The sequence below is a fragment of the Cryptotermes secundus genome, unplaced genomic scaffold, assembly GCF_002891405.2.
Source record: "Cryptotermes secundus unplaced genomic scaffold, Csec_1.0 scaffold1016, whole genome shotgun sequence".
Classification (NCBI taxonomy): domain Eukaryota; kingdom Metazoa; phylum Arthropoda; class Insecta; order Blattodea; family Kalotermitidae; genus Cryptotermes; species Cryptotermes secundus.
The window spans coordinates 1,162,828-1,234,916 of NW_019724759.1; the positions used below are offsets into that span (position 1 = coordinate 1,162,828).

General features: G+C 42.3%; 4 protein-coding genes across 6 annotated transcripts in view; all 4 read right to left on the bottom strand.

Moving 5' to 3' along the window:
- Nucleotides 1-2,264, bottom strand: part of LOC111863016 (endocuticle structural glycoprotein SgAbd-8-like) — a 2,353-nt gene extending 89 nt beyond the window's left edge. The window contains exons 1-3 of the mRNA XM_023848951.1: nucleotides 2,166-2,264; nucleotides 767-900; nucleotides 1-261 (exon numbers count right to left, since the gene is read on the bottom strand). The exon at nucleotides 1-261 is cut by the window's left edge and continues 89 nt beyond it. Of these exons, the coding sequence (XP_023704719.1) occupies nucleotides 3-261; nucleotides 767-900; nucleotides 2,166-2,186 (414 nt within the window). The 5' untranslated portion in view covers nucleotides 2,187-2,264 and the 3' untranslated portion in view covers nucleotides 1-2. The remainder of the gene's footprint in view (nucleotides 262-766; nucleotides 901-2,165) is intronic.
- Nucleotides 2,265-15,715: 13,451 nt separating this feature from the next.
- LOC111863015 (pupal cuticle protein 20) lies at nucleotides 15,716-24,807 on the bottom strand. Of its 3 annotated transcripts, XM_033750879.1 has the most exons (5): nucleotides 24,297-24,807; nucleotides 19,236-19,729; nucleotides 17,963-18,267; nucleotides 17,579-17,611; nucleotides 15,716-16,295 (listed from the first exon to the last, which is right to left on the bottom strand). In XM_033750879.1, exons 1-5 carry the CDS (start codon nucleotides 24,318-24,320, stop codon nucleotides 16,159-16,161), a joined length of 993 nt encoding a protein of 330 aa, XP_033606770.1. In that variant the 5' UTR covers nucleotides 24,321-24,807; the 3' UTR covers nucleotides 15,716-16,158. The 3 variants fall into 3 exon arrangements, with proteins under 3 accessions (XP_033606770.1, XP_023704716.1, XP_023704717.2); XM_023848948.2 differs by having other exon boundaries at nucleotides 17,579-18,267; nucleotides 19,236-19,726; XM_023848949.2 differs by having other exon boundaries at nucleotides 17,579-18,267.
- Nucleotides 24,808-49,146: 24,339 nt separating this feature from the next.
- On the bottom strand, nucleotides 49,147-58,470 carry LOC111862986 (endocuticle structural glycoprotein SgAbd-2-like). The gene is made up of 3 exons (XM_023848890.2): nucleotides 58,363-58,470; nucleotides 55,686-55,825; nucleotides 49,147-50,363 (listed from the first exon to the last, which is right to left on the bottom strand). Exons 1-3 carry the CDS (start codon nucleotides 58,396-58,398, stop codon nucleotides 50,051-50,053), a joined length of 489 nt encoding a protein of 162 aa, XP_023704658.1. The 5' UTR covers nucleotides 58,399-58,470; the 3' UTR covers nucleotides 49,147-50,050.
- A 9,741-nt stretch (nucleotides 58,471-68,211) lies between these two features.
- The window catches only part of LOC111863004 (endocuticle structural glycoprotein SgAbd-2-like), a 4,162-nt gene continuing 284 nt past the window's right edge, over nucleotides 68,212-72,089 (bottom strand). Inside the window, exons 2-4 of the mRNA XM_023848926.2 lie at nucleotides 72,033-72,089; nucleotides 70,433-70,693; nucleotides 68,212-69,218 (exon numbers count right to left, since the gene is read on the bottom strand). The exon at nucleotides 72,033-72,089 is cut by the window's right edge and continues 71 nt beyond it. Of these exons, the coding sequence (XP_023704694.1) occupies nucleotides 69,203-69,218; nucleotides 70,433-70,693; nucleotides 72,033-72,089 (334 nt within the window). The 3' untranslated portion in view covers nucleotides 68,212-69,202. The remainder of the gene's footprint in view (nucleotides 69,219-70,432; nucleotides 70,694-72,032) is intronic.

A 72,089-nucleotide genomic window follows, 5' to 3' on the forward strand; every position in this document is an offset into this window, starting at 1 on the left:
TCCTAGGGCTGATTGGGCGGCAGGGATGCGAGGTAGTCCAGAGCCCTTTGGATGGCCTCAGGGATTGGCGGTGGAGTGGGCAGGTGGGCGCCTTGAGGCTGAAACCCGTTCTCGTCCGCCAGATAGTTGAGTTTGATCTGAACTCCTTCCGGGGAGGTGTAGGAGGATGAACCCTGGGCCACTTGCGCCTCGGCCTCGGGGTTCCCCGCGTTCTTCAGGAATCCGTTCTCCTCCGCGATAATCCCGTTGCCAGTCTCAAAGCTGTAAGCAGGAATGGTTCTTCAGATTACTTTGGGGGTTATTTATGGACTATTTCAGTATAAAGACTGCAGAGCGTCAGGCGATAGGCTAATGAAATGGTAATAATGTGTGCCATCACCGCGGTGGCACGAACGAGGTACTAACCAGGATTTTGCCAAGAGGGACTGGGGAAAATAAAAAAAAATCCTCAGTCATGTTAGCCGGTGCCCTGACCGGTATATGAACTGAAGTAAATTTGAGATTTTTACCTCTAGATCAGCCTGTTCGGTATGTAGAGTCTTATAATCTGGGATGTAGCTCTGTAGATTCTGGCAGAACCTTGCCGACGTTTAGGTGGAATATACTGCCTCCATTTTGGTGGTCGAATGTTAGGTCGAAGGCAAATAAGCAGTAAATAAACAAAAAATACTGTCTTTACCCTTCGACCCTACACGGCGTAAACATTCCAGAAGACAGAACTCTTCACGGTCAAGGCCGTGAACATTTATTTTAATCTCCGTAGTACCTGTATTTGTAGCTTCCGTCAAAGTTCACTTCGTTCTCCTGACGTAAGATAGGGATTGGCTCGTTCGGCCCACCGACGGCGGCACGAGACTGTGGCGCTGAAGTCGCAATGACAATCAGCGACAGTGCTGTCATCTGTGACAATAGAGGGAGACATAATCAACGTTTTAATTTGCACCACTGATGAAAAGGGAGCATGTACCTACAGGGAAAAGTAAAGATTACATTACAATAGCGTAAAGTCTGTTGAAATTTCACTGGGAAATCGTTACAGACTTGGTAAAAAAAAAAGTACATAAACTCAGTACAATTATAAGTACTGGAGATTCGCCTACATTTACACTAAGATACTAAAACTTTGTCAGCCGGACTTCTGTCACCAGTTAACTATGTAATTGGCGACAGCGCCTGAACTCATCATAAAATGTATTTATATCGTAAACAGTGCGACGTTACGTCAACTGAGTCATGCTGAATCAGGGCATATGCCGACACAGTTGTGCGACAGACGGACGGACAATTAGGTCTAAACTTGTTACTATAAAAATATACACTAGGCAGTATTTGCACTTATAGGAAATGTTTTCGGTAAAGCTAAAGAGACTGTGTCAGAAACGGCCGACCATCTCTTTCTCGTCAATTTGTTTCTGTCACAATGCTACCAACTGCAATATAGTATGCAGTTGAATGATTTCGCTCTTGGTTACGAAAGAGATACTGACAAATACACGTAATATATTTTCCTAACATTTGTTTCTCGATACTACCAACGCCATTATATCTAGAAATAAATAGCTGGCCTGATATTATTCTGAGTGATCTCAGATGCAGTAGATGGTCACAACCTTAGAAATAAAGGATTTCTATCTCCACCTACAATTTCCACAGATATCGCTGCCATTCATGCGTGCTTAAACATCACATCTCGGTTTTACTTAATACCACACTGCCATCTATTAAAATATATTAATTTCTCCCTGTAATTAATTAATTAATTAAGCACTACTCCATGAAGATATTTCGGGCGGGGGAGGTACAACTCCATTTTAGACCTCGACACTAGATTGAGGTAATTAGCTTCACGCCTCGGCCGTTTAACTCCCTAGGCTGGGTGAGCCTCAGAGCAAGCCTGGACTTTATGGAAAAGAGAAAAATTTCTTCCATGTCGGGGAACGAACCCCGACCGTCCAGTTCGTAGCGTAGTCACAGCACAGACTGAGATATCCCGACAGTATCAAAAATTGAAATTTATTTTTTTCAAAAGTGGAAACTTTTGTGCCGACTGAAGGATTTGTACCTCTTATTGCCACCTGGCGGCCCTATCCGTAACTACCAACAGTAATGGTTTCCAGGATTGCAAACCCTAGACATGTACGAGTATATACTGATTAATACGTCACCTGTGCTAATGTCGTCTTCATGGTTCTCGTGTCTTCTCACCTTCTGGTTTCCAACAAAGAGTACCATATCTGAGTTCGGCTCTTCTATTTATACATAGCATATTAGGCATGTTAGACGTAGCATTCTACGCGTAATTCCACCTCTCTCCATAACACGTCCCAATCCCCCCCGGGCTCTTTATCAGTCGGCGAGGTGCCAGTAGCTCTTGTAAAGGTCGTTTCTGAGGCTGGACGGCCGGTCGGGGTTGGGTTGGGGTGACTTTCTACGCGGCTTGCTGACAGGAGCAATAAATATGGCGAGCGACTGGATATGTATAATGAAGACACCTGCTGTGCGTTGTAAGCGTTAGGTGACGTTCACATGTTTAACGCTTCAAAGACTGAATTTCTTCTAAATAACATAAAAATCCAGTTCGTACCCCACAGGAAACACGTTACATCCCCGCTACAGAGACCATCTGGTTAATTCTGTTCAGGGAAACAGTCGCTGTTTACTGTGAGAACCATACGGAACACCGAGATACACTCTGTGGGCAGAATGCAGTGTTTTAGCTGTGTTATAACATGTGATATACAGGATGTTTCACGACTTTAGGGCATAACTGCAGGAGGTGATTTCGTAGGTCTTTGTGATCAAAAAAGTTCATATAAACATGTGTCCGATTTTGGACGGTTACGAAGTTGTGACCATTTTAAACTCAGAATAGAAGGTAACGAGTACTGACAATAAACGGAACAAAATAATAAACCAGCATAATACATGATACATTTAAAGTATGAATGTAAAATTAACTTCGTGAAATTACCTTTAATTTGAATTGATTGGTGCTTAAAGCTGATTTTCGAAAATGTCACCGCCGGCCGCAACACTGGCTGCCGCTCGGTTGTGAACCACGCCGGACATACCAACCCACCACGCCTTAGGTACATCTCAAGTGTCGAGATAACGAGAACGCTCTGTCTGTAGCTGGCTAAAAATAGCGACCTGCCAGCTGACAGACGCGGTTCACACGAGGGCGTGTACGGGAATGAAAAAACGGTCATAACTCCGTAACCGTCGAAAATCGGACACATGTTTATATGAACTTTTTTGATCACAGAGACCTAGGAAATTACCTCCTGCAGTTATACTCTAAAGTTGTGAAACACACTGTATATAGAAACCACTGGGCTTTAAAGGGTTCTGTCGGTGAGTGTTACAGTAAAACTGATTATGAATATGAAAATTTTGATAGTCTTGAGTCTTTTCGAAACCAAAATTTCTACAACTGTCTCTGTTTTCGTTGTTTTAATAATTTGAACTGGTTAGAAAGAGCTAGGCTTGGTCCCTGGAAACCGAAAGGAATTGTAATGAGGCCCGACTGAGTAGGAACCTTTCTGTCCTTACATCTTGCAAAGAAAACGGACGTAGTTTCCGAAACGCTGTGTTTCAGCGTCTCAGGACGACGAGTACTATCAAGAAACAATCGCGTTTATCTTCATAAACTAACTGGCCTACTTGCTTTAAGATATCAGTTTGTAGATCGTGATTACTTGTGAAATAATTTTGTACATAATATATATATGCGTTTCATTCCTTTTTATAGCTTTTGTTCGAAACAATATTCGCTTCGATAAATATTAACTTGAGAGGCACGCAGAAACACAAGTAGATGTTCATGTAAAAGGTAACGTTATCCCTGTAACAGGCCGCGAAGGCCCATAGGGTTGTGAGACGTTGAGACTCCCACATCTTCTAGACAATCGGCTCACAGATGGCGGTAAGATTGTCAGCCTTAAGCGCCGGCGTCCATTTATCCCCCAGGAACATTCCTGGTACTCATTTCTTTTAGAGTCTGAGTCGACCCCAGGGCCATAGTGCGGCTGGAATGATTAGATAAATTGAATAATCCACTTCATCGGGACTCGAACTCGCAACCTTCCGGCTTGTAGCATAGTGCCTCAACCAACTACGCTACCGCGTGCCCCAGATGTAAATAGTCCGTTATTGTAGTTACATTTTAATCAAAAATTTAAAGTGCCCACAAGTTTCAGTAAAACTTAACGATATACACATAAAATTTAATGAAAATCTGTTCAGCATTTCTCGAGTCTTTACTTTCGGAGTGGCAGACGGACAGACATAATCCCGTTAGCAGGCGCTTTTTTTTGCAACTCAACCAGACTACACAGCGTCACGTGCCACACGATAATTATGTTCAGCATTGAAAGTAACAGAGGAAACGAGAAGGAAGTAAAAAAGACAACGAAAGGATGGCCGATTAAGGGCAAAAGGAAACGCCGAAAAATCGACACTTCCAGCAGTGGATGTAAAGTGATTTTTTGGGTGTGGTTTTATTGCTGTGTGATGTCACTGTATAACAGCCATAATACACTGTGCCTGATAATTGAGAGATCACGTGTTCAGATCTCTTTCCGGAAGGAGTCTGTACTAACTGAAGCTTCTCTTGGTTTTCTTCAGTCCTTCTAGACAAATGTCCGAATAATGGCCCTACTTCAGATTAGTCCAATGCATGTTCCATCTGTACAGCCTTAACAAATCTTTATTCACCCATTCTCCTACAATTCGGCACTATATTGTATGAACTATTTACAGAGTCACTAAAAACCATAAATTAAGATATAAGCTATAATGTAAAGGGAAAGTTGCCCCGCACTTAATTAAGCGCCACACCATATAGAATATAAGGGAGTGTAGGTATAGCTCCATGTATTCTTGACATTGACGTTAGATGGAGGAGCGTGGTCAGCTTCACACCCTGGCCACTGGGTAATGAAACCTCAAGACCCACTCAACCGGTCTGCAAGTTGTAGAGAACAGAGCAGTCGGCAACCTGTGCCGGTGATGGATGTGCGATTTCTTGGCAGCCCAGTCTGTGGCCCAGTCATTATACTGACGAGCTGTCCGGGTTCAGATGTTGGCAACAGATACTGGCTCAAGTGAAGAGTGTTCGGGCTCTTTAAGAGCGTATCTAATGGAAAGCGGCATGCCGCTTAACCATTTAAAGCCTAGTGGTTACTATACGTACCACCTGCTTTGACACATTAAAACTCTCCATTCTGCCGACAGAGTGTATTTGTGTTGCTTATGGTTGTCTCAATAAACTGCGTTTGTTTCCTTCAACAACACTAACCGGTTGGTCTTTATAGAGGAGACGTAATGCGTTTCCTGTGAGGTACGGACTGAGTCTTTATATATTTAGAATGAAATCAGTCTTTAATCCCGTGTGGAGGCAGGGTCGAATACCTCCACGGTAGCCCTGCGAGTCGTAGGAGGCGGCGAGAAGGAAATTCTCGAATCTGAGGCAGTAAAATATGGTCACGAGTCTCACGGGACTCGGACCCGAGAATGACTACGCTGGCGAGAGCCAGCAGCAATTGTAACCGACAGACCCTTCCTCTCGTCAGAGAGAGCGCCCCACAACAACAATCCAGAAACTGACAGTAATAAAAATCTGATCGTAAGCCCCAGATGGATGCTTTATTCGAAGATAGACTGGCGGACTGACCGTCGCTCATGACATAAGACTCAGACTCAGACTTTAAAGGGAAAGCGATAAGGTTGGTTGATCATCCGATTCACTATAATGATGCAAACGTTATGGATCAATCATGGTCACACATGGATATGTTACATAATTATGGCACACATGTTTTAAAAATACACGGTAGTGCGTGTAGTTGTGCCCGTTAGGATGACACGTGTTCCGAGAATGAAAAGTCAGTGGCCCTGGTGCTTGTTGACCTTTACATTAGCTTTACGTAACACATAGAGTCTTCAAGAACGTAGGACACACCCGCTATTCGAGATCTATCGATTACGCTCTGTGTGAACAGTGTGAGTGGCATGGGGATTCATTCATAGTCTTAAGGAAGATCAAATAAAAGAAGAGCAAACATTTGCCGCCCGATAGGTTTATCGTGTTTTGTGCTTCAGTGTTTAACATTAATAGGGTATAACGGCGTTTCGAGTTGGATGAGCTATATGTGACATGCTTAAATGAGTGGAGTAACACAAAGCTTAACGTACTTGTTTACATTAAAGAACTTCCAGCATCAAAGCTTCGTGCCGTTTCACGAACTTGAGATAGCAGATGCCACATTCCTTTGGCCTGAACACCTACAGTTCTGAATGGATTTTTCATGATTTTACCCAGTCGATCTAGGAAAGTGACGGGATTATTTCTGAAAGTACGCTTCGGTCACATTTTCTCATATTCATTCTGTTTCATTATTCGCAATCCAATCATTCGAGCCTATATATTCGTTAAACTACAAACAAATAATAAATACAAGGCGTTACATCCCAGAAAATTGTAGGGCATATCTGCACTTTCACCGCCATGATAAATCCAAATCTCACACTTGTAATTTTACTCTTCCTTCAAATAAGGGACATGTTTCACCGAGCGAACAGGTCTGTACGGCGGTAACGCTTTTGATTTATATTTGGGAGGTACTTACAGGGTGCTGAGGATATTATTTGGACTAAAGAGGGTTGAAGTGGCAGGAGGCTGGAGAAAACGCATAATGAGGAGCTTCATAACTTATACACTTCGTCGAGTATAATTAGAATAATTAAAAGTGAAGGAGGATGGGATGGGCAGGGTATGTAGCACAAATGGTGGAGAAGAGGAATGCATATAGGATATTGGTGGGAAAGTGAGAAGAAAAGAGACCACTAGGAAGACCAAGACGTATGTGTCTGGATAATATTAAAATGGATCTTAAAGAGATGGGATTGGGTAATATGGACTGGATCGATCTGGCTCAGGATAGGGACCAGTGGAGGGCTCTTGTGAACACGGTAATGAATCTTCGGGTTCCGTTAAGTGTTGGGAAGTTCTTGAGTGGCTGCGCAGCTGGCGGCTTCTCAAGAAGGGCTCTGTTCCATGCAGTTAGTTAGTTTGGAGGTACTTGGTGCAATTCTCGACCGGGATACCCGCTCTCTTTACTGGAGTTTCCGTTGTTTACCTCAGTTATTCCAGACCAATTCCCGGGAAAGTACCTAGATTAGGCAACGACCACTTCCATCTGAATCCTTTTCAATTCACCATTCACTATTCATCCTACCATTCGACGCTGTGATCTCGATACCAACAGAGTCGTACAGTAAGCTAAACGACAGACCACATGTCTCGCGAGAATTGTGAGCGAAGCAGTTATAAACTTTAGAGAAACTTGTTTAATGCGTCTTCCCCACATGTAATTCGGGCGGCTGAGGAAAACCTGTCAGGGAAGACGGTCCTAAGTCCGGAATTTTAAATCGTTATCTAGCATATATTCTTCAGGCCTGACATAAACATGCGTGCTCACTGGGTTTTTACTTCGGTCATCTCTCCTACCGTGGCTCCGTACGAGGGCAGAATCAAGTTGCTGTTGTGTCTATAAGTCACGGCCTTCTTTAGGATTTAACGGTTTCGTGTTCGTATGCGGGTTTCATGAATCTCATGTCAGACTGTCGGTCCATGCAGCAGTTTCGTCTTCATAGGAAGTGAATGCTTTATTAGACAGAGTCTTTTAGGCGTGTTCCTAAGCAGAAGTTGCATATATGTTCCTGTTGCCGTTGCCATATTTGTCTGTCGGAGGACGGGGCCTGTTGGATATTTATATTACATTATATACATATCAGAACTAGATATGAGCTCTGTTGACTGCTTGAGCTACTCTGTTAGCTTCAAAGATTTTCTGCGAATTAATCATTTAATCTTCTTTCTAGCAATTAATTGGCTTACTGATCATATGACTTGGAAAAATCACGATCATTATAACTGTAATAGTCAGCGTGGCTCGAAACGAAAATCAGCCAAGTGTAAGTTATGTCACGACCGACAGATAGTCGGCCAGTCTGTCTTGGTGTCAAACCCCCACCTGGGGCCCCAAGACCAAATTTTTGTTATGTCAAACATTTTCGGGTTTGTTGATGTGGAGCGCCCTCTATGACGAAAGGATGGGTTTATAATTGCTGCTGTTCCACGCCAGGGTAGTCGCTCTCGGGTCAGGTGCCCGTATATATATATGCCCCAGGACAGGGTGGCCCAGTTATACCCTCAGGCACTGGGTTTCTTTTTCGTCACCTCCTACAACTCACAGGGATACGGTGGAGGTAATCGAACCCGCCTCCAGGCGGGCAAAAATCAACCAATTTTTCTGAATATTACATAAAATGTTCAGTTCATTCCTCATAGGAAACACATTACGTCTCCACTACAAAGCCCAACCTGTAAATGCTGTTTGGGGAAACAGTCGCTGTTTACTGTGAGAGCCATACGGAACACACAGATACACTCTGTGGGCAGAATGCAGAGTTTTAGTATGTTCAGTCCGTACCTCACAGGAAACATTACGTCTCCACTACAAAGCCCAACCTGTAAATGCTGTTTGAGGAAACAGTCGCTGTTTATTATGAGAGCCGTAAGGAACATACAAACAGACTCTGTGTGCAGGATGCAGAGTTTTGGTTATGTTAAAGCAGGTGGTATATATCATACCCACTGTATTAAAAGGGTTCAACCAATCGTCCATCCTTCAGTGGAATTCGTCACGTTTTTCAGAAGGTCCTCGTTTCGGCTCCGGGTCTGGGCTCAGCTCCATGTTGGCGCATGACGTTGTTCCGACTGTTGAGTGACAAAATATAATGACCTCTTTTTAACATCAAACATTTGAATTCCCGAGCGGCAGGTCTATAAGACAACAAGAGAGCGGAATTTTTACGCAATGCGTAAGTTTCCTAATGGACTGTTTGTTGAAACAAGTGGTATTTTGTCGATCCCGTCCCGGAAATGGGAACATTGTTCAGGTATGATGTAAGACCTTGACTGAGACTGACCTTGAGTCATATCGCTTTCTCTTTTCCTTTAGGGTGGTCCACTGATCACCTTTATTACCAGGATGCTGCAACTCATCTGCCACACAGGTTCTGCCTCTGAATCTGTTGCGTATCGAACAGTAAAATTGTAATGACTGATGTGCAGTAGTTGACCCAAATTCCGTAGAAGGTCGAGTAGTTTCACATGCTTTTTGATACCTTCTTCTTACACATTACGGTATGGTGCCGGAGGTAGCTCAGTTGGTATAGTGACTGGTTGCGGGTTGAACGACCAAAGTGTCAGAGTTCGAGTCCCGGTAGAATCAAGAATTTTCCTTTCTACATATCGTCGTCCAGACTGGCTCTAGGGCCCACCCAGCTTCCTATCCAATGGATAAAGCGACCGGGGCGCGAAACTGACCATTCACGTTCAAGTAGTGCCGAGGTCAAGAAAATGTGGATCTATACATCCACTCCCCCATACGTCTTCATGGCATAGTGCTTAATTGGTTAAGCACAGGGACAACTTTACCTTTTACCTTTTCGTTACCTTACCTTACAAGGAAGAAAATTTGTATAGTATCTTATGGGTTTTAAAACAGTATAATGGGGAGAGCCCGACGTTTCGGAAGGTTAAATCACCTCCGTACACTGTGTCTGAAATTGAGACAAGTAAGAAACCAGCAGAAGCAGGCGGTATGATGAGCTTAGCTTGAGGATAACAAAAACTGCAGACAAATCATGCCGTCTTCTGGGATGTGGCTTACTTTCCTATATCGCCCTCTCGAGTCCAGCAAAACTATTACTCTGTTATTATTTTTATTTCATTTTATTCTTGCGAAGAACATATTACTTAACTTCAGTTTGTTTCCACGTTATATTTATCTGATATGACCGCAAATATTCTCACCGTCTCTATGTTTGTAACTTTTGGCTTACAGGTATGACTGTAATCCACCTCCACGCCAAATTTCACGGGCCTAGCTCCAAGAATCCAGTAATTATCGCGATAAAACCAAAAACCAAGGAGCATTGCAGCACGTCTGTCATTTTCTTTCAAATTTTACAAAATGCTTTATTAATACAAGTGATGTACTATATTTCGAATATATTTTACCATATATCGCTTTAAGAAAAAGTCAGGGTAAAGTTGTCCCTGTCCTTAATCAAGGACCACGGCGTGAAGAATTATGGGTAAGAGGATGTATAGTCAGGATCCAAACCTACGTGTCGTTCTTGCCCCTCCCATACCTCAAATTTCCTAGTCCGCCATGCTTACATGAAAATTCGATAGCTTGATCGCAGATAGTCCCCAATTGCATAATGTTCGTGCGAAGTTTCATGAAAATCGGTGAAGTATTCAGAAACGTAAATGGGAGATAACAGATACACGCATATTTACATAATACATACACATACCTACCATGGCGATGTAAGACTACATTTCTGCCGTAACGTAGTGTAGTAGTAGATCAGCACGTGTCAGTGATACCTTACAGCGCTGTTGTCTCAGTTACGGAAGAAGGCTGAATTACTTGGTCCTTGATAGACACATTTAGTATGCGGAGTTCACGATGATAGTCGCTAGCTGTCTTGATATGTGGGTAGCCTTACCTTTAGGCGTTACGCTATGTTCCTATCCTTGCATTGAAATCACCAAGAAGTGGGATAGTGTCTAGCCATTCACGCATCTCATTCCTAACTTCTCAGTCATAACAGTGAACGTCAGATTGTTCGAACATGTTGCTTCTCTTCCTTGCACGAAGATCTCGTTGCAACATATAGGTACTCATTCAGGCCTCTGTATGTCGTTATTACACTATGACGTACTTTATTAGTGCCAGTAGAGTCAAGTATTTTCTTTTCTCCACGTCATCCAGACCGGCTCTATGGCCCACTCAACCTCCTATCTAATGCGTATCGGGGGCTCTTTCTCCCGGGGTGAAGCGACAAGGGTGTGAAGCTGACCACTCACCTCTACCTAGTGCCGAGGTCAAGAAAATGTGGATCTATACATCCGCTCCCCCTCACGTCTTCATGGCGTAGTGCTTAATCAGTTAAGCACAGGGACAGCTTTGCCTTTCTTACCTTACGTACTTTATTAGCGATGTAAGGTGGGTCTCTTGTTACCACGGAGTGGCACATCCTTAGTCTGCGGAGGAAACTTCCAGATATGGAGAGTAACCATACGAGACGGAGCACTCTTTCCGGTTTCGTGATGGGCGGAGGGCTAATAAAGTGTCACTGCCCACACCTCCTTCGCGAGCCTGTTCTACCAGACCTTATACGCACGCACACATACACACACATATTGTGGCGTATAGACCCGTTGCTAAGCGATGACTCTGTAAACAGCGGTCGTTGCTAGGTAACGCCCGCAATATACACGCACGCAACAATGGAAGAATGGGGTTATGGAACCCGTTTCTAAGCAATGGCTCGGTAAACAGGTTCCAGCGGAAACGAAAAGGCACAAGAATAGAAGAACGGTGTTTTCGAGGTCATCCGCGCTGAGGAGTTATCTTGGATGCAATTAAGTTGACCAGTTAAGTTGTCTGATGCATTTCCTGTTGAGAATAAGGCGTATCCAGTGGGTATCATAGGCCCTGTTCATGGGGGTAGAATATCTGTGGTGTGAAACTGACCGCTCACTCCACCTAGGGGAGAGGTTCGGGATCTGTGAAACTATAGTTTCAGTGACCCCTATGACCTTACCGATTTGATGCTCAGTTGAGCTCGGGGGAAATTTTACTTTTTTTTTTCATTTTATCACCTATGACCCGACTAAATGAAATAGAACGTGGATCTAGGGAGTATAATTATCGTGTGATAAATTAATTGATATATAATCTTACATCCCAGGTGACGTGATGTACCAATGTTTGGCTCAATTGTTGCATAAGAAGGCGGAAGGCTGTTCCACCCGAATGAGTTCAAGTCATGCCATGCCCGGGATTCGAATATTCTTCTGTAAATCCAGCCGCTTCTTTCACTTCTGTAATCTTTTTGTCGAATGAAAATAATCATCCTACCAATATAAAAGATATTGTACAGCTGTAGATTAATCGTTGACATTACGCAATTTATGATTGCCATAGCAACGAATTATCGAACATTTACACGTTTCACGAAATTAAGTTGTGCAGTAGGTCATGAATAAGCGAGCAGATCTTTGTATCGGCGTATCGTGTCTATTCTGTGATTATTCATATTCTGATGTGGATATGTTAAGCCGGGATATCACAGTCGGTATAGCGACTGGCTACGGGCTGGACGACTGAGGAGTCGGAGTTCGAGTCCCGGAAGGTTCAAAATTTCCGGCAGAATTAAGGTATTTTTCTCTTCTCCATGATGTTCATACCGCCTTTAAAGCCCACCCACCCTACTGTCCAGCGGGTACTCCGGTCTGTTTCCCCAGGAGTAAAGCGGCCTCTGCGTGAAGTTGACCAGTCGTCTTCGTCTAATGCCGAGTTAGGAATGAGTGGCCCTGTACCTCCACTCCCTCATACATCTTCTGGACTTGATGTCTATTTAAGTGCAGGTATAGGCTGATTCATATGTGATCGACTTCGAGAATTAAGATAGAGTTAACAAAAATTGAGGTAGGATTATTGTGACTGGGCCATGAGGAGGGCTGTTGACGGATGTAGAAGTATGTCGGAGGATGTGGTCGCGGCGTATTATAAAAATATTGCCAGAATTTTCCTAAGCGTGCCGTTCCATAATCATCTTTTTGGGACACTTTTCTGTAACTTAATGTATTGCAACAAAATATGAATATTACTGCATTCTCGAATGGGAGGCCGTATAGAGTGGTACCGCATTTCAACCGTTTCATTAAGCATGTTGACATAGCAGTAACGCTCTGTACTCGTATTCTGGAAGTGCCCGGTTCGAATCTCCACCATGACACAGGCTATCCTGATAGGTTTATTGCTGTATGCCGCAGTCCCTTCAGGAAAATGCGGGGTAGTACCTGGAGTAAGCCGCGGCGACTCCTTTTCGAGCCCTTTTCACTCATCACTCATTCTACCATATGTCACTATAATGTAGACACTGACAGTTTCGTGAAATACCCCGCAAAACTTTCCCGTTCTTGTTCCTTTGTATGGAAATAATGAGAATGGCAAGAGTGACACAAGAGGCAGCCCTCACAGACAGAGCACGACAATAAACAAAGGCTGATGGGCAGTGAAGCAGTCCTGACTAGTGATTCAGCGGTAACCGCAACTTCACCCGGTGACCTGACAGTTAACTACTCTAACTAAAACACGTCTAACCTCAAAATAAAACACGTTCGTCACACTAAAGATCATGGTAAATACAAGAAAAGGGCGTGAACCAGATCCACCCTCGTTTATAAGGTCTTGTAGTTGTGGTTTACATAATGAAGTTGTCATAGCGTGGTCTGGAGGTAGGATGAGGTACTGTCCCGTCATCTGCCCAAAGGACTGAAGAAAACACCGGAAAATCCTCAGTGTAAAATAATTGTATTCTGGCCGAATATCTCGCGAACAGAACTCAATTGTTACAGCTTAAGCCATGTTGCTCAGTGATATTTGGAAAGCATTCGTTTCGTGTACATTGAGTCGCTGTTGGAAAACCACTAACAGCGTGTTCGACTGCGGAAAGTGTGGGTTGACGGGCGAGAAATGTTCAGGTGCATGGGTTACATTTCTGCTACTGAGTTTCCTGCGCATGTGTATGCAAGAGGGGGTGCAGTGATGTCATTTTCCGTGCTCCTTAATGCTGTGTCTTGAGAAGGATTTGGTTGACCGGGATAACTTGGGTTCTGCTTCAGTACATACTGAGAAAATACTACTGAAGTTTATTCAATAAAAATTGCGCTTTATTATACAACAGTTATATATCAGACACTCTTTTATTACAATTGGCATAGCATATACAAAAATAAACATATCTCTGTGGAGATAGGTTTTAAATATACTTTCTGTCATATATGTACATAATAGGACATTGCTTGGTCGTCAACTTGTTATCTATTCTACATGAGCAAAAACATGGGTGCATGCTTTGAGTCAGAAAATGTACTCAAAATGACTGCACCAGTACATTATTATTATTATTATTGTTATTATTGGCATTATTATTAATCTACTGTCATTATGTAGACTCTCAAATCTTGTATTTGTTTTTTAATTATTTTTATATAATTCTATGTACTCACGCTAACCTTTTAATTGGCCTCTGTGCTGTTAAGTTGTACGTAAATAAACATGAATTGAATTGAATTGAATTAGGATGTTGAGCTGCCACACGAATAAATAAGAATTGGGTTATTATTAACTTCTATGAGTGTGTGTATGTGTATTGTCCTTTCTCACCACGTAATGGAATAATCATTCGAAATGTACTTATTTTATTTTCTCACCTGTTAATGCTCACTTTAATTTTTCTTGGAATTTTTATTAATTTACTGCAATTATATAGACTGTCTTATTTGTATTATGTCTTTTAGTTATATCTGTATTCCTATGTACTCGTGCCAACTTTGTTATTGGCCTCTCTGCTGTTAAGTTTGCACGTAAATAAACATGAATTGAATTATTATTATTATTATTAGGCCATCAGCATATTTCTGACAAATTTTCATACTTCCAGGCGAGTTTCTGAAAGATGTTATTGCCTTCCTGTAAAATTAATCGAAAATATTTTACACGCTGTTTAAAAGTTCATTAAAGAAAAGTCCTTATCTAGAAGAAGCTGCATGTGACTAGCCAAATAAAATACTGAAAGTATATCTTTCCTTAAGACTCTATTCATGAATGCCTACTGTCAGATTAAGTTACACACCATCACTACGGGTCTTGTTTCCAGCAGTGGATTAATTACGTAAGTCGCGCATTTCATTACCACTGAGCAGAAAATATAAGCGAACCTGTGAAGATGCCTTGAGTTTTACGAGTATCTGTTACCATGCTAACTACAGACTAACAACTGTGGATATTCTAGTTACTCCTAAGTTACTTTTCTAGTTTAAACCTAATTAAGTTGCTGTATTCAGAATATAACCATCAAATTACGAATGGTACCAAAGCTCTATGTGTTGTAAATCCAATTTTTTTTAACCCTTATTGGATCATGATTAGAAAAACATTTTGTTTACTCAGCGTAAATTATTCGGAGCCTTGCGTCACGGTTCTGGTAATTGCCTTCAACACATTAAATACATTTTCAGTTATTGATAAAGAAAAGATAGACTTAGCCCTTGTAATTAAATAAGTGGTAGGCCATGAAGACGTATGGGGAATGGAAGGATAGCTCCACCTCGGTACTAGTTAAAGTTGAATGGTCAATTTCACGCCCCGGCCGCTTTGCCTATGGGAAAGAGCCGCTGGTAATCATTGGATAGAAGGCTTGTTGTGTTCCAGAATCCGTCTGGGCACTGTGGAGAATGGGAAAACCTTGCCACCGCGGAAGATTGGACTCCGGCTGTCCAACCCCTATATCCACTGAGCTACCCTGACATCGAACAGTTATTAGTACAGAGGCTTTATACATTAGCAAGTGTTAATTTAATGACACGACACGGTGGTGATATTTGTGTACATCAATCCGCAAAAATGTCCTGTATTTTACTTTATTGCTTGTGAGCTGTGTAAGGTATTGTAAAGGTCGCGCCATAGCTAAAGCTGTTAGTCGCTGGCTTCTCACCGTGACGGTCCGGGTTCGAGCCCGGGTCTGGTCAAGTGGGATTTGTGGTCGAGAAAGTGGTGCTGGGGCAGGTTTTCTCCGAATACTTCGGTTTCCCCTGCCAATCTTCATCCCACTAAATTCTCCATCATCATAATAACTTCTTTATATTACAGCATTTCTTACAGAAAATTCACGCACGCCAATATGATTTCACCGTACACGGCGTTTATCGTGCTAGTCGGGGACTGCCTATAATCTGATAACAGCGTTTTTCTTGTCTAGTATCATAGTATCGCCTCTTTGAAGGCCCTAAAATTTCGGGGGCGCACAGTGGATCCTTCAGCGATGTGAGTGCTTGGTGAGGCTATAATAGGTTCCCCGAAATAAGTACCAACATCACTGATAGTTTCATTCTGAATATAGTGTAATGTATTACAACGGCATACATACATGCTAATGTGGAAATACAGTTAAGTTATGTAAGTAACGTACTAATGGCGACAGCTATTCTGATAAAGTTCGTATCGATTATTTACCAGGTTTGGGATACTGGTATCCAGATTGAGGCGAGAATGACGGTGTAGAGGGACGCTGGCTTCCAGCACTTCCGCCAAAACCACCTGCGCCGGGACGCCCGCCACCAAAACCACCTGATGGCCCCGCTCCTGTAGAACCCAAGGAAAAGCACCTCAGTCACTGAATAATGCAAGTAGGCATGTTGATGAGACTAATTACTGTTCAGATAATGGACGTGGCCAACTATTATTATGCGCTTTATTCGGGGCACTCTTACGAATCGTTGTTGGCAGTCCGTATGGTTCCGAAGGCTTCTCGTGAATATATGCAATACTTTGGTCACAGCAGTGAATATGAATAGTACTGTCTTCAGGGATGCAGCGTCGTTATTTGGTGTATCATTATCGACGTTTCGGAGAGGTTCCTTTCCTCGATCTTCATGGTAGGAGAATAAGTTGAAGGTGGAAAAAAAGTAGTACGAATGTAGGGAAAGGAGTAAGTGGCTCAGGGATCTTCAGAATTCTGCCAGGTTGCACGGTGTCGCTCTCAATAGTTGTGCAATTTACGAGAATTATGACTGTTTTATATTAGTTTTACCATTATAGTTGCGTTTAAACAAGATGCAAATAGAATTAATTTTAAATCAAACCGAAAAGGTACTGAGGATGGTGTATCACATTTGATCTTAAGTACAGTTCTTTTTCTTCTTTTTTTATCATATAAGTTAGCGAGTCCCTTAAGAGTTTTCATAATTTTATGTCTAATATTATCACCTCGCAGATATATTCCCATATTACGGATGATGGTGTTCATAAAGTCAAACTGGGCATTCACAATGCACTTTATTTCAAATCTTTAGAAGACTATTATGGTCTGTGTAATACTTAAAAAGTTAGTTCTTCCTCCTCAGAAAACAGAGGCAGAAGGAAATAATCGCTGCTTTTTCTGTGAATATTATGAAACTCAAATAGATTATATTCTGTGGACGAAATTCAGGGCCTTTTGGTGTTGAAGTATATTGATCACATGGTTATCACTGTGCTTTAAATGTTAAAATTCTGCTAATAATAAAAACATGCATTCTTCTTTACGTTTACCCAACAAATTGATCAACCGGTAACGCTTTTGGGGTTCTCGACCGGGATATCCATTATCTTGACTGGGGTTTCTTGTGGTTTGCCTCAGTCCCTCCAGGGAAAAGTTAGGAGAGCACCCTTAATTAGACCACGACCGATTCCTTTCAAAATTTTCTAAGTAATAATTCACTTACCACCCTACCATTTGACTAAGATACTGACACTGTCGTCAAACAAAGCATAAATAAAGCAAATAAAATTAATTATTCGTGTTGAATTTGCCCCAATCCAAAAGATGGTGTAGACATATTGAGTATATATCTGCACGAAATAAAGGGCGGAATTAAACTACACACCTCCGGAAGCGCCACCTGGATAACGTCCAGCACCACCGGGATATCCACTGGCACCGCCGCCACCTCCACTGGGATATCCACCGGCACCGCGGCCGCCTCCACTGGGATATCCACTAGCACCTCCGCCACCTCCAGTGGGATATCCACCGGCACCGCCGCCACCTCCACTTGGATATCCACCGGCACCGCCGCCGCCTGCACTGGGATATCCACCGGCACCGCGGCCGCCTCCACTGGGATATCCACCGGCACCGCCGCCACCTCCACTTGGATATCCACCGGCACCGCCGCCGCCTGCACTGGGATATCCACCGGCACCGCGGCCGCCTCCACTGGGATATCCACCGGCACCGCCGCCGCCTCCACTGGGATATCCACCACTACCACCGCCGCCTCCACTAGGATATCCGCCAGCACCGCCGCCTCTAGCTGCCCCTGCGGCCTCTTCGCGTGCGTTCTGCTCCAGGGACCTGAGGATGGCCTCTGGTATGGGCGGAGGGGTGGGCAGATGGTCACCTTGTGGGACGAACCCGTTCTCATCGGCAGTGTAGGTGAGGCTGATGGTGATGCCGTCAGGACCAGTGTACGAGTAGGAGCCCTGAACTGTCTGCGCCTCGGCGTCGGGCCCTGCGCCTGCGTTCTTCAGGAAACCCTGCTCCTGGGCTCGGGTGCCGTCTCCCGTCTCGTAACTGCAAGTCACGAACAGGTGGAGTACGGAAACAGGACTCTGGCAGGGCAGACCTCATGGGCCATTGCATGTGGTAAGTTAGTTTGGGATATTTCGGTGTGCAGTCTGGTAGCCTACTTTACTTATATACCCTGAGCATGGAAGCAGAATTTTCCTCCGACAAGTTTTTAGCAAACGACCGAGCTACGCAATGTCATATCTCAGAAGGAAATAACATTCTTTGTTATTTGCTTTTGTGCAGAATTTTCGAGAGTGTCCACTTCGCAGTCGAAATTTGTCAGAAATTCCATTATATTTAAGGATGAGATGTTATATTTTATTTTCAACAATTATATTTAGTCAAAATTTCACGGATTCCTTGTTCCACTATATGTTTCGATACCCTCAGCAAGGATAATCATCAGATGGTGCTTTTACCGGTTCTCGCGGTCTCTTCGCTTGCGGATTTCTTATATTTTTCCTTCTACCCTGATGATGGAGGCTATACGGTCCTCCGAAACGTCGGTTAACACCACATATACACGGTCAAATCCCAGAAGACTGCTTTCTTCATTGGATAATGAATTCGTGAAGATGTGGCAGATTATCTGTATGATTTTTACGAAACGAATCATATATTTTATCCTCAGGGGTTCTGACGATGATATATAACAGACAGAATTACCGGGGTTTTGGACCTTATCCATCGTCCTGTATTCTAGAGACTAGAAAACACGACGTTTCGGAAACTGGGTCTGTTTCCGTTCTCAGATGAGAGGGGGAAGACACCTACTCAGTTGGGCCCCTTAGAAAGAGGTGGACCCAGTGATTGAGATTTAAATGTACGAGTATATGGAAGCGTGGAAGAGGCCTTAATGTTGAACTGAATATTAGTGTAGCCAGAGCACTCTTCCTTCTCATTATATTCAAGGTTAATACTACGTGTGTGAATACTGAATGTTAATTTCAGCGGTTTTGCAAGTAGCTCACCTGAAGGAATAGCTGCCATCTCCATTGTTTTCATTTTCGTAGCTCAAAATTGGAACCACTGGACCTGATGGTCCACCTCCTGCTCCACCGCCAAAGCCTCCGGCACCGGTTCCACCGCTGTATCCACCACCGGCACCGCCTCCGAAACCTCCAGCGCCTCTACCGCCACCAGCACCGCTGCTACCGCTGTATCCGCCTTCAAAACCTCCGGCACCGCCTCCAGCACCACTTCCACCGCTGTATGCGCCTCCGAAACCTCCGGCGCCTTTACCGCCTCCGACACCACCACCGAAACCTCCTGCGCCGCTACTACCTCTGTAACCTCCTCCAGAACCTCCTCCGAATCCACCGCTGCCACCTCTTCCTGATCCTCCAAACGGAGCCTGGATGGCACCAGGAGAACCTCCAGAGCCGGCTGCTCCAGAAGGAGGTAGGTACGTGTTGTCAAGACTGGCGCATGCAGCCGTGCAAACCAGTGCCGCAACCAGCACCTGCTTAAAGTACGTGTAAGTACATTAACTGTACGCAAAATGTGACTGAATTATGCAGTAGTAGTTTCAGGGTTTCACGGTGGTTCATAGTTGATGTTGATTCTGGACTTGGATATTTGCACCGTGTGGATGTGAGGAGTGTGGCCCGATGTTTCGGAGATACACACTGTCACCATCTTTAGGATTTTCGTAAGTAGAGTGAGTGAGTGAACACTCAACATGAACAACTTATATGAATATTATACTGGATTTCGTCCATTGTCTCGGCTCTATTTGATATCCACGACGTTTCGGAAGATAGCTCAGTTGTATCCTTGGAAATGACTAATCTAGATCACAAGGCTAATACTGTCTTGACTGCGTCCTGAAGGCGGATTATGGCGAAGAGTCGGAAAACCAGATTTTTCCTCTCATCGCTGCTGGGTAAAGTGGGGAGAGCTACCAACAGCCTTCAATACTCATTCAGACGGTAGAGCGTACTGTATTGTGTTATCTCTTCTGTAATTATGTTATATAACGACGCCGTCAGTGTCGAGTCAATATAGCGTCTATGATAGGGTGATTCATGAATGTGGAGCAATTAGAATAAGAATTGCCAGGTGTAACAGAAACACCATGAGAAAAACTGCCTAGTACCAGTTCGTCTACCGCAAATCCCACATGTTTTGATTGTATTGTGTCATCTTCTGATACATACCCAGTGTTAAGTATAACAATTATAAATCCTTTAGAATATTATGCCACATACTGTGTATGACTATAGACGGGGTTTGGATTGCTGAATGGATTTGTTGACCACTTATATCCACCACTCGGAACTACACGTAATTACAACGGCATCGCTGATCTCCAAACTTTACAACTCACCACAGCACCCGTTACGTCTTTCCAAGCCTTCTATGTCTTCACGAGCCTTTCGCTGGTAACGGCTTCTAACAGTGGAGATTCTTCAGCTTCAAGCGCTTAGGTTCTATCTTCATAGCTTCCCGTGCAGAACTCAGACTTGGTCGCTCCAGTTGTCGTGAAGATAACTGCTCGGCACGGCCCGCTCAGACAACAAACCGCTCATTCTCATATGCTAACAGCCCCCCCCCCGAAAGTGTTCGCGTCGCCAAGCAACGGGTTACGTAACACCGTTTATTAAGAATCCGCTGCTCCAGCAGCGAGCGTCGTTTCATGACTGTTACCCAGCAACGGGTGTACACGCTACAATAGATTTACTATATGCGGCTCTTGCTTTAACAGTTAAAAAGAATCGGTTTTGCTCACAGAGTACATTGACAGCCAACTGCTCAAGCTGGTTCATTGCTCGCGGATTTTTCTAATCTGAAGATGGAGACGATATGTTCCTCCGAAACGTCGGTTCACACAGGATTCACACGGTGCCCCATCCCACATTCTTCATAGTCACTGCCGTGAAAACCTCAAATCTGACAACCACTATATTGGTTCCACAAATTAATCTTATCGCTTCCACCCTGACTAAGGAAGCGGTATATTCCCCTGAACGCCCGTAGTACAAACATGTTCATTTCTTGACCGCTGATATACCCACAAGACGAAATAATGGAAAGCGGTTACCTTACAAATATCATATTTCAAGCAGCCTCATTAACGAGACTGCGTGAGGCGTAGAGGTGGTTATCAAGACGGGAGAGTGGTTCGTTTTGTTGCGTGAATGAAGACGCGTACACGTTACGTAATGCGAGTCCGCATGAACGGTTGCAAAACCGTGAAACAGGTTGAGTTTAATTAGTAGAGGGAAGTGAATTAGGCGTCCGGTAGTGAACGATACTGTGGCAATATGGTGAGATAATTACTGTACACGTGATGTAACTAGTGGGTCACTAAGAGCGTGTTTTAGAGTAATTTTAGAATAAAATGATACTCTATTCGAAATATCTCGCGAAGCACCTCTCTTCACACATATACCGCCCGCTTTAACGTTAGAGAAGTCTGCATTTTTGCCCACACATTTTATTCCGTATTATCCGCTTGTGTTTCCTGTGAGCTGGGGACTGAATATTTAGATATTATTTACAAGAAATTTGTGATACACACGCTTCTAACCACATATACGCGTGAGGAAATAAACATCAAGCCCAATGATGTAATAGAACATTAGCGTCGAACCTAATGACCAAAACCTCTGTTAACGTGCGTAATAAACCACGGGAAATTAGGAAAGAACTGAAGAGATAAATACATAAGGGCACCCAACTAACTACATGGAGCTGAACCTTTCTTGAGAAGCCGCCATTTGTGCAGCTATTCAAGAAATCCTCAGCATTTTATGGAACTCGAAGGTTCATTACCATGTTCACAAGAGCCCGCAACTGGTCCATGTCCTGAGCCAGATCAGTCCACTCCCTACCATCCCATCCTATCTCTCTAAGGTTAAGGGCACCCAACAAGCCCAGATTGAGATTGAGGACATAAAAAGAAGTAAACACGGAAAATGATACAGAGAAAACAGCTGAATAAATAAGCTAAGTTGAAAGAAGACATAATTTGTTCATTTGCATCTATTAACACATGTGGTGTGGTGTGGTGTGTAGGGTGTGTGGTGCGGTAGGATATGTGATGTGATATGTGGTGTGGCGTGGTGTGCAGGGTGTTGTGATGTTATGTGATGAAAGGAGATGCGACAATGACACAAGTAACAATATTATTTGGTGTAAAATTAGCCTGGTTGCGACGAGCTGATCACCCGCCCAAGGAGTCCTACCGAATGTGTAAGATCTAGAGAAACCGAAGTGAACGGAGAAGTTCATGGAGGTAGGTCTAAACCCACTGAGGCTGTAGTGCCAAGGGAAAAAAGTTATCCTGGAGGTTCGGGGATTGCAGAGCCTCAAATGCAATTCATCATTTTTGTCGAAATAATCAGATACTTAAAGAATAATTTAGATATTGCGAAATAGATTATTTTTGTTTCAGTTAATTGTTTCCTAAAAGGAATCCGAAATATAATTTTGACAGCTCTTTAAGTTCATTAGAACGTTCCATGTATGCGTATATATAGATACATGGCGGTAACATTGAATCACCAGAAGGTAGATGTTCTTTTCTTTTAACTGTGACGTAATGTAATCGCCTTGGTATTGTGGCGTTATGCTTTTGTTTCGCACTCCTAGAGTTTCGTTACGTAGCTCTATAATAACCCTAGATCACGTCTTTGTACTTCTTACAGAACAACTAATCTGATGCTAGAATGACCTGCCGACACAAGATTATTTTAGAATTTACCTCACACATCATGCGGTTAGCCGTGGGTTCCCAACATCGGTTCATCTGTTTTAATCGTAGTCCTCCTGAGTTGCAGAAATGAGAAGTGTGATATCATGTCTAGACATGTTGCATGTTTGTTCCTCTAGGCGGGTTATTATATAACGGATTCATACGAAATTTAGTATTGACATTTTGCGTTAAGTTTTACCTGTATTTCACGTAATCTGAAGTAATTACGTAAGATATGAGTTACTCACTGTGGTGAGTACAAATATTACTGTCTTTCTGGATGTGGATTCCATACAGTGTGGTAGATAGTTACCAGTTTTTCTTAGGAACCTGTTGCCTTCATCTTTAGGGTATAAGAAAAAAGCACAGGTAGGAGGGTCTTCTAGAAAGTTGTTAACTGTTAACCAGACTAGACGCTGTCACATCCCAGAAGGCACTGCACTGATAGAATTTATGGTACTTCTCTTTCAGAATCATTTTTAATTAACTTAGATTATTTAAAAATGGTTTATCGACTGGCTATTACACTATTATTTCATTCATTCATCAATGACTCCACAGCCCTTTGTTGGGCCCTGGCCTCTTCTTCAGTTTCATAATCCTTTTTACACAGACAGTAGGACTCCTTGAAAGGGGGATCAGCCCGTCGCAAGGCCGCTACCTACACACAGGACAGCACAAACACAAAATAGAGACAAACATCCATGCCTTGAGTGCGAGTCGAACCCACGATCCTAGCATTCGAACTAGCGAAGACAGTTCATGCTTCAGACCACGCGGCCACCGTGATTGGCTGGTTGTTGAACTAAAAACGATTTATTTTTTTAATTTCGTGGATTGTATATTCGCAGCGAAACCCTTGAATTACTCAGAAGATAATAACGATTGCTATCCTGTCGTTATTCATTTGTTATGTACGTTAACAATTAGTTACAAAGAAAAGCATTAGATGGCATTAGTTAATATCATATGGACATGTGGTATAGTCAGTGATGCATCGTCCGATTTTGTTGAAGAAGTTCAGAGTGTAATTCTGTATAGCACTACCGCTTGATTTGTAGGCCTATTGTTATTCTATCAAGTTTAGGATCTTAGTATAAATATGGGTGTCTTCCGAGAACTTTGAGGTTAGGTATGTTGGAAGGAGTTTGTTTTCATTTGTAAAAAACTGGAATGTATTTTGTAGATTTTATACAATTGTTGGCTTTTTGAACATTATCTATGAAAATGATTTCAGATCTGTCAGAAGTATTCCCCACATACCCCGCGGATCTATAAAAACGATCTCTAAATAGCTCGCTGATCTACACCCCGCTGTTCCCCAAATACTCACAAGCTTCATGTGCAGTGGTCCCATGCTCGTTGCCGCTGGGATGTTGTGCTCCACTTGCCGTAGTGCCGGTCAGTATTTATAGTAAAAGTGATGCATCTCCCCCCACCGTGAGCTGCTGCTGATGATGATGAAACGAGATCATCCCTGTGCACCACATTGCTCGCGGGTGCAGAGGAGCTGGGCACGCACTGCACTTTCTAACAGACGCGGCTCTTCGCGGCTTGAAGGACTTGCTACGGTTTTAATGCATACGTAATCAGATCCTGCAGTTGTGCATTCAGTTCGGAAATCTTGCTTATGTGGAGTTACATATGTGCTGAAATGGCGGGTTCTAACCCCCTGTTTATCTCCGTTAGACGCAAAAAACCACAATTTTGGGCGCCATATCGTACGAAAAGGAGGAAGAAGAAACTGATAAAGATGGTTAAGAAGAATAAATTCAATGAGCTGGGAGAGACTTATTTACTCATGGAGCTGAGCCCTTAATGAATTTCCCTGCGTTTTATGGAACTCGAAGGTTCATTACCGTGTTCACAAGAGCCTTCCACTGGTCCCTATCCTGAGTCAAACCAATCCAATCCATACCATCCCGTCCTAGGGGGCACTCTGTAAAGTAATTGGTTAAGTCACTATGCTATAAGCCTGAAGGTCGTGGGTTCACGTCCCGATGAGGTCATTGGATTTTTTAAGTTGACCTAATCCTTCCAGCAGTACTATGACCCTGGGGTCGACTCAGCCTCTAACAGAAATTAGTACCAGGAATATTCTTTTGGTTAAAGGGCGGCCGGCGCGTAGGGATGACAACCTCACCGCCATCTATGAGCCGATTGTCTAGAAAATGTGGGAACTTCAACATCTCAACCATATGGACCTCCATGGCCTGTTACAGGGATACCTTTATGTTACTTTTACCATCCCATCCTATCTCTCTAAGACCCATTTTAATATTGCCCACCCCCTACGCCTCGTTATTCCCAGTGGCCTCTTTCCTTCTGGCTTTCCCACCAATATCCTATATGCATTCCTTTTCTCCCCAGAAATAAGACACTAGAAGAAGAAGGAGAAGAAGAAGAGTAAATAAAAAGAAATGACATCAGAAGGAGACGGAGAGGAACGCGAGATGAAAATTGTTCTTATTTATGGTTTGTTTAACAACGCTGTCAGTAACTGAAACTATATGACTCATGGTAAGATGGTAAATAAATACGTAAGATATGGAACGAAGCGGTCTGGACTTCGTTCTGAATTTTGCCTGGAGACATGACAGAAATTACGAAAAATCATCATCCCATTGTGATTTGAACCGGATACCTCCCGAATAGAAATCAGAGGTGTTAGCACTTGCAGCAGTTTTGTCGGCGAGAAGATGAAGAGGAGGAAAAATGGAGACAAAGAAGATCGTTGAGGGAACCTAAGAAAATGGAAAGGGGGGGAGGGGTGGATGTAAAGCGATTATACAGTAAGAGGAACAGAACAAGAAAACATTTTCGGTCTTAAGGGGTCATGAGTTCTTTAATGACGCTGTCAGTAGCGCAGATTATTTTGCTTCGAATGGTAGAATGATTCATGAATTGTAGATGTGCGGAAGGAGTCGATTTTCGCCTAGTTTGAGGCATTATTCCGACGTTTTCCTCGAGACACACAGAAAAAGAACGAAATCCCTCAACCAGCAAAACCGGTTTTAGTGAAGAGATCCTAACGTGGATCTTCGGTAAGAGAAGAAAGCGTGCTCCCCACTCACCGAAGAAGTTCTATCAGGGCTACAAGAACATGATCTTTTTCTGCGAACTTTACGAAATTTACGGCCGATTGATCCTTGCTCTGTAAAGTTCTCTTATGGCCTGTTTAATTAGGATCTGTGAAATGTATGTTATTAGAGAGGTCTTAGGCATGTTCACGAGCCGTAGAACTGCAGATATGCGTTTTAAAAGGGCTTGGTTCAAGCCTCGGTTATACTCACTCGGGTTTTATTGCGTTGTCTCAGTCTGTACAGAAGAATACTGGCCTAATACCCTGAAATATGCTAAACGTGCTGCGACCTTTGCCTTGCACCTAACTTACTTACAAACGAGTTTTCGTCATTTTCAAATCTTATCGGAATTTCAGTAAACTCCGTGGCTGAAGCAGCGTCGTTAAATCAGTTATTCTTGAGTATAAAGAGAGGAAGACGCAGACTTTACATTCACCTATCACAGTTTTCTTGACCTCAGCACTAGTTGGAGGTCAGTGGTCAGCTTCACGCCCCGGTCGCTTTAGCCCGAGGAAATAACCTCCGGTACCCAATGGATAGGAGGCTGGGTAGGCCCCAGAGCCGGTCTGGACGGCTTGGAGAAGCGAAAATTCTTGCACCAATCTGGACTCCAACTCCGACTCCTCGGTCGTCCAGCCCGTAGCCAGTCGCTATACTGACTGCGCTATCCCGGCTCCTCACGTCCAGCCCGTAGCCAGTCGCTATACCGACTGCGCTATCCCGGCTCCTCACGTCCAGCCCGTAGCCAGTCGCTATACCGACTGCGCTATCCCGGCTCCTCACGTCCAGCCCGTACCCAGTCGCTGTACCCACTGCGCTATCCCGGCTCTGTCTCAATGTAAGGTAGTCGTCATAATTGATATAAATAAAAATGTGACTTGAAATGTTTTCATACAAGTTTCCATTATTTTTGAAAATATTAATTAATATGCACTGTCCGCTTGAAACTCTACAGAAACGCATTCACTCGGTTCCTACGCCCAATATAAAACGGAAGGGTGGATAGACAGTTATGGAGACATAAGTTTGTATTACTGTATGCATGAAGTATGTCTGAAATGAGGTCATAAGACCAAAAATATGTCGAAACATATAATCACAGTTGTTGGAATGGCCCCAAGCCTTCGAGAGATGAGCGAAGTGGAGTGTAATGCGATAAGACGAGTCAGTGACCTCAGACATCAGTAACGACGAAAGGAGAGGTTCTAGCCGTTCTAGCAGAGTTAACTACGCTTTAGTCGGAAAACAGTGACGGCTAACCCCGCAAGTGTCGAAACATTCCATCATCACGAATATATACACAGCTCTGTCTTACACCATATGCCATCAATTGTAATTTTACTGTATAGCTGAGAGATTCCTTCTTGTATTTCAAGCCTTTGGGGATATCCTACCCTATTTTCTTTATTTTGGAGAAACTGAAAGAAGGCTTATGAGATCATGTTTGCTGTCTGCATGTCTGTCGGCCTGTCTATAGATTTTTTATTCGCATATTGGTGGGGGGGTGCAGTCAAACTGGGTTCACTCTGCACGGCGGCCACTGATTGGTCTGCCCCGGGTGATTATGATGATGGAGAATTTGGTGAAATGAAGATTGGCAGGGTAAACCAAAGTACTCTGAGAAAACCTGCTCCAGCGTCACTTTGTCCACCACAAATCCCACTTGACCAGACCCGGGCTTGAACCCGGGCCGCAGCGATGGGAAGCCAGCGACTAACCGTTTGAGTTGTGGCGCGGCCATGCCTGTCTATATAACGGCGCTTCTAATATTTAGACTTATGGAATCAATTTATTGTCTGTATGACTTCTGTGTGTCTGTGTAACCCCCCTTTTCTGTTTTCTATGTGGTATCAATGTACGCGAGTAATTCTTCCCAGAACTTCCTGTTATATACATTATCTAACCACGAGAGAAAAGCAGCTCTGACAATTTAAAATGGCGGCTTGCAACTCCAGATATTAACGCTGACTGTTCTAGAATTAATTGCTGGAAGTCTTGTTAATGTGGCATCCTGCAGTACATTTATCATTTGAGTCACTAGACTGGCATAGCTGTACATAATTAATTTTGTGACTTACCTGGTACGGATATATGTGTTATATAATTATCAGCGTTTTCATTTCCGTTAGTGTAGCTACGAACAACGGCATTACTCGGGCTTCTTACCTCAGAATCTCAGTTCAAAACCCATCGGACTTCATGTGAGAGTCGTGGAAGATCAAGTGACACTGGAGTTTCTTCGGTTTCCTCTAATAATCACTATTCCACAATCACCACCCCCGCTGAGGGGTGCAGTAGCCCCGTCCAGACAGCAAATTGCCACATAGTTGGACTTTAAGAATGGGACTTCATCTCTGTCCCCATAGTTTGGCTGGTTACAGAGTGGTGTAATTGTCGCCAAGTTAGCTAGCTTGCCCTCATTCTAACCCAACTGACACCCCCTTTACCCGGGAGAATCGACTCGGCCAAACTGAGTATTCGGAACTCAGTAGACACCAAGAATAATAGGAAAAGTAACAGAATAATTTCACTGTTTTAGAACAGTAAGTGAGCACTGTGCCAGTGATTGAGATTAGCTCTTTACAATGGACCCAGTTGGGTTTGTACCTCGCACCTTGTCACCACCTGAGGACAAGAATAGACCCAGCTTCCGAAAGATTGTGATGTATGAAATAGGCCTCTTGGACAGTGGACAGAAATCCAGTAACAATGGTAATGATTTCTTTGTTTGCAGCATTCCGCTTGGAGAACTCTGTAATTCTTATCATTATCTTTAGGGTCTGGTCGCAAGAGGTTCAATTTGCCAGCCTCGGGTCCTGGACGAGAGAAGCGCAGCAGCTGGTGGAATGTTAATTTTCATGGAAACGGAAGTGCTTGAAGGAAACTTTCCCCAGTTGCAAGATTTTCATAGAAGTGTCTTCGTCTGGAGGTTTACTGGCCTTAGACAGAAAAGAGTGTAAACTAGTAACAGGATTATGTAAGATTTGAGGTCTTCACGGCGGTGACTATGAAGAAAGCAGTCTTCTGGGATGTGGCACCATGTAGATGTGGTGTTAACCGACGTTTCGGAGGAAAGTACCGGTACTTTGTACCGGTTCTCACGGTCTCTTGCGGATTTCTTATTTTTCCTTCTACCCTGAAGATGGAGGAGATACTTTCCTCCGAAACGTCGGTAAACACCACATCTACACGGTGCCACATCCCAGAAGACTGCTTTCTTCATAGTAACAGGATTGGTGGTCTTTGACGGTCAACATAACAATAAAAATGAAATTAAACCAATGGAACTGCTGAAAATGGTTTTATTTGACAGTTGCTACATGTTTCGGTCCGCATGAGTCCTAGAGAAGCACTCCCCACCCCTTACCCCATTCTTGTGGCCAAGTCAGGTCTGACCACCACCGCAGAAACTTAAGAGCGAACATCTGTTGCGAAGTCTTTGACTCTCGGTAACTACTTAGGATGTTGCAAACCTAATTGCATGCACTTCATCCTACCGGTATTTTGCTACGAGGCGTTTGAAGACAAGTATTGATGCTCGGGCCATGATATGACTCCAGTAATCGACAAATGATCAAGTTTCCGTTGCGTATTTGGTGTTTCTTATTACGAGAGTACTGCGATAGACGGCATAACAAGCGTTATAGGTATCGCAAATGTCATAGGACATGTTCGTATGCTTCTCATGGAACAAAAAGTATTCGGGCTAGTTTTAATTGGAAAAAAGAAAATTTGATTTCCTGTTAACCCCTTGAAGTAAAGTGTTTTTTTATTGCTAGTGGGGTGGGGCTAAGGCCCTTATACTGCGGCCACTTCTGGCCTATTGTACCAGCCCCAGATGATAGGCGAGGGTGATTGTGGAGCAATTGTGGAATAAAGAGTGGCAGGGGAAACCGAAGTTCTCGGAGAAAAACCTTCCCCAGCGCCACTTTGTCCACCACAAATCCCACTTGACCAGACCCGGGATCGAACCCGGACCGCCGCTGTGGGAAGCCAGCGACTAACCGCTTGAGCTATGGCGCGGTCCAAGTACAGTGGTTAGTGTATGTGCCACCTACTTTAACATTAAAGGACTGTGCCTATGTCCCACAAAATATATTTATACGTTTCGAATGATTATCAGAATAAACTGTTAACTCGACTTCTATCGCAAGATTATCACCCCACAGAACATTCAGCAGCCTCATATTTAAAGTAAATTAATATAAATCCATTGACATACTTTGACGGATCTGAGACGTCCTCATGTTCTCATGCTGTTAGAGGAAGGTGAATGGGTGTGTTTTTTATTTCCACATAAAATATTTATTTAGATTGTTGTATAGTTAAGGATGAGGTGGGCAGGTCATGTAGCACGAATGGTGGAGAAGATGAATGCATATAGGATATTGGTGGGAAAGCCAGAAGGAAAGAGACCACTGGGAAGACCAAGGCGTAGAGGGGTGATAATATTAAAATAGAATGGGATAGGATGGGATTGATCTGGCTTAGGATAGGGACCAGTGGAGGGCTCTTTTGAACACGGAAATGAACCTTTGGGTTCCATAAAATGCTGGGAAATTCTTGAGTAGCGGCAGATTTGGCTTCTCAAGAAGTGCTCAGCTCCGTAAGTAAGTATACTTGAGGAAGCGACTACTGGAGCAGTAGGGGAGTTGAGGAAGTCACGTGATGTAACCAGCATATGGCTACATAATGTATTGATCACGGAAACGTGATTACATGGGACGATGAAAGCTGTTATTGAAGGTGCATTTTTTCACTGAACTAATTTAATACATTTCAAGTAACACAAACACTGACTTAAACATAAATTACGACCAGAATGTCTGAATATGAAACATGCATTCTGAAAAGTACAAGAAGAAATTGCCGGCTCAGTTGATTAGTTTCCTCAGATCAGTTGCTGGATGTAGGCTAATAGAGTAATGAAGGAACTATAGATATGAAGTTGGTGTAGCTATCACCGTACAGGAGGTGGAGACGTATAGAAGGCAGTGGGAAAAGAGACTGCTTAAGAAAGCAATACAGTACAGACATCGGAGAAGAAGACATGTTGGGAGATATGAAGGAAGATGGTCGGATTGTCTTCCCACCGCGGCGGCCCGGGTTCGATCCCAGGTCTGGTCAAGTGGGATTTGTGGTGGACAAAGTGGCGCTGGAGCGGGTTTTCTCCTAGTACTTCGGTTTCCCCTGCCAATCTTCATTCCACCAAATTCTCCATCATCATAATCACCCGGGGAAGGTACAATAGGCCAAACAGTGACCGACGTGCCGAGTGGACTCAGCTGGACTTCAACTCCCACTGTGTGAATTAAAAAAAAGGGTGGTCGGATCGTCAGTGAGGTTCAGTAGGGCACTAGAGGCCTGTACGTTGACTGCAGAAGGATAAGGAGCAGGAGGCATTGAAAATTGGCTTCCTTACGACTTAAATTTACTTTAAGTTTTCTGCATCGGTTGAGAGGCAACCTAAACTTTTATATAAACTGTTGTGTAAATGTTAATGCCTTTGTGTACATTTAAACTGTGGCAGAATAAAGAAGTACATGTGCTCCGTCTTTTGTTATTTAATGCGATCCTTCAGTTAGAAGGAAGACCTTTCTTGCAGAAGGGAAATTTTGAATTGTTTGTAGTAAAACGGAACACAATTATTTGTTTAAAACATAACAACATTGCTACAATTAAGGAATTCAAATTTATTGAGGCTCCTAATTTAAGTAGGAACCGGGATAGTTCAGTCGGTATGGCGACAGACTACATTCTGTACGGCCGGGGTTCGACTCTGCGGGGCGGCAATATTTTTCTTTTCTGTACAGCGTCCAGACCAGTCCTGGGGCCGTCGAGCACCCCGTCTCCCACCAATTATATGCACAAATATTCCGTCTCCTCTCTTATTATAGTACATGCCCTCACCGAAATATTAAAAATATTCCTACAGTAGACACGATACACCTAAGCAAAAGAATTCTCACAATTTCTTGACCTACAGTAGAGGTAACACTCGTGAAACATTGTGAGCATTTGATAAAGCGTTGCTATGGTAACACAGTTGCTTGATTTAGGAGCTTTGATCTCGCATTTACATTAATTGTTTATGTATATATAGAAGGACAATTTCGTTATACACATTAAAATGTTTATATAAAAGGAGAGACTTCAATTCATACCATGCCGATTCAAGTCACCGCGAATTTACAGGTTGATGTAGTACAAGATCTCTTTGTGCTCTGAACTATTCATTTCCACAGCCTTTATACCAGCGTTCAACTGAGCTGTTAATTGCTAGCTGGAGAAAAGCATGGAGCCCAACCACGACCGAAATTTTTCTCCTTTAGAAGCCAATGAAATTATCATTTGTCACTGTAGCAGCGGGCGACAAGATAAATACACTGCTTGGTGAGAAATATAGCGTACTCATTTGTATTGGCCATCCTCATAACAATCCACAGTTATAAATTTGACGAAAGCTTAGCTTATTTTATGCAAGTTCCGGTGTAAGAGCTCTCAAATGAATCATGTGAGTTAATAATACGGCGTTCACTATTAACAGTTAAATGGTTAACAGTTTGTGTTTGTTCATCCTTTTATTTTAACTGAAGGCAACATCGTCTTCCTCTTTACTTATCTGCACCATGCGGTGTATTTTGCTGATTACACGGTGATACGTCAAGTCCTTAACTCATAAACGAGGAGACATCACACTTCTTATTAACTCGTGAATCAGGGACATTACATTCTTTGGTCATGAATAAGTGAACGTCACATTTCTTAATTCGTGGACTAGGAAACGTCATATTGTTTGATTGTGAGTAAGAATACGTTATTTTCCTTAACTCATGAATGAGTGTCGTCACATTCTTGGTCATGAATAAATGAACGTCACATTCCTCAACGCGTGGACGAGGGTACGCCACATTCTTTGTGAATAAGAGCACGTCATTTTCCTTAACTCACAAATGAGGATCGTCACATTCCTTGGTCATGAAGAAGTGAACGTCACATTCCTTGGTCATGTAGAAGTGAACAAGGGCACGTCACATTCCTTATTTCTTAACTCATTGAGGAGAGTATGGCACGATCCTTTTCACATGAATTAGGGGGCTGCATAAATTGTTCTCTCAGCTTCACACCCATGCAACTCAGTAGTGTTTATACGAGTACTGTATATTTCCATATTTGCAACATCTGATGACAGGAAGGCAAAAGATTCTGAACCGAACAGTAGCAAGCATTCACCGAAAGTAGCCTGTTCTATTATTATTATTATTATTATTATTATTGTACCGCTGATGGATATTCACCCTGTGGCAGTAGATCTTACACTGATACAGACAAGGGAAGGTCATACATAAAGGGAACAATACAAAACGAAGTATATACAATAAACAAGGTACTGTTCCCAAATATCAGAGCTTTGACATATTTTGGAATTATTTATTAGTTATTTTTACATTATGATTTTGGGAGCCGGGATGGCGAAATCGGTATCGCGACTTGCTACGGGCTGGACGGCCAGGGGTTCGGAGTTTGAGTCCCGGTGGGGTCAAGATTTTTCTCCTCTCCACGCCTTTCAAACCGATTCTGGGGCTCTTTCCCTGGGGTAAAGCGGTCGGAGCTTGAAACTGACACTCATCTCCAACTACTGCTGATGTCAGGAATACTACATCCCCCCTATATTTTCATGGCCTAGTGCTTAATTAGCTACGCACAGGGACAATGTTGCCTTTTGTATCGTGATTTTGCTGTACGTTACATTGACGAAACATCTACATGAAAGCAGACGTATAACATCTGAATATCTCCATAATCCGCCGCTGCTTGGGTTAGGCGCTGTTGCTCCCATCATGGTCACCGTGATTTCTTTGTTTGGTTGCCGATGTGCTTTTGTCTGCTGCTTTTCGATTACGCTCTAAGCATCTTTCAAATGGAGCAAAAGGTTAATGGTTTCGCTCGGGTTGTTTTGAAAGCACCCCACGGCGCATGTCCGTGAAGCTCGTAACTATGGGAACGGCGTCCACGTCCAGGAAACTCGATAGAAATGGGGATGCAAGTTACAGTAATAGTATCATGAAACTGCATCTTGTGAATGACGTAACTGAAACCTGCCATCTATTGTGCTTAGGAATTTGTTCTTCATGGCACATCCCTGTCGTGACGTCATACCGTGAGAGAGAGATTTCCTCTTTAATATGAGCAGAACCACGTGTTTCGGTTGCTGGGAGTGGTATACTGCATTGAATTTCGTCTTCGTCCAAACCTCACTGACACTTTTAAAGTACTATTCTCTAAGATTGCCCGTGGTTCTGTATGGGTGTGAAAGTTTGTCTCTGATGTTAAGGTAGGCGCGTAGACTGAGGGTGCCGAGGAGAGTGTTTGGATCGAAGAGGAATGAAGTGACAGGAGGTTGGAGAAAACTGCATACTGAGGAGCTTCATAACTTTTACACTTCGCCAAGTATAATTAGAATGATCAAGTCAATGAGATGAGATTGGCAAGGCATATAGCACGAATGGGGAGAATAGGAACACGTGAGCATATTGGTGGAAAAGTGAGAAAGAAAGAGACCACTAGGAAGGCTAACACATAGGAGGGTGGATAATATTAAGATGGACCTTAGAGAGATAGGATGGGGTGGTATGGACTGGATTAATCTGACTCAAGATAGAAACCTGTGGAGGGCTCCTGTGAACTCAGTAATGAATCATCTGGTGCCATAAAATGCTGGAAAATTTTTGAGTGGCTGAACGACTGGAAGCGTTTCAAGAAGGACTCAACTCAACGAAGTTCTTTATTTGGTATTCTCTAAGAAGCTTACGTTTTTGTTTCACGACTCTGTTAGTCTCTCGGAATGTACAGCATCAAATGTTAGGACAGTAAATGAATAATTACTTCCTAATGATTTGGATCAAAGCGACAGTGGCCTATTAGAGGTAAGATGCCCGAATTCCCTTGGAGAGAGTGAGGAAAATCATGAGAAGCCAGTCATAATGGCTAGTGTAGCGACAGAAATTCAAACCGAGTACCTCAGGGTTATCAGTCTGGACCGTTATCGCTAAACAAACCTGCTCGATACTAATATCTTCTGAAATTTGACAACGTATAATCTGGTAGATAGGTACCAAGATTTTTCAATTGACCTAATCCTTCCAGCCGCACTATGGACCTAGGGCCGACTCAGCCTCTAACAGAAATGAGTAACAGGAATCTTCCTGAGGGTAAAGGGCGGCCGGCTCGTAAGGCTGACAACCTTACAACCATCTGTGAGCCGATTGTCTGCAGATAATGTAGGAGCCTTGACGTCTCGCAACCGTATGGGCCTTCACGGCCTGTAACAGGAATAGCTTCACCCTTTTTATTCACAACGATAATTACAGCAAACCCTTTACGTCATGTCTCTTGTGTATTTTTAATTAGTGTTTGCCTAAGAAGATACATTTCCATGTAGGCCTTATTTAACTCTGTTGGAGTTGTTCACAGAACTGAATATGAACAGTAATATCTTTTGGAATGTGACACCGACGTTTCAGAGGCACTGTCTCCGTCATATCCGGAAGATGGTGCTTTACTTATTTAACTTTCTTATATGTGAGAAAAACTTGAACTTTCATTGAGGACTCACCGTTTCAAGGTGACCAAATCCACGTTCGCCGTGAAATTACATTAGTGCTGAATATTTCTTCGTTATGTTTACAGTCGGATATATTTTTCTCGAAGAATAAGTGGCGGGTCTAAGTGAGAGATTATACGCACACGGAAGAACAGTACAAAATAACAAGCCAAGGCCGCATACAGACTTCTGTATTAAAAAAGTAGCTTAATAAAAAAAAACGCGCAGGATCGCTGCATTCCAAAAGGTAATTTCTGCAGTAGAATGCACTTACTACTTCCTCCCCCCATTAACATCACTTTCGTTATTAAATAATTATTAGGTAATTTCGAAATTAAAATAATTTTAACTACTCCATAATTTTTTTACTTTATTTTTCTTAAATATGAAGCCTGGAAGCTGGACATAAGGGCAGCGAAAATTTTTGTTTTTACTGAATTAATGTCGAATTGTATGCAACTCTTTTATTGACCGTCACAACACAACAAACAGAGTTAATACAATAAAAGAGTTGTATATTTCAACACAACAGGATGCACGAAATTAAAAAAAATCGAATTGTGTAGTTTATAAAAATAATTTGGTGACGCTGGTAGCAGGGAGGTTTAATTCTGATGAATAGAGACTTGTAGGGCTGCAAAAGAAGCACGCTTGAGCAACTGGGAACATGGAAACCATCTCAGCATTTGCTTAATGACAGAGGAAAGCCAAGAAGACCTGTGTGGAGTTGACCAGTCGCAGGTCCCTCCGAATGCGAACTGATTTCTAGCCATCAGCCCGGCAAACAAAAGAACGTGAAGCCTGAATTTCGTTTAAATAATATTTAGAAATTCAATTCTTACAGCACAGAAAACACAGGCCCACGCAGCCTGCTATCCATTACGTCAAACAAATTTACATTTCTCGTCAAATCACCACTTCGGATTTGAAGCAGCTGCATGATATTGACACTTCGAGACGTAGTATGGCTGTTCCTATATATCTCGATATACTGATGAGGAAGATAAAATAAACTTATCTAATGGTACAGGGGATAAAGCGGCTGAAGCGTGAAGCTGACCACTCATCTTCATATAATGCCTGTGTTAAGAATGGTGGAACTATACCTCTGTTCCCTATATGCACTCATGACGTGTTAAGGTAAAGTTGTCCCTGTGCTTAACTAATTAAGCACTACGCCATGAAGACGTATTGGGGAGTGGATGTATAGATCCACATTTTCTTGACCTCGGCACTAGTCGGAGGTAAGTGGTCAGATTCACGCCCCGGCGTCTTAACTCCCGGGGAAAGAGTCCCCGGTACCCATTGGTTTGGCCCAAGAGCCGGTATGGACGACGTGGAGGAGTGAAAATTGTTATCCCCACCGGGACTCGAACTCCGACCCCTTGGTCGTCCAGCCCGTAGCTAGTCGCTATGCCGCCCGCAATTCATGACGTGCTTAAATAATTAAGCACAGCGATAACTTTACCTTAAACTTACATCTAAACTGTAGGTGGGGAAAAATTGTGGACCATACAAAAGATGAATTATCGGAGTCGAATAACCCCTTGCAGTTCATGATAGGAAGTGATAGAGTTTTGCCTGTATTTAATTAAGCACCAGGCCAGAAAGACGTATGGGCTGGAGGTAGAGTTCCACCATTCTTTACCTCGACACTAGTTGGAGGTGAATTGTCAGCTTCACGCTCCGTCAACTTAACCCTGGGAACGAGGCCGTGGTACTGATTGGCCTTCGGTGCTATCTAGTATCCTGGACGTTGTGGAGGGGAGATATATCTTATCCCTACCAAAAATCGAACCCAGATTCTTCCGTCGCCCAACCTGTAAAGTAGTCGCTATACGAACTGCACAATTTCGGCTCCAAACATGATGATGGCATAAAGTAGGGTCGGTAAGACAATGAATGAAACAAAGCAGTGGCTTAATTACGTAAATTATCTATATGCAAACTCCTGTCATCCTTCAGAAGGCAACAAAGCGATGAGTTCGGCAGGCAGTCGCTCAGATATGGCGAAGATAAAGATGATAGAATCTCCTTTCGCTACAAACGGACGTGTCAAGGTCCAGTGCATTCCATAGCGGAGTGCTGTCTGGCCAACCCAGACTGTTCGCGTGCGATGGTTTGGGTTCGTGCCTGTCTACGTACGTTTCAAGTACACAGCAGAATGCGATCGCTTACAGGACATTGTCTCCTCTCTTGCCTCGCAGCCGCCAATCATCTTCTAAATCACCATATTCCTCTACCACAGACAAGACTAATTCTGTATCTGAAGCCTTTCTATAAAAAATATTTTCAGATAATCTGTATTTGTTTAAATGAATTTCACTTAAAATTGTATACATCGCCTGCATTACATTTACTTTTAAAATACAGATTTTCCTTGTGCTTAATTAGTCACCACGCTACAAAGACATAAGAGGAAATGGAGTCAGAGCTCCATGCATTTTTAAGTTCGGCACTAGATGGTCGGCTTCACTCTCTGGGGGGGGGGAAAAAAACCTGCGGCACCCACTGCATAGTAGTCCGGATGGGTCTCAGAGAAGAAGATGAAAATATATTTTTCTTGCCTGGAATCGAACCTCCAGTCCGTAATCTAGTCATTACGATGCCGGAAGTACCCCGGCGCCAATGCAATATGCGTACATTTCATAAAGTATGAAGAATTTATGTTATATTAATTATGTCCACATCGAAATGTTAGAATGTTTTTCTCAGGAGACTAGATGTCTGGAAACTGTATGTCCTTGCAACTCATCCAGTTGAGAGAGCGTTATGGTATATACAACATGTGTGGCATCCCCACCTTTACTTCTCCGTTGCGTCAGCGTTGCTCCGTAACTTGTTATAGCTCATGGCGTGTGGGAAAGAGAGTGACGTCACGTCGAAGGGGTTAAGCAAAGAAGATTCCACAGGCCCTGTTACGATGGTACCTATAAAGTAAGGTTAATGACTTAAGGTTTCAGAGGCTTATTGTAGCCACGCCTCAGCTGTATAAGCCTGGGCATTACAGACAAAAGATCGAGGCTTGTAAACAATGAAAGTAGTATATATAATTAATATATGTTTTTGTTCTTCAGAGTTACGGATGCTCAATCTATAAACTTTCCTGACATGCGCATTCATCCGAGAATATCAAGAGGGAAAGAGGTGTAAATAGAATCACTATGTGAATATTGTCACGACTTTTATATTGTTACTATTAACTCGGGGCACGGGTAGGATGAATTGGTGTTATTGACAGCTTACACCTACCGCTTTGAACTACAGGCAATTACAGCGCTATCGCTGAACTGCACACTTCATAATTCAGTGTTACACACACAGCAGTGTCCTCAGTCTGTTACACGCTCCACTAGTAGTTTCCTGGTAACGGATTTTAACACAGGAACTGAAACAGTCTCACTGAATTATCCCAAATATCGCGGCAATGTGCCACACATAAAGACTTCTCTTCATTGCTGAACTCTCAAGTGTCAACTGAACGCTTTCGGTTCCTCCCTCATCTGCCAACTGCCTACGGCCAACTGCCAACTGCCTACTTTCTCGTTGCCATCTCTTCTCAGTCATTTTCGACGGCCGGCTCAAGTGACTGAAATAAAAGTCAAAGTCACATTGCGACTGACGGTCTGTCAGTAAGTCTTGGTGTCGAGCCTTATCTGGGGCTCATCACCAGATATTTATTACTGTTTGACAGTTACTGGCTAGTTTTTTATGGGGCACCCTCTCTGACGAGAGGACGGGGAAGCTTAACCTTACCGGTTGGCAAGTGTACGACCGTTCAGGTAACTAGGCAGTCGTTGTAACTTGAGGTACATGAGTTAGGGCACTACCAGCTGTGCCAAGCCTTGTATATATTGTACATACATACATACATACTAGAGTTAGTTGTAGAGTTGCAAATAGTGGTTATCCACATAGAATCGGACTGTTGACACCTGAGTGACTATGTAAAATTGTAAATATAGCTACGTACTACTGATTTTGACCTCGGTAAATGACCCATCATCTCGTCAGAGAGGGCCCCCGTAAAACCCTGTTGAGAAATGTGTGAAGGTCAGGCTGCCAATACTGGCTGGTCACACTGCGAATTCTGGGTTGATGTTCCCTGTCTTCTGTGAAACTACGCGTCTTCACTCTTTTACAAGGTATTTCAATATTGCAAAAGCTTCACTTCTTGTCTGTATTCAGGAATGACTTCTCAAACGATTAATCTTACAGACAATTAGTAGAGAGCCGGGATAGCTCAGTCGGTATAGCAGTGGGCAATGGACTGGACAACCGGGGTTTGATACCAAGCATGCGCAAAAGATTTTACTCTACTCCGTAGCAGCCATACCCGCTCTGGCACCCACCCGGCTTCCTATCCAGTGGGTAACAGGGGTCCTTTTCCCGGGGGTAAATCAGCCGGGGCGTGAAGCTGACCACTCACCTCAACTAATTCCAAGGCCAAGAAAATGCGGATCTATACAGAAAAAGGTAAAGGTATCCCTGTGATAGGCCGTGGAGGCTCATAGGGTTGTGAGACGTCGAGGCTTCCACATTTTCCAGACAATGGGCTCACAGATGACGGTAAGGTTGTCAGCCTTACTCCCCGGCCGCCCTTTACCCCTCAGGAAGATTCCTGATACTCATTTCTGTTAGAGGCTGAGTCGACCCCAGGGCCATAGTGCGGCTGGAAGGTTTAGGTCAACTGAAAAATCCAATGACTTAATCGGGAATCGAACCCGTGACCTTCCGGCTCGTAGCATAGTGCCTCAAAACCAACTACGCTACCGCGTGCAGTATGTACCATATGTAATTTTGAATGTATAATAAAGAAGATTGAACCTCGGACGTTTGAACTTCGGTATATCATCGTGGCCCGTCAAGACAATTTCTTATTGATGAGTCATCCACACTGAACATCGCCTCTCGCAGTTTTAATGTAATTTGTAATTTGTCTTGCAGTGTCTTGAATGGAATGAGTAAGCAGCTTTTAATGAGCAGTCCTTGTAAAGTGAATCATATAGAATGTTGCTTCCCTTGTGACATGCGCAGAGCGATGCGCCGTTTCGTTACATTAAATTCATTTGCACAGTGTAACTCTCCGGCTTGTCACTTGCGCAATATCTTCTATATCAGATGTGACCGAACTGTGCCTTAAGAACGGCATTCGGATCTTTTGACAGTTAGTCCGGCTTGTGGAGAGGAAAATTAATTAATCTCCTCTTTTACAAATGGACTGAATAAAAGAAACCCGCTGCGTGAAAGTCCTATGTCCAAACATTTGCGCCATCCAATTCACGTCTGCTGCTCCCAGAATTCTGACAGTTGTCATATGATGCTGCGTTATACAATAGGTTTGGCGACCCCTGTTACGTAATATAGGGGATAGTACGTGTTCATATGTTTTTGTATGTTATGTTAAGTAAGTAGGTACGGAGGGATTACAGTGGCTTGAATAGCTGTAAATCAAGTGAGTCATGGACACTGCAAGACATTAAGTAAAGAAGTATTTAGTGTCGTGGAAACATTTAGAGTAATATAAGTTGCGATAAACTTACGCAGTTTAATAGCGTAGCTTAGTCGGTACGAAGACTAGACCGCGGTCTGCATGACTAAGCAGTCAGAGTTTGATTCTCAGTAGGGGAAAAAGAGGCATAAGGTCCTGATCATTTGTTGGGCTCATTCAGGCATCTGTACATTGGGAGCTGGGGGCAAAGGGTAAAGTTGACCACTCGCTTCCATCTAATGTATAGGTTAAGAATGGTGGAGCTATAACTCCACCCCCACTACACCACATGGTGGGGTGCTTAACTAAGTAAGTCCAGGGATAACTTTACCTTACACCTCATTTTGTCGCATGTAAACTTGAAATATGATTGACTAGCTAGCTAACTAACTAACTTCATGGAGCTGAGCCCTTCTCGAGAAGCTGCCAGTTGTGCATCTACTCAAGAACTTCCCCAAAATTTATGCAACCAAAAGGTTCATTAGCGTGTTCACAAGAGTCCTCCATTTGTCCCTATCCTAAGCCAGATCAGTCCATACCACCCCATACTTCCTCTAAGATCTATTTTAATATTATCCATCCACCTATGTCTTCGTCTTCTTAGTGGTTTCTACTACACTTCACAAACCACTGTATGACACACTGTCTTCTTTTCTACATCATCTTCGACTGCCGCCACAAGACGCTCCCTCAGTTCTCAACTAACTGCTCACGTGCAACTCCGGAACTCAACTGACTATTCAGAGTCAGGGTTACTTTACCCCTAATCAGTTCTTCTTGGCGCCAAGCCCCTTGAGACCCACGACCAATATTTTTTTCAACTGAACACTTGCGGTTGTAGTTCTTATGTAACATCCTCTCTGACGAGAGGATGGGGCTGTCATTTACAATTTCTGCTGGTCCTCGCCAGCGCAGTCATTCTCGGGTCCGAGTCCTACGGAATTCATGGCCATGTTTTACTGTCTGAGACTCGAGACTCCCCCACCCTGAAGGGTCAGGCCCTAGTATTTATATCCCCACGAACAGGGTGGCCAGGTTATACCCCCAGGCACTGGCTTCCCTTTTCGTCCCCTCGTACGACTCGCAGCACTGCGGTGAAGGTATTCGAACCCTCCTCCACACGGGGTGCGACTGACTATTCTCAGTTGAATTCTTTATAATCATTTTGCACGGACAAAATAGAAAACACCGTTTCCAACAGTATCCCTATTGTGTATTTACCGATCCGTTGCTTAGAAACTGGTTCTTCTATCGTTGCGTGCGTTTACATTTCCGCGGGAATCTATTTACCTAGCCGTTGCGTAGCAATGAACTATTCTGGCTTTCAGGTCTCATGCCACAATAGTATTTAGTTAAATCCCATCCGGTTTGATGACATGCCCCATTTCGTGGCAAGATGCTCCAGATGCATGCTTGACATAAAACTGGGTATGTATTCCATGGATATTTTAGCAGTTCTCCATGGATAGCTCCGTGAAGAAACTGACTTATTGCTGATAGATATCTGTGTTCACTGAGGAGGCTGTGGTTGTTGCACTGCAAGTCAATTTTGCATATATAACGACGAAGCCTTTTGCGTTAGCGGTGCTGGAACTATCATAAAGAGGGCCAATAAATATTTCGGAAATCACGAAGTCAAAATATTTTGGAACCACATTCTGGATAGCCGGTGTCCCATACTAGATTCGAACAGAACACCTTCAGATCAAAAGCACAGATCGTCACCTCTAGACCAGGGGTGGCAAGCTACTGCCAGCGAGAGCCTTTTTATTTTGCCCAGTGAGCTACTGTGGGAATCTGGTTACAATATTATTTTTAATATATTGTAACATGTCGGCAATCCAGAAGAGTCACTTCTATGGAAACGATAGAATAGACCGTTGCATAGGAAACGACAATCGCTCTATTGTAGTTCTAACAGGAGTCTCCATGGTTGTAACAAAGGGTTCGTTGCATAGCAGCGACCAAGGTTATATAGCGGGGTTGAATGCATTCACACAGTCAGTCTTGGAACAACCGCCAGAGAAGACAGTCCAGTATCGGCCAAGATATTGTAAGCAGTAATTGTAACACTGCAAGTGCAAATGTTTGTAAAGTGTGTGTAAGGCGAGCGAACAGAATAAACTCGCTATACCAAACAACGGCGTGAACTTATTTGTAGCGTGACACACCAAAACACGCTACAATATATACGTATATAAACGTATTCCTTATTTATCAGACAGGTCTAAATTATTTTTATATATGAATGTAGGAAGTAAATTTCGCGTTATTTTTAATCAATGAGCATAATTTTCATCCAAAAGTCTTCTTGAAATGCGGCCCTTTAAAATATTTGCAAAATCATATCCGGCCCATTGGCTACCCCTGCGATAGCCCATTCTTCTCTGTTCATATACGCTCTTGAATGCATTCGTCAGTGCTAGTTATTTAAATGGGCGAGATTTGTCTTACGTGCATCTTCTTTCATCCAAATTATGCATTCCTACATAATGATATAGAAGTACGTACTTGGGCAACGTAATTGAAGGCGTTTCTATGGGGATCTGGTACAAGGAAAGACATTGGTCTGTTGGCAATACTGATATCTCATCACCTTATCTGGGTCACCTCCTCGTGATGAAGAAGATGCACTTGTCTGGTCACTTTCCTGCAGAAAGCAAAGTGAATTTACTTTACTATTCTAGCGTGATTTGAATGTTAAAGAAAACATCCCAGTAAGTGACGTAACACTGAGAACACTTGCACAGTTTTACACCTCATTTACCTACAGCATAAACCGTAAATTGTAACGCCTCAAATGAATGAAATGGCAATACTGTGAACAATATTGTTTTCAGGTACACCACAAGAACAGGAAATGCAATTCCATAACACGTTCTAAAAGGAACAACATTTGAGGATCTCACGTTCGTGGGTATCGCCACTATAAATATTATTATAGTTTGACGTCATGTAGTGCGATGAAAATTCACCGACGTTTCAGAGGAAATTACTACCTCCATCTTCAGGGTTTAAGCGTAAGCCAGAGCAAGCAGAGAGACATAGCTCTGGAAAGTGAAGGTTACTCTTTTGGCTTAATTTTCCAGCCCAAGAAATGGGTGCAATACGTTCTTCCGAAACGTCCTTGAACTATCAGGTTACAGGACATCACATCCCAGGAGGAAGTAATCCTCATGTTACTATCCACCGCCGTGGGAACCTCAAGTGTGATTTTGTTGGAACGTGTTTTGATATTGCAGTCACTATTTGTGTCGATTTTGAATTAGTTGGGAAGAGTGCAGCCACCCCTCCCCGGGCCCCACAGTTTATATTAGTCCAACACAACAGAGGATAATGATAATATGGCCTTCATATATCTTATTCTCGATCTGCCTCAGATGTGAGACTGGGTTAGGGCATCCTGAGTGTTGCCCACACAAGGTTACATGAAATGAAGATGGAGCTGATTTATGCATGAGGCATCTTTACTGTAAGAACGATCCCAAATTCGTAGCAATATTCCTTAGAGCGATACAGGTTTCTACTTGCTTCTTCTTTTGCTGTCTGTGACGGGAATGTCACTTCGCCACGTACGTCATTCGGTGATGCTTTGTCGTATCAATACAGATATGTACACGGCTGCTGTAACCGCATATAAAGACATCATTTGTTATAAGTTATAACTAACTTCACGCTGAAGGGAAGTCCAAAGTGGAAGAGTCGAGAAATATCTTCGGGCGCTCTGTACTGTTGCCTTGCGTTCGCGCAGTTGCAGCTGTGAGCTCCCTGGAAGACGTGACTGCTTAAATGAATCAGAACGGACTTCCTTGTTCTGCAGTGACTCATGTGCCGTAAAGAATTCCAGAATATTGCGCTTGGGTAGGATGAGCACATACCAGGAATATAGAAAGATGATTTCACATTTATACAAGGGGTTTAGACAGGGGTAATTATGCTAACCATTTGAAGCATTAAGAAATTTGAGTTTTTTCTTCTTGGGGGCACTTTATTTTGGGCACAAAGAAAGAACTTTTTATTAGAAGGTTCCCAGGCTTCGCCCGCTTGTCCTTAAAAGGGCAGAGTAAAGCAGCCGGGGCATGTCGCTGACCGCTCACCTCCAGCTAGTGCCGAGATTATGAAAATGTCGATTAATACATCCACTCCCCTCCATACGACTTCATGACATAGTGCTTCATTAGTTAATCACAGAGACAACTTTACCTTTTCATTATATAAAATTCCTTGTTTTGTTGTTTCTCTCGTCTTACTCTGCGTACTTTTCAATCAGCTTCTGGACTATTGAATTTGTACGTAAGTAAATAAGAATTGAATTAAGGTATTATTGTTATCCTTATTGTTATTATTATTATTATTACCTTTTTTTTATTGCTAGTGGGGCGGGACTAAGTCCCTTGTGCTGCGGCCACTTCTGGCCTATTGCACCAGCCCCAGATGATAGGTGAGGGTGATTGTGAAGCAATTGGTGGAATGAGGATGGGCAGGGGAAACCGAAGGAATGGGAGAAAACCTGTCTCGGCGCCACTTTTTCCACCACAAATCCCACTTTACCAGACGCGGGATCGAACCTGGGACGCCGCGGTGGGAAGCCAGCGACTAACCGCTTGAGCTATGACGCGGCCCTTATTATCACCTAAATAAATTTGTTAGTGGCTTTGCGGACGCTCTGTATGTCAGTTACTACCACTGATACGCGTTTGTGAAAATAATAATACGTGTAACTCGTGTAGTGTTTTCAGTTAACTCTTCTGACAAAGTATTTCTTCTCAGGATTCGAACCGAGGTCTGTACGCAGGTCATGCCATTGCTTGTTGCCTCCGAGCTGTTGCCATGAGAAACCTTAATAAGCGAGGTACACAGAACAAATGAAGCGATTTCCAATCCAGATGGAAAGGTCGAACATTCACGAAGGAATTTTTTTTCTCCTCCAAAGAAGAGCAATGCACACGGCCTATATAGTTCAGGGCTGTACAAAGTTACAGAATCTAATGCGTCTCTTTCATGCGTTCTTTTTAACAAATTGAACGTAGGATAGACCTATCCAGTTTTCGTAAAGTGTATTATTTCGTGGTGCGACGCTTTGAATTCAACCTTCCTCTAAAGTTATCGTAACAGTTCTTTACCTATGACTTACTAGATGAGCTCATAAAGGAAAAACCCGAGGAAAACTTAGGATATAGTGAAATGCTGTAAGGGACGGCGTGCATATGAAGACAGACTTGTCTTCAAGATGGTGCACTCCCACCGTTCCTCACGTCCTGAGTACTAAATGTTCCACCAATTGAGGGATTGCTTGCAAATCAAGTAGCGGCGATTTAATCAGCAGCAAAGAAATGTTTCATTATTCTAAAACTGGATTATTGCCTGCAAGCCTGAATCCTACGTAGGATATGAATGATTTCAGGATAATTATTATTATTATTATTATTATTAGAATTATTACTATTATTATTAATAGTAATATAATTCATACACAGTTTATAGGGATACTATTAAATTGTGCAACTTTCATTCATAATTCTTCGGCAGTGGTGTAACTGTAAGGATAGAGCTACATTTAAAATAATTGTTCGCAAAGGGGCGCCACAAATGCTCATAAAGGAGAACTAAATTCGAATTTGGAATGCTGTGCTACAAAATAAGATAAGCCATTAAAATCGGGTGGGTTTACCCCGTAAAAATATAAGAGAAGCTATCCCTGTAGCAGGCTGTGGAGGCCTGTTGGGTTGTGAGACGTCAAGGTTCTCATATTTTATAGACAGTCAGTTCACAGATGGTAAGGTTGTCAGCCTGACGCGCCGGCCTCCTTTTAACCCCAGGAAGTTTCTGTTAGAGGCTGAGTCGACCTCAGGACCCTAGTGCGGGTGGAAGGATTAGGTCAATTGAAAATTCCAATAAACTCATCGGGAATCGAACACGCGACCTTCCGACGTTCGAAGAAATTATTAATCCCTTTCGCTTGTCACAGCTGTTCATGGTGTAAAGGAATCCAAGGCCTACAATATAAATATTTATCTCGTGATATTCTTTGACATTTCTGCCTTTGTCACTTTGATTATACTATTGTGTCATGAGTCATTCTTGACTCTCGAATGACGACACGATTATAAATGCAGATGACGGCTGGAAATAGGGCCGACACCTTAACTCCCGTCCCAGACAAAGGTGGGACTGTTTGTCACTTCAGATTTTCATAACGACTGAACCATCATACACGAAGGCTTAATGAGATTTCATCTTGTGACTGTGACAGTAGCAGAAGTGTGACCTTGTTTATTCTGGTAGATACCTACTATATTTAGGACACGTGGTGTTGTAGTTGGCTACAAGGCAAGGTCGTAGGTTCGAATCCCGATGAGGTCATTGGATTTTTAAATTGACCTAATTTTTCCAGCCGTGCTGTGGCCCTGTGGTCGACTCAGCCTCTAACAGAAATGAGTACCAGGAATCTTCCTTGGGGGGTGGAGGTAAAAGGTGGCCACTGTGTAAGGCTGACAACCTCACCACCATCTGTGAGCTGATTATCTAGAAAATATGGAAGCCTTGACTTCTCGAAACCCTGTGGGCCTCCATGATCTGTTACAGGGATAGCTTTACCTTTACGTACTTGTCTTGTTTCTCAGTAAATGTGAAACAGTAAATATTACGTAATATAAGAGACAATTACATGTCTTGTACTTGTGTGTGTGTGTGTGCGTGTGGTATGAAGCAATTATGTTGACGTGGGTAGGCGGTATCTGTCTTGTGGAGAAATGTCTGAAGAATGGAAGTTTTGTCTCACTGGTGAGCTGAGTTCATATTTATTGAGCCCTGTTCATTAACGATGCTGTATCAAGTGAGGAAGTTGCGCATATTGAGTAAGATATGGTGCATTCAAAAGACATGGGAAGAAAGAGGTCATGACATACGTAATGCACCATCCAAGCATTCTCCGAAGGACTGAGGAGCACTATTGAGAATATCCATTTAGTTTAGTCAAATTCCAGTCGCCTTTCAAATACGTCACTGAGCATTTTAGAAAACTGAAATTACATTGCAAACTTTATTTAAAAATGTACATAATTTAATACACATTCATACACAACTTCATAAAATCGAGTGAACTCAGTTGATAACTTTTAATAAACTTTATACCGAAGCTAAACAAATAGACTTAACACTTCTTAGCTGTTATTTATTAATGTTCCAAGGAGTACAATAACTGTCAAACGTTACTTATGTTTTCGAACAGTTGCTTTGAAATTACATTTAGAAAGATTATTTTTTTTAATTAAAAGTTGCTAATAGCCTGTTCATGTGAGATTCATGATGGACAAAGTGGAACTGGAGCTGGTTTCTCACCGAGTCTTCTTCGGTTTCCCCCTGCTAATCGCCATTCTACCATGGCTCGATTCTCGTCTATCACCTCCGTCTTGATGGTGCGATATCTCGGTCTTTAACTTAGGGGCTTCACCTCTGACCGTTTGGAAGGCCAAGGTGTAGGTGGGTGGACAATGTTAAAGTGGATCTTAGAGAGATAGGAAAAGGTGATATAGACTGGATTGATCCGGCTCAGGATAGGGACCAGTGGAGGGCTCTAGTGAACACGGTATTGAACCTTCTGGTTCCATAAAATCGTGGGATTTTCTTGAGTAGCTGCACAATTGCCGGCTTCTCAAGAAGGGTTCAGCTCCATGAAGTTAGTTAGTTTATTAAATTTGCTTATTACTTTGCCTTACACTTCAACAGGCGAGTTTTATTATTCTTCTGCCTCGTAGGATGTGCTATTGAACTAAAGAATTGAATTCTTTTATTATGGCAAAATGCAAAATAAGAGTAATTGTCGTCTCATTGTTTTCACAGTTTCTCTGAAGACACAATAATTAGTTATTTGATCTCGCATTATGATTTTATATTATAAATTATTCCTTCCTGTGTAATATCAGAACACGTAACGATATTAAGTCTATGTATACATCGCGTAATGCTGATTGTTACGAAGCTCTGTCTAATTGATACTGTCCTCTTCTGATTAGCACTTGTATTTTTCTCTGTATTAATGCAGAACATTACTTATTTTGAAATGGTATTAGTTGTAGGTTCTAAATGTATGTGTGTAAAGCCATATGTAGCCTTCCTAGATTTTTGTGCTTTATTTTCTTCAAACTTTCGTTTTTAATTTGTATACCAAGAAGTTCTCTGACAAATTCTGCTTACACACACAACATACATACATCCATTTTTCAGTAACTTTGAACACAATAATAGTGTGTAAAACATAAAGAATGAAGCCGTATGTTCACAGTGGTACTAATACTTATGTTTGTAATAGTCACCAGACAATATTCTGATTTTTACTATAATATTAATGTCAGACGTAATAAGTACTGGCCCCTAGAACGTATGTACTTCGCAGGAAATTATGTTACACTCACATCTGCTCCACAAATATCGTTCAGTTGTAGGAAGAAACCTCAGGTTTATTCATTTTAAATGTAATTTGAGCTTATAACGCATCTATCAGTTCCTTTCTAAGCAACTGAATTTATATTTTGCCTATTGTTGGAATATGTATTGTTGTGTTTTTTTTTTGCGTGAAAATAGAATATAGAGTTATTTTGAACAGGGCTACCAACACCTAAAATAGAAAAGATCACGATGTAAATTTTTTATTAGAATGTCAACAGGGCTGCGATAACATCTGTAAGAGTTGTGGTGGTTTCTGTCAGCCTTGTTAGACAGACGTCAGGATAAAATAGGTTAAGGAAGCCTCTAATATCCTTCAGAATTCATCGCCTACATATGTTTCTGCCGTTCACGCTACATAACTTATGAAGTTGAAAAGGTGTCTTGATATAAACCAAGAATGAGACCAAAGAGTTACTCCATATTATACTATAGAATATCCACAAGCAGAGAACGAGTTTAACTCAGTATCGATATTGTTGTCGATTGTACCCTTGTTGCGCGTATACCCCCAAGTTTGCGCTTGCGCCTGGCTGTGTCCTGGAGATCAAGTCCAACGATTTGAGGATCGCGTCAGGTATAGGCGGCGCCACCGGCAGATGTGCGCCTTGTGCGCGGAATCCATTCTCATCGGCTGTGTAAGTGACTGTAATTGGTGTACCCTCAGGTGACGTATATGAGTACGAACCTTGTACAGTCTGAGCCTCCAGGTCCCTACTGCCAGGATTCTTCAAGTAGCCTGTCTGCTGAGCAGTAGTGCCATCTCCCGTCTGGTAACTGTAAACAGAACAGCATAGAATGCAGACCTCCGTGGATGTACTGAGCAATGATGCGTGACGAAAGACAGTAGGATATGGTATCTTACAGAAATGGTGGTTGTGATTCGATGACACGAGTCATGTATGTTGAGAATACAGAGCGTATACAGTATACAGAGTAGTGACACACAAACAAGAGAAATACGACACACAGAAACTGCAATAGCCTCAAAAGAGTGCAGCGACAACATGCTAGACATGAGATAGAACTAAACATTGACATGCATGGGAGCACGGCGGATAAGTGAACAGTGCAGTGGTCTCCCCAAAAGCAAAAAGAAAAATCACCTGACGATGGTCCATGTGCGGCCGAAACATGTCGTAAACTAGGAAAAAATATATATAAAACTAGAGACATTTTAGAAATTTTGATAACCCCTTTTAATGTATAAAATATACTTTTTGTGTCCTATTGATATTTTAATGATTTTAACATCATAAAGTATTAAAATACATTTTTAGTGAGTGACGTATTCTTGATGTCTTTTATATTGTTACATTATTGACGTGTACTTTGATAATAAGGATATATGTTGAGGACATAACAACAAAGTTATCGCTCACTCCTCGCGAGGAAAATTCCCCGTGAAGTTACAAAAAGGGCTAAGCTATGCAGTTGACAAGAACCTCTCAAGCAAGTTTTGCATTTATGTTACGTCACGGCTCACCGGATTCCGATTAAATTTGACATGGCAATACTTTCCTAACCTTGTCGTTGAGTTTAAGTTTGGCACAAATTACGTAATTACTATGTTGCTAGTTTATAAGATTTCGTGGTCTTCGCTGCTGTAAAAATATATGTGATGTTATGGGTTATGACACCGTGCTGTCTGGTAGGTGATTATCAAAGTTGCAGAGGAGTATATGCCTCCATCTTCAAAGTGAAAATACGTTCCTCTGAAACTTCGTTAATCATCTACCATATTTCACGATGTTATGACCCAGACGACCCCAAAAGACTATATTACATTTTAGCAATGCTGTATCGGATACAGCCGTTACTTAATATCGGTGGATGCAATGTGGGATACGAAACGGGCGGGATGTTGTGAGAAGCTGTTATAACAAGTTTAAGTTTTTTGGCAGGACAGAAAATCCTGACAAAGCTCAGTCAAGTTGGCTGGTGCTCATCCTGTGTTACCATAGCAACGAACTGTCACCGTTGAATAAACGTAAGACATAAAATAGGTCACGAGCGAGCGACCAGTCTCTTGTTTCTAATAAGGAATGCCTTTCTCTGGAAAGAGATGGCCTATAGCAAATAATATTCCTGTATTAATATTTTCAGTTTACCGCTAATTTCAACGGGCCGTGCCCTATTGAATTGTTGTTTACATGATAACGTGCACAACAAACAGATAATTAAATTGCATAATTTTCTAGACACTCCATACAAATAATTTTGTGATAGAAGGAATCTTATTTTTTCTCAAAATTTGCAAGATCTGAAGTGATTCGTTGTTTCCTCTTTCGGCTCCTCTTTCGTCCCTGAAGATAGAGTAAGTACAGAAGTGGGACACCCGATAGCGTAGTTGGATGAGGGTTCTATTCTCGATGAGGTTATTGGATTTTCCGATAGATCTAATCCTCACAGCCGCACTATGGCCCTGGGGTCGACTCAGCCTCTAACAGAAATGAGTACCATGAATCTTCCTGGGGGTTAAAAGGTGTCCTGCACGTAAGGCTGACAACCTCACCGCCATCTGTGAGCCGATTGTATAGAAAATGTGGGAGCCTCCACGTCCTCCAAACTTATGGGTCTCCACGGGCTATTATAGGGATACCTTTACATTTTTTACGTTCCTACGGAACGTCAGAACATTTTTATCACACCTCAAAAGATATTATTTTTCAAGTCACCTCCGTTATAACCCCGAACTTTCACAAAAGAGATGCATTCGTTTGCCGGATACGAGAGACTGGAAAACGTCGGAGATTAACATTACAGTACATAACGTAAAATGGAACAAAAGAATGTCGACCACAAGATGGCCCTGAATTGCGATGGGGACAAGCCAAAGGGCAACAGATGGAGAGGAATACCAAGCAGTCTGGATAAGTGTGGCTTCAGTCACATTCCTTCAGGTACGCTAAGATGCAGTCTCAGTTTCGTAAGCTTCCATATTTTGTGGCACAACACCCAAATACGCCCCGAAAATGGATTTATGTTCCTCTGTTCTCCACTTATGGTTCCACAACGTAATTCCATTTGTGACTGCTTTACGTATCCATCCATGGAGAGCTGTTAAAACTAACTGTAGAACACATATCTAATTTCGTGATCAGTTTAAAAATATAGTACCACGAAATAAGATATGTCACGAAACCGGACATATTTATTGCATATAGTAAAATATATTCTTTGCTTTTAATAAATAAGCCTTTTTAATCATCTTAGAGATAACTTTCGGACTTGTAATTAATAGATTTGCACGATGTCTGTGAAAACATTTTATTCTAAATCAAAGCGGTGTTTGTTAATTAATGAAACAGACGTATGTTGTCGACAACATTTATACATTGCATTCTACATGAGCACTATCAGCACATGTAAAGGTAAAGCTATCCCTGTAACAGGCCGTGGAGGTCCATAGGTTTGTGAGACGTCTAGGTTCACACATTCTCTAGACAATCGGCTCACAGATGGTGGTGAGGTCAGCTTTACACGCCGGCCGCCCTTTACTCCACTGGAAGATTCCTGGTACTCATTTCTGTCAGAGGCTGAATCGACCCAAGGGCCATAGTGGGGCTGGGAGGATTAAGTCAATTGAAAAAATCCAATAACCTCATCGGAAATCGAACCCGTGACCTTCCAGCTTGTAGCATAGTGCCTCAAGCAACTACGTTACCGCGTTGCTCTATCAGCATGTGTATACAGCCTAAATCTTTCAACTGCACTGCGAAATAAATTGTACAGCATCTGTGGAGATATTTTCCATGACTTCACCCCCTAATGAACTGGACAGAGACTTATGGACGCATTATGAATTCAAACACGATTCTTAGGTCTCGCTCAGTTAACTATACAATCGGTGTACCATGTCTCTCCCGTAATAGAGAGCTGTGCTTATGTGTGTCAAGGTGTAGGGCGCCACTGCAGTGTGATGTTATTGAACTGGACTCACTATCTGATATATTTATCATGTTTCTCTGTTGTGCCATTTCCGTTCATGAGTACGGTAAAGCTGACAGAGCCATCTCTGGAGATCTGTTAATACTAACTGGTGGAACACGAACAATCACACCTTCAAGCACCAAGACAATTATTTACATTTTACCAACAATTAACATAAAAGAAGCATTTACGCGTTTCTATGGTAACGGAAGCCAACTACGTGACAGAAATTGCATTTCAAAATATAAATATGAGAGGAGTAGCAATTTCCTTACTAACAGAGTCCAGCAGATTTTCACTTGCTTTACGATAACATACGAGTATATGGAATAAGCTCTTTTAGATTAAACCGGCTACACTGATAACAAAATTGACGCTCAAGAAATTGTAGCAGGCGCAGTTTCTTGTTATCGTCTGCTTCTTATGTGCAACGCATATGAAAGTACTCCTCAAGGACACCGCCTTATCATGGAAAGGAGGTCTACACGCCTCAGTGACACGGAGAGCTATGCTGGCGGGAGCGTAAGCTCCTGTTAGGGCCACCCATGTGAAACAGGTCAGAGGGTAAGAAGAAGACGAATTATAGTCCCTGGTCTTCCAGGTTGGAGGTTGGAAGTGGGGCTAAAGAGCCCGCCCCGGAAAAATGTACTGTTACGAAATATCTAGGAAACCATAGAAGAGGCCAAGACTCACAGATGATTGTAGCGAAAGCAAAGGAGAATGAGCGTGAAGACACCGCTTATTGCGGAATTTGAAATGATGAAGTTAATCAAATGAGTATCAACTTTTATTCAACAGTAGAATATCATTTCTCACATTGTGGTCTACAAAAGCTCCAAGATAACTAGCAAACAAATGCACAAGTGGAAGAAGTGCATTATATTTACTGGAAGATGAATAGTGTGACGGGATGCAAAACGTGTCTAAGTTGGGAGTCTGCATAACAGAATTATTTTAGAATGGTGGATTTGTTTCACGCTCCCATTTCCCTTTTGAGTGACGTCATTTAATCAACGGATTGAGGAACCTGTGACATAATTAAATCCTTGTTCTTCTTCTTTGACGTATTAGGCTCTCTGGTCCGTTTCCTGTCAGAATTAATCCGGATCTATAGATCTTATAGACAGTCGGTTGGACTCCTTGGATGGGAGATCAGCCTTGCCTCAAGGCCACTGTGTACACAGGACAACACAAACACAGAATAAACGCGCACAGACATCCATGCCTTGAATGGGATTCGAATCCACGATTCCACTGTTTGAGCAGACGAAGACATTTCATGCAAAATACTCTTCAATAGAAATTTTCTTGCAAATATTTATATACTATCAATTAATACAGCTAAAAATTACGATGCCGGTCACGGTAGCTGAGTGGTCTAAGGCATGTACTGTCTTCGCTCGCTCGGAAGTCGGGAAATTTGGTTCAAATCCCACACAAGTCGTGGAAGTTTATTCTGTGTTTGTGTTGTCCTCTAGGTAGAGGCATTGCGACGGGCTGATCACCCGTCCAAGGAGTCCTACCGTCTGTGAAATAATTATGAAACTGAAAAATCAGAGGCCAGGGCCAAAGGGGGCTGTAGAGCCAGTGAAAAGAAAAGAAGTATTTTGTGAAGGCACTGATGTTTGTGGAACACATGAGACTAATTAATTTCGTGATGAATTTAAGAGTGTACTGCCACAAATTAGGAACGTAATTGAAAGTGTTGCTTAATTTTATTGCAATAAAAAAAAAGCTAAAGCTATCCATGTACCAGGCCGTGAAGGCCCATAGGGTTGTGAGACGTTGAGGCTCCCACATTATCTAGACAATCGACTCATAGATGGCGGTGAGGTTGTCAGCCTTACGCGCCGGCCGCGCTTTACTCCCCAGGAAAATTATTTAATTAATTCCTGGTACTCATTTCTGTTAGAGGCTGAGTCACCCCAGGGCCATAGTGCGGCTGGAGGGATTAGGTCAATTGAAAAAGATCCAATGACCTCATCGGGACTTGAACCCTCGACCTTCCGACTTGTAGCATAGTGCCTCAATAAACTATGGTACTGCGTACCCCTTATGTTTATTCTAAGTGTACAGTTCTCTGCATATAGCCGAATGCGTTCTCGAACGGTAAAATCATTTTTGTTCTGCAAGAGCAGCCTCCTCTCAAATTCGCTATGAACAAACCTGTACGCATAGGAGCCATCATGGGAGACGTCATTGTTGTAAGCCACAATCGGGACAAACGGCTTCTGGAACCCCTGTTGATGTTGGTTGTACTGCGGCCGGGCTGTGCATATGCTGAACAAGGCGACCACGCATACCAACTATAACAAAACACACTGAATTAGTGACTGTTAACTGGAACACATCTCTGAAACTTCAGCTTACAACAACTATCACTATTATTGTGTTATTTAGGGGATGTTCTATCACCTGAGACAGCTTGTACCGCCCAAGGAGGTGTAATTTACATTTCTGAACAGCAATTTGAAATTAAATAATATTTCGGAAGTTTCGCTCACTCATGGAGCTGAGCCCTTCTTCAGAAGTCGCCAATTCTCCAGCTACTCAAGAATTTCCCGAAATTTTATGGAACCTGAAGGTTCATTACCGTGTTCACAAAAGCCTCCCACTGGTCCCTATTCTATGCCAGATCAATCCAATCCATCCCATCATATATCTCTAAGATCAATTTTAATATTATACGCCCACCTACGTCTTTGTCTTCCTGGTGGTCTCTTTCTTTCTGGCTTTCCCACCGATATCCTATATGCATTCATCTTCTCCCCATTCGTGCTACATATCCTGCCCATCTCATCCTCCTTGACTTGATCATTCTAATTATATTTGGAGAAGAGTACAAGTTATTAAGCTCCTAATGATGCAGTTTTCTCCAACCTCCTGTCACTTCATCTCTCTTCTGCCCAAATATTCACATAATATAATATAATTCTGATACTGAGCCCGGTTATTCTAACAGATCGTGGTTATCCTCAGTGTCTTACACCAAATTTTAGAGTAATAAAATATAACATAGCCGTTTAATTCCCCAGTATTTCCAATTTATCATTCACAGCCAATAGCCCTACCGTTCTGCGGCACACAGTGGACTATATACAGCTGAAGCAAGTCAGGAAATAACCATGCAGTCCGTAGCAATCCTGGCTCGAGCGCTCACTTATGTTTCATTGTCGCCAAGAAACGGAAAGTTGCACGGTACCTGAGTTACTGGCTATGAAATGTGATTCATCATTCTCTGATACTCTTCTTCGAAATATTTTTCGTTCCGATAAACCCGTTCGAGATTCTTGCATAACGCCCTGGGTTGTTTCTGTAAAGTGCTTGTTATTATTGTCCAATTCAACGAATTTTTAAATGCTATTTGTTTAAAAAATACTTTCAGTGAATCGCGAATTTGTACACTTGAAAATACGAAGAAAACAAATGATATCGAATCCAGTAGTCCCGTTCTTTTAATTGAAAAAAAAAATCTCTTTAAACCCCAAGAATAAATTTAATGACCAGCATGGGAATGTGAAATATATCCAGGATCTTATTACTTTCACGAAAGATGAAAATAGATACAATGAAAGTGTGATGGTTATTGCCGTTAAAATTCTGTTCTATTCCTGTACATTTACATCCGGGGCACGCGGAAACGTAGTTGACTGAGGCACTATGCTACAAGCCGGAAGGTCGCGTTTTCGACACCCGTTGAGGTCATTGTATTTTTCAATTTACCTAACCCTTCCAGCCGCACTGTGTGCCTGGCGTCGACTCAGTCTCTGACAGAAATGAGTACCATGAATCTTCCTGGTTTTAAAGGGCAACCGGCGCGTAAGGCTGACAGTCTCACCGCCATCTGTGATACGAATGTCTAGAAAATGTGGGGGCCTCGACGGCCTGCTACTGGGATAGCTTTACCTTTTTTTACACATTTGTTATCTAATATTTTATAAGGAGTCTTCCACCATTGTTCCATACTCCTTAATCAACACCCAATGAAGTATGGGACTGCCCTGACCAGGCAGCACGTTATCGCGTCCAAGGCCTATAAAATGGGCCTTCATCTCTGACCCAACACTTCGCTAATCACAGAATAAATATATTAATTATTACTTTACAATAAATTTGGAAGAATTATCTGAAGTCGGTAATAATTTTGCTTCTTGGTAATCTGGGTTTCTTGCTGAATACAAATCATAACCTCAAATTTTACTTTTAACTGTACTCATTTATCTCGACTCAAAACTGCCGATTAACGCTCCAGTCCAGTCCACTGAAGCGACATAACCAGAAATCCACAACACTATGACCATCATTGATCTACCTACACTAATTATTAATCTTTTTCTAAAATATTTTTGAGCACGTGTCATAATGGTGCAGAGACGTGGAGCTCTAAATTGCCATTAAGAAGTTACTGGATTATATTCTCAGGGTCCGATGAGAATCGACATCGGCATATGAGATGTCTCGTTGAACACACACAGAGACTTTTCTTCCGTAAGGTTGCCCGCTCAAAGTACGAAGCATGGAAGATTTTTAGACTAATTATTATGTAGAGATCTTCCAATATCATTTCTAACAACAGCTGCGATCACTTCACTTCACTGTCCACGCTAGCTCATAACCAGAAAAATTCTATGGAGAAAAGTAATTTTCTTGAATATATATTTTTGTTATTTTAATAACTTCTTTATACATGAAATGGCTCTCAAAAACTGATAGCAGCTTCCTTCAGCCATCTAATTATTGCGGTTTGAATCCATTCTCACTTGCACAATGCGGAAAAAAACCTGTTAAATACTTATGACGTGTTTAACCTCATATTCTTGTCAGGTAAGGAAAATTAACTTACCAAATTCATGCTCCTCATGCTGCCACTGGAGTACATGGATAAGGCACTTCCCTGAGAATACAGTGCCTAACGTGCAATGCTGACTACTTCCACTCCACTGACTTATATACATAGCAGTCCAATTATAAACGGACCATGCAACAATGAGATGGACAGAGAGAGATGAAAAGGGCGTGATCGCCAGGTGTGGCTGGGGGGAGGGGGAAGCACCAGAGGGGAGTGTTCCAGACGTGCGTTGAAGAACTCAGACCTTGTCGATATGTTGTGAAATTATATACTTTTTTATTTTTGTTACAAAAAATGACCTATTGAAAAGAAATTCTCGAATTCTTTGAAGTCTATCATTTAGATAAGATTTGTTTTCGAATCTTAAGAGGATGTGAACATGTATGTTGAGGTGATGGAACATTGTAAATGAGAATTTCTGCCGGACTCGACAGTACGTCACTCTGGTGTTTATCTCTCGCACTATTTTTCTAGGAGTAAAGATTGAATGGCGCCATTAAATCGTTAAAACAAAGGAGGAGGCTCCTTAACCTTGTAACAAGGACATATCTACTGACAACAGCATTATGAAGAGTTCTGTCTTCTGGGATATAGCGCCATGTAGGATCTGAGGTTCTCACAGCGGAGGTTATGAAGAGCTCTGTCTTCTGGGATATAGCGCCGTGTAGGAGCTGAGGTTCTCACAGCGGTGGTTATGAAGAGTTATATTTTCTGGGATATAACTCCGAGGCGACATGTTTCTCCGAAATATTGGTTGACTGTCAACGGACTACACTGCGTTATATCTCAGAAGACAGAACTCTTCCTTTTTTTTTTTTAAATGTTAAGGTAATTATTGGATGCGAGTAAAACAGCAGAAGGTACAAGCATTTCGAGAGCTACAGTTCATGCGGAAAGAATGTCTGCAATAAATTGTACCGGTGAGTCATATATTTCCATTTCTACATTAAGTGCAAATCCATCACTTCGGACTGACTGTAAGATTACAGGGTCCCGTTTCAAAACGTGTTTCTCTTCTGGCCATATTAGCTGGGCGGTGTGCATTATCCCACTGTACGTTTCGGCGCTGTTGCCATAAGAGAACCGGTCTTTCGTAAAAGCTCGATAAGTCATAGTGCACAAGATATCCATTGTCTGTGTGAATTTTCAAGTTGCCAATGGATTTCTTGGTGGAACCTGGATGGTGTGTAATCAAAGGGCTGCGCCATAGCTCAAGCGGTTACTCGCTGGCTTCCCATCGCGGAGACTCGGGTTCGATCCCGGGATCTGGTAAAGTGGGATTTATGGTGGACATAGTGGCGCTGGGGCAGGTTTTCTCCGAGTACTTCGGTTTCCCCTGCCAATCTTCATTCCACCATTTGCTCCACAATCACCTTCACCTGTCATCTGGGGCTGGTACAATAGGCCAGAAGTGGCCGCAGTACAAGGGACTTAGTCTCACCCCACTAGCAATAAAGCTAATATGTAATCAAAATATCAGTTTTAACTGTAATACATTAAAAGTCAACATGTATTCATGTGAGATTTGAGGTTCTTGAGGAGGCAAAAAATGAAGGGGAGTAATATTTATGCAGAGCATGGTTATGAAATTAAATGACCACAAATGTCCGGTATGCACTTCCAGGTTGAACGAAATGTGCATGGGGTCTTCTCGGCCTCTAACAGAAATGAGTACCAGAAATCTTAAGGGGGGGGGGATAAAGGGTGGCCGGTGTGTGAGGCTGACAATCTCACCGCCACCTGTGAGCTGACTGTCTAGAAAATATGGGATCCTCGACGTCTCACAACCCTATATACCCCCACGGCCTGTTACAGGGATAATTTTACCTTTATTATTTTACGGCAGGTTATAGAATCGGATCCAAGGTTTATAGATGAGAAATGAACTGGAAAGGATTTGGAAAGAAATAATCATGGAGGAAGAACTAGGGAAAACCACAAAAAATTACCAACCAAGATAGCCAATGTCTCCGCCGAAACTTGAGGCGAAAACCGACGAAATAATATTAGCGATTTACCGCTACTCTATCCTTCTCGTCGCTATATCGTGTTAGATGCTCACATTGTTGCAATATAAACCACACTCCATGGATCTGAGATCTTCTTGAGAAACCAATAGTCGCTCAGCTACTCAAGAATTTCCTTAATATTTTATGGAACCCAAATGTTCATTGTCCTGTTAACCAGAGTCCTCCACTGGTCTCTATCCTGAACTAAGTCAGTCCAGTCCATACTATCTCATCGTATCTCGTCAAGATCCATTTTATTATTCACCCACCTACTTCTTGGTCTTCCTAGCCTTCTCTTTCCTTCTGGCGTTCCCACCAGAAATTGGTGATATGTAGGAAATATTGTTTTTGTTTCTCCCCTCGGTGAAAGGAATCCAGCTACCACACTCAGGTTGGTAAAAGTGAGTGTGGGAACGCACGGTCCAGATTCTGAAGAGAACTTGGTTCCGATGTCGTGATTAAGGGCACTGTGTCAGAACAATGGCTGCAATGTTATTTCAGTTCTTACGTAACTTTCATACCAGACAAAGACACACTTCCGTAGTTTGGTCTATGGGGTAGCGTTAAAGGTATGTATTCAAGAGGTGCTCGTTTCGAATCTCAAGTCTGGACATTGCCTATCCCGAGATTTTTAATCGTTTTTCTCAGATTCCAAGCAAATGTTCGTATGCGACGTCCATTTCCTTACACGTCCTTCCCAAATTCATCAGTCAGTGTTGATACTGACTGACTAACTAACTTCATGGAGCTGAGCCCTTCTTGAGAAGCCGTCAGTTGTGCAGCTACTCAAGAATTTCAGAAAATTTTATGGTACCTGAAATTTCGTTGCCGTGTTCACAAGAGCCCTCCACTGGTCCCTACCCCCAACCAGATCAATCCAGCCCACACCACCCCATCCTATTTCTCCACGATACATTTTAATATTATCCACCCACCTACATCTTTGTCTTCCTAGTGGTCTCTTTCCTTGTCATTTTCTCGCCAGTATCCTATTCACATTCCTCGTCTCCCCGTTCGTGCTATATGCCCTGCCCATCTCACCCTCCTTGACTTGATCATTCTAATTATACTTGGAGAAGAGTACAAGTTATGAAGCTCCTCATTATGCAGTTTTCTTCAGCCTCTCTTCACTTCATTCCTCTTCGGTCCAAATATTCTCCTCAGCATCCTTTTCCTCCCTTAATGTTAAGAGACCAAGTTTCACGCCAATACAGAACCGCAGGCAAAATTTTAGTTTTGTAAAGTCTAATTTTTATGTTTTTAGACAGCGGACGAGAATACATAAGGTTCTGAACTGAATGTAACAAAGTGTGGACACTGAAACACCGTTAAATAGCACACACATACATGTTAAAAAAATTATCTATTCAAACATTCGGCGGTAATTGTGTTGCACTGTAAACCACTCCGTCCCTTCGATACTAAATATTAATTACGTCACTCGCGAAGGCTTGCATTGGAACGCACCTGAACCAAATTAAATCCAGAACAAAATTCAACAATCTGTTTAATATTCATTTTAATATTATTCTGCATCGATTCCTAATCTTCCTAGTAGGCTCTTAAGATTATACGGCCAAAATTTTGTTAGCCATTGTAGTTTAATTGGCTTCATAACTTGTACTCTCACCATGTATAATTAGAATGATCAAGTGAAGGAGGATGAGATTGACAGGGCATGTAGCACGAATGGGGGAGAAGAGGAATGCATATAGGATATTGGTGGGAAACCCGGAAGGAAGGAGACCACTGGGAAGACCAAGGCGTAGGTGGTTGGACAATATTGAAATGGATCTTAGGGATACAGGATGGGATGGTATGGATATGATCTGGCTCAGGATAGGGACCAATGGAGGGCTCTTATGAACAAGCTATTTACCTAAGGTTCCGTGAAGTGCTGGGAAGTTCTTGAGTAGCAGCAGAATTGACAGCTTCTCAGGAAGGGCTCAGCTCCATGGAGTTAGTTGGTTACAAAGAAATAATGTAGCCTGTTTGGCTGCCATCTTGGTGCGTAAAATGTTTGAACTATAGTTGACAATGTTTGTGCAGGATTTTATGTTTTCACAGCGTTAGTTATGACAAGTTTTATTTTCAGGGATATAATGTTTTGTAATCCGTTTTGGGATCTGTTGCGCTGACCACGCGACACCCTCTATCCGCAAAATTTAGCACTAACTTCGCCGACAAGCGGCGGTCGCTCGGTCATTATAGTTCGCTTGCGGACTAAGACCCCGGAGTTTAGTTTAGTTTAGTCCTTTGAATGCGAACTTATGTTTCGAAGGAAAATATCCCCTTCATCTTCAGGTTTCAAGAATAAGACAAGAAATACTTGAAGATGATTGCAAACAGAGCTGCTTATAGTCGTGTTTACAGAATTTCCACCAATGTGATGCATGCTAAGCCTTATCTGACCAGGAAACCAGCCTCTTCACAATGTGGGAAATGCAACTTCTTCTACAAAGCGTGGGAGATGACATGCAATATAAAAAAACATGTCCAAGATGCACAGCAGAACTCGACTGAATTTTGCATCATGTCATTGTTTATGGGACTGGCTCGAGTTGCAGAAACATTAATCAGTAATTTCTTACAACACAGAGAAAGAGAAGGACAATATTTTGTGTCATAAGGTATTATACACGCTGTGTTCGGCGTCTTTTCCAAACATTCCCTTGACTTCTTCCCATCAGTTCTATGGTTGTATAACTTTATAGTTCATAGCACTGTCATTACACTACATAATAATTAATTATAATTAATCAAACAATCTTTCATTTCATGATATATGACTTCACGCTTCTTGCTACTTCACGAAGAGGAAGTTGGGCCAATTTCGCAACTCTAAGTACAAATGAGGCAATTTTAAGTGTAGTGAGACTGAAAGGGTCTCTGAACGACTATCGATACAGCTCTGAAGTTAGAGAAGTAACTTCAAGAAGCTTAATCCTTCTTGAGAAGCTATCAGTCACTCAACTGCTCAAGAATTTCCCAGTCTTTCTAGAACACGAAAGTTCATTACCATGTTCACAAGAACCCGCCACCGGTCCATATCCTGAGCCAGATTAATCCAGTCCATAACACCCAATCCTATTTCTCAAAGATCCATTTTAATATTATCTTATCACCTAAGTAGGTAACTGATCTTTTTTTATATATAAAACATAGCATGTTTCGTCCTCCTGCGTCAGTGTGGTACATTACCATAAACTGTATTATTGAAATGTCATTATACTATATGGACCCAGTTTCTCAGTTGGTCTAAATGTTCTCCATGTGTTTTATAAGTATGAACGAAAAAAGTTGTATGGCGAATGGTAGCTGATACGTGTAATAATTGATAATACAGTCAGGATAGACATTCATTGCTAGGCAACGACTCGGTAAACACAGACCCGCGGCAACGAATACACAAGGAAAAATCGAATAACTTCCTTTGCTAGGCAGTGGCACCGTAAACACGCAAAGTGGTTATAAAGAAGAGTTCATTTGAGGCCGTTCAGTGAATAATCGAGTTTCGAGACCCCAGCCTGTCGGAATATGAGCTTGTGAACAGAGGAACTGATTTCAGTTGGCAGCTGCAGAATAATGGCAAGAAAGGAATTAGGCTGCGGATAGAAGACTTCATGTGTGATTTGGAGTGACAATGAGAAATGTTGTAAAGCCGTTGCCAGGATACGACTAGTAAAGGCTTAGAACTCTAGTGCATGTTTAACGGTGAACTGTAAAGTGTGTAGATCAGCAATAGCAGTGTATTGCCTGCAGTCCCGGATTCTGTGTATAGGGTGTCGATAAATCCAGTCATCCAATCCAAAACCCGTCTTGTAAGTCACGCACACGTGACAATACGTATTATTCATAGTAAGGTGTATGTGAATTGTGATATTTCTAATAAACGTTACTCTGAAAGCCGAGATAGCCCGGTCAGTACGGATACTGACTGCATGGCTTGGGTTTGATTCCCGGTAGGTGCAAGAGATTTTTTCTCTTCTCTATAGCGTCCAGACCGGCCTTCTATTCTGAGTCGTCCAAATGGTCATTTTCCATTACATTACTTCACGAAATGTGAGATCGCATTTCGTTTTTCTCTCGTCCGATTTTATGTCCGGGTCACTGCGAAGTTCTTGGTCGTTTAAAACGCAGGTTACTGAGGATGATTTATTTTACAAGCACGTCAGACTAAACTTTCATATCTCGTGATGATTCCATGTAACAGGCAGAGAATATGGGCAAATGGGACATCTCCAAATACACACCTGTAATTACCGTGGGCATGTTTTGATTGGAGCCACCCCCAATGGGACGAGATGGATTTTCTTTGTTGTACCGGATCTGTTGCGGTCGCCCTTAGCAACATACGGGTCACGACAAGGTGGGATGCATCCTTCTACTATACGGAGCGCTCACATCAAAATATGGCCTCCCATCACCTTTATACTTTCGCACACTACAGAATAATTGCCTGTCAGCCCAAGTTGTAATGTACAAACAGATTAACAGATATTTGTCAAATAAATTCAATTAACTGCCAAATAGACAAACATGACTCAGAAACCGTTGCCGAACACAAGGTTCCTAAGCATTACCTCATATTGGTCTGGACGTCATGGAGTAGAGAAGAATATGTTGCTTCTGTCGGAAATCGAACTCCGGCTCTTTGGTCTAGCTTAGTCACTATGCTGACTGAGATATCCCAGAAATGAGCCTTATTTTGTAGTTTGTATACATATTCTGGGGCCGCATGTCCATTGCGTGGCCTGTATCCCTTTCAGACTTCGGACCCACGATTCTGCTCACGATAGTGTTTCATAGATTGGGAGGGTAGGAAGAGAAAGAGGAGATGTACTTACTTACTTACTTACTTACTTACTAACGGAGCTGAGCCCTTCTTGAGGAGCCGCCAGTTCTGCATCTACTCAAGAATTTCCCAGCATTTTATGCAACCCGAAGGTTCATTGCCATGTTCACAAGAGCCCTCCACTGGACCCTATCCTGAGCCAGATGAATCCAATCCATAGCATCCCATCCTGTCTCTCTAAGGTCTATTTTAATATTATCGACCAAACTACGCCTTTGGCCACGCCATAGCTCAAGCGGTTAGTCGCTGGTTTCACACCGCGGCAGCCCGGGTTCAATTCCGGGTCTGGTCAATTGGCATTTGTGGTGGACAAAGTGGCGTTGAGGGGGGGTTTCTCCGAGTACTTCTGTTTCCCCTGCTAATCTTTAGTCCACCAAATTCTCCATCATCATACTCACCCGGGGCAGGCTACAATAGGCCAATGAGTGGCCGCCGTGCCGAGTGGACCTAGTTGGACTCCACCTCCCACTAAGCGAATTAAGAAAAAACCTACGCCTTGGTCTTCCCAGTGGTCTCTTTCCTTCTGGCTTTCCCACCAATATCGTACATGCAATCCTCGTCTCCCCCATTCGTGCTACATGCCATACCCACCTCATAGGATGGGAAATAAGTGGAAAAAATAAAGAGAAGGAAGAAGTGCAAAAGGAAGATGATGGAGGAAGAGAGAGACGCAGATGAGAAAGGAAGGGGAAATGAAGAGGAAGCGAAAGGAGAATGAGACGAAATATGGAGAGAAACATGGAGAAGAGAAGGGAAATAGAGATACAGAAGAAGGGGAACTGAAAAGAAAATGATAATAAGAGAAGAAAAGAAAAGAAAAGAAAGTGAGAAGAAGAGGCAGAGGAAGGAGAGAGAAGGCGAATGATGATGAGACAGACCAGACGAAGAAGTAGCTATCAATATTTACGTCTTCCTAATTTTTGTGTCATCACTGCGCTATATTTGTTTACTCTTATGATTTTAGGAATGAAAAGCTACTAAATTTTTGGTTCTTTCAAGCTTTTTCTTACAGTTTAATCAAGACTTCTGGAACCCTTTCCGCCGACGCGCCGAAATATCTAGAACACTCGCGGTCAGGCGTAACCTATTGTTACTGAATTTCTAGAATGTGCCTGCCATCTGCACTCCTCGAACGGTACTACTAGAGAGCGCAGCAGGGAAACAAGAATTGCAGGGGCGTGGGATCTGATCTGCGGATGTTACGAGACGAATGGAAGAAAGGAGTGGGACTTTGTAGTTCAGTTGCAAGGAAAGTAAAAGTGTAGAACAGGTCATCATTTCAGGATTTCATGGTTAGGCCTACTTTCCATAGGAGTTATTTGGAATACCCTTGGGGCCGTGTTTTTAACTTAATTATAGTAATTGGCTAATATTCCTAAGCATAGTCTTTTTTGGTGCTATGGTTTGTCACGTAGCCTCGCAGCAGACCTGGTATGAGCAGGCTGCCATAGCCGTAACTCTCTGGACTTCTGTTCGGGGGATGCTTGGTTTGAATTTTGTATTCGATTGTATACCTGTAGTCCGGATACTGACAACTTCGAAAATTGGATAATCTTCGAACACTTAAAATTTCGGATAATTACAAATGTTTGAAAATTAGGAAAAATATCTATATTTGCAATTGAAGTTAAAATTTGGAAGTTTCTTTTAAGCCTTCCCAAATTTTGAATCCAAACGAAGACAGCACACACACACACATACCCAGCAGGCCCAGCAGTATAACACACGCAGTCACAGGAGCAAGACACAACAAAAAGCACAATAAACACATGAAAATAGAAAGAGTGCTCCAACAGAAGAGGATAAACGTGACTTGAGTAGTGAATACGACGTAGGAAAAATCCTGAACAATTTTATATTTTAATATTTAATTTTTAACATTTATCAATATATATGATAAATATATATTTTAATTATTTTAATATGAAGACGACAAGGCATGTAATGAACTAGTTTAACGTTAAGCAAATAAGCACCTGAGGATGGCACTTTTGTGCGGAAACATGTAGTGCGAGTGAGAGTGAAGTAAATAAGTGTATGCACTAGAAGACGGTGAAATAAATCATGGACAGTTTTATTTTATTTTTTCCAGTTTGAAAATTATGTGCCACGGACACCCGAACAGTAATATGACGGCAACCATGTTGTTTTCTGCATGTCTGTTAATTTCTGTGGAAACTGTTAACAGTCTGTGTAATATGGATGCTCTCCCAAGGAGACTTAAAGATGGTTCGAAATATTTCGGGCGAATTTGACTAAGGTGAACACTTAAATTGTTTATTTCATTAGCATATAAATATATCAATTCGGCTATTAAAATCATTTTAACGAAATATGGTAAGGTTTATATTGGTATTTTTGGCCATATTCAGAGGAACGTCTGCATGATACGACCCGTTTGAGACATCTGGTATAAATAATTCCCAACTGATTCATCTTCAGATCTAACAACATGCATTTCCTTTGGCTTGAGTATGTCACTGTCACTCGCAAATTCAATATTCGATCCCAGTACAGACGGGCCATGGGTTGGACGGCCGAGGAATCAGGGTTTGATTCTGGGCAAGGGGTAAAGATGTTACTCCCTTCCACCGAGTCCAGACTGGCTCTGGGGTCCACCCATCTTCCAATTTGTACTGGGGGCTCTTTTTCTAAGAGTAAAGGTGTCGGAGACTGAAATTTCGATCCTACTTCCATACCATTCTTCTTGATATCATGGAGCTTTATAATTTAAACACAGAGACAGTTGCACCTCATTTTACCTGCGCATGCGTAGTTTGCCATACACCAAGTGTGGGATTGTGGGAAGTAAATTATTCATATTTATTTGTACCACATATGTAGGTATTTATTGCACAGAGGATCTATAAATATACAATATTGAAATAAAAATTATATATAAATATTTGTATCATAATATAAACAAAATTCTACAAGCTAAACTTTCGTTTTTAAAACAAAACACAATCGCTCTGGACACGGAAGACCAACATTCAAAATGAGAACTATTAGCATGACTACGAGCAGAAAGTAACACAGCTCAGTGATACAAAAACTGACAGCTAATATTCATAGCTAGATCTAATTATACAGAACACAATGTAATGTATATTCTCGTAAATTACCCATATACTCTTAAATAGTGCTTAAGTAAATTGCATATTTTATGAAGAAAGTTATCACCAAAGTTATGTACACACATCCTCACCTTATGGCTACTTAACACTATCATAAGGGAAAAAATTAAATACCTTGTTTTATTATGAGTTTTGAGTCCCTAACGATGATTTCAGTGAAGATTACTGTTTGGGGATTGGCGCAATTAGACTGGTAATTATTTTCCAACTATTCATAAGAAAAATCTTCTGTCTCAGTATTCATTTAGAAGAGATTTATACTCTGAAGATGGAGTCAGCAGGTTTCTACGAAACATTTGTAAATATCTATAATACTACCCGTCGTCACATTCCAGAAGACATTAAATTTCAACTTAATTACAGAAGTTTTAATTGCATCCGTAATGTAGATCTTTGACTATAGTCATAACGCACACACGTGTTAATGATGTGTGTCACAAGGCCAAGAAATTGAAATTTCGTGAAATTTTGAAAATGTAAACACGAAATTTCTCCCTGACACGGTGATGATGTAATATTTTTGTAGAGGCCCACATAATTTTTCTTCAAGATTGAAATCTCCTGGAATGTAGAGTTGTGCAGTTTGGTAAATTTCGAAGTAACCTGATGCCTCCATCTTCAGGGTAGTACATGGCTATTAAAACTGCGCGTCACCGAAACGTATATGACCGTGATCTTAATACTAACCACTGTGGAAACCTGAAATCTCATTAAAGTGTTTTCTTACTAAGATCTACCAAAGTAAAGATATCAAAGCTTTACAACATGCGACGTTGCTAAATCTCACAGGCGACGTTACTGTTCATGTCCATGTCAAGCAGAAGTGATGGATCTTATTTCCTATAGTACCTGTGAATGAAAAAATACATGTCAAAAAGTGATACATTGGAACAGTGTGCTGACATATTTTCACATGGCATTTAAATATTTTGCCATATACAGGGTCATGAAGGGGAGCCGGGATAGCACGGTCGGCATAGCGACTGCCTACGGACTGGACGACCGAGGGGTCCGAGTTCGAGTCCCAGTAGGGTCAAGAATTTTCTCTTCTCCACGTCGTCCAGACCGGCTCTGGGACCTACCCAGCCTCTTATCCAATGGGTACCGGGTAGAGCGGCCGGGGCGTGAATCTGACCACTCCAACTAGTGCTGAGGTCAAGAAAATGAGGATCTGTACATTCACTTCCCCATACGCCTTCATGGGTTAATGCTTAATCAGTTAAGCACGGAGATAACTTTACCTTACATGGTCATAAAAATTACGCACTAGGTGTAGTGAAATTACTGAACTTGCTGTCAAACGGTACGTAAAAATTTTGAGTTCTTTTTAGGTTAATGATATCCCCAACCAGGCTGAAGGAAATGGAAAAGGAAATCACAGATTCAGCGGAAAATATCATTAAACAAACACTTGCTGTGGTCACAGAAAATGTCAGTTTTCCTGTAAACACTACTGGAGGAACATTGATCTTATATTGAATATATTTTTTATATTAATAAAACCTCCCATGATCTAGTAGTGTCGTAACATCAGATCCAGCGCTATGAGTGTAATAGGTGACCAAATATAGGCATTTAAAACTACCAAGAAGGCGGTATGTTCTTTCAGTATGTAAGTTTACTTTCAGTGGACTGCAAGATGTTATATCCCAGACGATATAACTCTTGACAGCCATCGCTTTGAGGGTCTAATCAAACAAAAACAAACAAACTACGTGGCTTTAGTCCGCAAGCGAAATATACCGACCGAGCGACCGCCGCTTGTCGGCGAAGTTAGTGCCAACTTTAGCGGATAGAGTGTGTCGCGTGGTCAGTGCAACGAATCCCCACGGCCGTTAATTTCGGGTTTCTAGACCGAAGCCGCTATTTCCTTGAAAAGGCTCCTCAATTATCATCACGAGGCTGAGTGGAACGTGTTCCAGACCCACTACTTCGCAGAATATCTGGTAGCCCCGGAGTCTAATCATACAAGGTTATTTGAGGAACGTAGAGACAATGAATGAGCATATAAAACAATCGCGTCTCTTCTGGATCCCCTGTATAATATGAACATATTTCATTACCTGGTAGGGCCGGGGCGCTGAGGTTGCTGCTGTAGGTTCAGAGCGCGGGCGATGGCTTCTGGAATTGGTGGGGGTGTCGGCAGGTGTGCGCCCTCAGCACGGAATCCATTTTCATCGGCTGTGTATGTTACAGTGTAGAGGACACCGTCAGGCCCTGTGTACGAGAAGGATCCTGTAGCAACCTGTGCCTCCAAGTCCTTCTGTCCGGCATTCTTCAGATAACCCTGCTCTTGCGCCACAATGCCGTTTCCTGTCTCGTAACTGCAAGAAAACACATTTCATATTGACACGGACAGTATATACAGCTTTTTTCTGAGTACACTAACAAACACGGTAACGTTAGCAAACTAACTTTTGGAATTAATTCTGGCATTCCCATTCTAAAGCGAGAGCCAGGATAGCTCAGTCGGTATAGCGACTAGCTACGGGCTGGACGACTAAGGGTTAGGAGTTCGAGTCCCAGTAGGGTCAAGAATTTTCTCTTCACGTCGTCCAAACCGGCTCTGAGGTCAACACAACCTCCTATCAAATTGGTACCTGCGGCTATTTCCCAGGGGTAAAGCGGCAGAGGCGTGAAGCTGTCCACTCACCTCCAGCTCATGCCTAGGTCAAAAAATGTGGATCTATACATCCACTCCCCCATACGCCTTGATTGCGTAGTGCTTAATTAGTTAAGCACAGGAGCAACTTTACCTTTACCCATTCTTAAGCTGGACACAGATATTTTCCATGATGTCGCAGTTTTTGTTTGTATTAAATTTTTATCCAAAATTGCATTCTTTTTTGCAATTTTATATTTTTATATAACCTCTCCCTGCCATAATGTGAAAACAAGTTTTATTGTTGAATAAAATTTATTCTCATTAAAGTAACGTCATTATTTCAAATTGCTTAATAAAGGGAATATACTTTCATATGTCGTGTATACACAAGAGAATTTGGGACAACAAAACGAGTCACGCTTGTTACAATTTGTGCGTGCCAGTTTTGTGATAAGGGCACACGATTTAGTAAAGAACAGCTTATATTGCACAGGTTATCGAAACAATTAAAAATTTCTTACATGTGTTTTAAGCTTGAATAAGGACCCGGAATATCTCAGTCAGCATAGTGTTAGATTAAGAGCTAAAACATTGGGAAATCGAGGGTCAATTCAAGCTGAGGGAAAATATTTTCTCATCACCGCAACGTCAAGACCTGTACCGATACCCACCCAGAGAAGGGGCGCTGGGGATACCTCCCGCGGAAGTAATCCACCCGGAGCGTGAAACTGACAGAGTTATAAATAACCGTCCCTACCTGCCACAAGCAGGGGCACTGTGTTACGTGTCGGAAGGTCGCGGGTTAGATTCCAGCCGCACTATGGCCCTGGGGTCGACTCGGCCTCTAACAGAAATGAGTACCAAGTATTCATTAAATAATTTTCCTGGGGAGTAAAGCGCGGCCGGCGCGTAAGGCTGACAACCTCACCGCCATCTATGAGCAGATTGTCTAGGAAATATGGGAACCTCGACATCTCACAACCATATCGACCTCCACGGCCTGTCACAGGGATAGCTTTACATTACTCGCTAATCACAGAACGCCATTCATTACTCACTTGTATCTGTAGGTGCCGTCATAATTGACTTCATTGTTGTATTGGATGATGGGAACT

Excerpts from the sequence above, each read along its gene's own strand:
- LOC111863015 (XM_023848949.2), bottom strand. The coding sequence starts at position 24,320 with ATGGGACCACTGCACATGAAGCTT. Across the intron at positions 18,268-19,235 it reads GATGGCAGCTATTCCTTCAG|TTACGAGACGGGAGACGGCA; the intron begins GTGAGCTACTTG and ends CGTGACTTGCAG. Across the intron at positions 16,296-17,578 it reads TCCAGGTGGCGCTTCCGGAG|GAGCGGGGCCATCAGGTGGT; the intron begins GTGTGTAGTTTA and ends TGGGTTCTACAG.
- LOC111862986 (XM_023848890.2), bottom strand. The coding sequence starts at position 58,398 with ATGTACTCCAGTGGCAGCATGAGGAGCATGAATTTG. Across the intron at positions 55,826-58,362 it reads GCATGAGGAGCATGAATTTG|TTGGTATGCGTGGTCGCCTT; the intron begins GTAAGTTAATTT and ends GTTTTGTTATAG. Across the intron at positions 50,364-55,685 it reads GATGGCTCCTATGCGTACAG|TTACCAGACGGGAGATGGCA; the intron begins GTTTGTTCATAG and ends TTCTGTTTACAG.